Below are 71,785 nucleotides of genomic sequence, written 5' to 3'. Positions count from 1 at the left end.
CAAATGGCTTGAAAACAGAGAAACTGAGTGGAAGATTATATAGATATACTTTTATAGAACACACAAAGTACATATCCAAGTGGAAGATGAGAACCATCTGGTTAAAAACCTGCAACAAAAAGATAGATTAGTGAGAAAGACATGAGACAAAAATGAAAAATTCATATAAAGCTTGGTGTTTCCAAGTCAAAGATATCAGAATGAGTTTGGAGAGTTTTAGTTTGAGAAAAAAGTAAGAACTTTATGCAACATGAAGTTACCAAATGAAGAAAAATCAGATATAAAAACTTACCAAAACGCTCAAATCTGTTATGAAAAGGAGACATGTGAGAAGACTCCGTCAGAAGACTTCCAGGTAAGTCGTCTTGGAAGTCTTCTACCGCATTATATTTTAGACGACTAACAGGTAAGTCTTCCCAGAAGTCTTTCAGATCTGAAAAACCTGCATATCCAAATCCAGATCTGAAAAACCTGCTTATCCAAAAACGTTCAAACGACTTAAAAACAAAGAAAATGAGTGGAAGATTAGATAGATCTACCTTTATAGAACACACAAAAATACATATCAAAAATTAATAGATCTACCTTTAAATGAGTGGAAGATGAGAACCATGTGATGAAAAACCTGCAAAACAAGATAAACTAGTGAGAAAAACATGAGACAAAAACAATAAATTGATATAAAGTTCGGTGTTTATAATTTCAAAGAGATTAGAGAGAGGTTTGAGAGTTTTAGAATGAGGAACATACCATTTTTGTTGTAGCCATTTGAGAGGAGAAGAGAGAATGTGTAAATTTTTCTTTATATATAGAGACAAAAGTTCCAATAAGGTTAAATATTTTCGATTCAGAAGACTTTAGAAGACTTACTAGACGACTTACTTGTAAGTCGCCCAGAAGACTTCAATATTTTTAGCGGGAAACTAAAATATTTTTAGCAGGAAACTAAAATATTTCTAGCGGGAGTTAGAAGACTTTCAGAGAAGTCTTCTAATCGCCAGACGACTTACCTGTTAGTCGTCTAGACCCTAAACATAACCCCTAAACTAAATTAACTAACTAAACACATCATAAAATCAAATTAAACTTAAAAAGTGTTTACTATACACAGAAATAAACACATATAGGTAAAATTTTAATTTTTCAAAAAAACATTTAAGCTTTCCAAAATCTAACCCTAAGAATACATACAATGCTACAACATATGTTGTCAAACCGTAAGCCAAAGAATATCATGATTAACTACTTTCATTCATCTATGTTGAAAACTATTCAATTTTATTATATCTTAATTTGTATTACTTAAAACAGTTTATAATTACATAATTTTAATTTTTCACTTGTCATATTTTTTTTTTTAAATTTAAAAATTATTTTAAGATCAACTACACCATAAGACTTCCTTGGAAGTCGTCTAGACGACTTACAGTATCTCAGAAGACTTCCGGAGCTATATTCGTGAAAATGAGTTATGTTTTTTTGTTTGATCACAAGGGGCTGATTGTAATTTCACAAGGCTTTTAGGTTGGTTTTGCATTTGATTCAAGTTTGGATATAGTTTTGTATTTAAAATCAAGTTTTGAGTCGTATTTGGCAAATCCCCCTATAAATAAACTATGTATATCTTCTTAAAAGTTTTAAAATATTTTTTTATATGTATTAAAAATATATTTGAAATAAACAATAAGACAATTCCTTTAAAATCTATGCAATAAGACGAGTCTTTAGATATTAGACATTTTTTAAAAAAATCTCTACAATTACTACGGAACAGACACATTATTAGATGAAAATATACTCTTAAAAATGTTTGTGGTTTTTAGGATGAAAATTTAAATTATTATGGAAAGACATGTATATAGGTATTTTATAAACTCTTACAAAATAAATATGTTCTTAGGATAAAAGATACATCTTTTAGATAATTTTTGGAATGAAACATTGCAACCGTTGTGATGGATCATTGCAATTTTGTGGGATAAACTATTGTAACCACCGGTGATTGTAGTTTTTGGTGATGAAGCATTGTAACTTTTAGTGTTAAACATTGCAATGTTTGATTGGCAAACATTACAACCTTTAGTGACCAACGATATATCACAACCAGGATAACAATAAAGAAAAAAAGAACATCACAATAATTACTAATAATTACTAATATATTAGAGAGATAACAGAAAGATTTTGTATTCAACTATCAGGACTATATGAGTCTGTGAATGTTTGCCAATCAAACATTCACAGACTCATATAATGTTTGTCAATCAAACATTGTAATCTTTAGTGACCAACGATATATCACAACCAGAATAACAATAAAGAAAAAAAACATCACAATAATTACTAATATATTAGAGAGATAACAGAAAGATTTTGTATTCAACTATCAATAAATAGGACTATATGAGTCTGTGAATGTTTTCTGTCAAAAAAAAAAAAAATAGGACTATTGTTACCCTGGGAACCCAGTAACCTTCAAGTAACTGGGATGTGAGTATAAATATACCAAATAGGTTTTCCCACAGGTCTTTGTTGCAAGGAGTTTGCTATTGATGTGCACACGCATTGTGACAAAAAAAAAGGAGCAAGTCAATTTCAAATTAATAAGTTAACCGGGGTAAACCAAACGTTACATTTATCTTTTTGATGTGTAGATTGGAAGTTTATACAATCCATGAGGGGAAACGAATGATAATAATAAATTTGGGGCGCCGTGAGCGAGTTCTACTCTCATCTTACAACATTTTCCTTTATATTGTTACCATTCGAATGATAAAGCGACTATAACACAACGACGCTAATGGGGAAAATCTCCGAGTTACATGTAAGTTGTGTTTTATGTTCAACTTTGATTTTCGCTTGCAGACTACCCATTAGCCATCAACATCCAACCGTGAACACATGTGAGAAAATTATATGATGTCATCTCTAATTACCTAACGATGTTGCAGTTGATTTTAAATTCACATCCTCTAGGAGTCGCACCCTTTGGAGTCAACGTCTCAATTTCATCTATTAAATATAAATATGAGAATTTCAAATTCTTTATCCCTTCATAATTCAACCATCATCATAAAATACGTTAGATATCTAGATTTTCTGCTCATACACTATCATCATCTTTTATTTAGAATTATCTGCAATTTTTATGTTTTTCCGATTTCCATGCTTGCTCCATTTTTATAGGAAAATAAATCAATACAGTGGTTGTTTTATTTCAAGGGATACAACTCTTTTCAAATAGTTAAGAATGTGTTGGAGGGGATGGAGAGCATTGCCTCTTTTTTTGTGGCCATCAACAATCAGTAACCCACTCCCTTCTTTTTCAGAATATTAAAATATGTTTATAATATTATATTTATTAATAATATCAATTTCAATTAATGTTGAAAGATTGTGTCTTTATAATATTATATTTATTAATAATATCAATTTCAATTAATGTTGAAAGATTGTGTCTCTTTTCAATCATATAACTATTAGAAAATGAAAAATTGTGTTTTTTCAATTATATAACTGTTAAAATAATTAATGATGAAATGTTGTATTTTTTCAAGCATGTAACTATTGGAAATGATTGAGGAATAATGTTTAGATATTTCTTACCATTTAAAAATGTTTAGATATGTTTTCTCATCTTAAAAAATATATTTGAAATTTTAATTAATGTAAAGAGTCATGTATTTTCATTGTAAAAATATATTAGTTCTTATTTAAAAAACTGTTAATATATGCTATAAGTACTTTTCTATGATTAGAGTGTCTTTTGTAATGATGTGTTTTTTTCAAAATATATTGTGAGTATACCATTTTAAAACAACTACCTATAATTTTCAAAAGTCATGATTATTCATATATAACTTTGAAAAACAATAAATAATTTATGGCCACGAGTTTTTAGTGTAAATCTATAACAATTTATAAAAACGCTAGTTTAGGTATTCAAATGAAAGTGCCATACGTTTCTACTGTCTAAATCTCTTAGAAGCCACATGAATCTCCATTCTCCACATGGCTCTAGATTTGGACAGAAAGAATGGTAAAAACAAACAACTAAAGAATACTACTCGGCTTGGTTTTTGTTCTTGCTCTTTCGAAGTGGGAAGTAATAAAAGAATTCCTTTTATGTTTGTAATTTAATGTTAAGAGTTGTGTCTTTCCGTTAAATTGATTTTGTTTTTCCAACATGCAATTATTGGATTTTTTAAGTAATTAATATCTTAATAATTGTTAAGATTTAAGAGAAGCTTTGTGAGAATGTGTTGTATATTTCTTATTGCTTACACCACTATATATAGTGGTTCATACAACGTGGAGTCAAAGGGAGAATTGATTACAAAGATATTCTACATAATGACATGGTCAAACTCATAAAGACTAAAGTTGAATGGGTCTTCCATGTGGTTGGATGTAAACCCCCAATGGACTCTAGTCTTGAACTTGTATGGTGTAGGTTATGGACCATCCACTTCATGATTCATAACAATAACTGCTTTTATTATAGTTTATTAGTTTTAAAAGTTGTGTCTTCTTATCGTAGGAATTGTGCCTCTTAATAAAAAAGCTGAGATTTTTTTTTTCAGCATGCAACTATTGAAAAAGTTTTAAGAAGTAGTTAAAATAGTTCAATAAAGATCTTTCTGCATTTTTCATCATGAAAGTATTGAATTTTTTAAAGTATAGTAATAATATCTTAATTTAAACAAAAAAAAAGTAATAATATCTTAATAAGTGAATTTTTTTTAAAAAAATATTTATAATATCTTAATAAGTGTTTTTTTACGAAAATTGTCTAATTATTGCTTAATTTGTCTAACTGATATATATGTATTTCTCTAAGGCGATGGTGACGGCGACTTTTTGAATTTAGGGTTGATGGTGATTTTCGATTGGGATCCGGGCGTTAATGGGAATCGACTGGATCTTTATCATTATGATAAGATTGGAGGAGGATGGAATCACAAGGAAGAATTGGAATCAAGGGTTCTCGAAGGAAAACACGGTTTTGACGGGATTCAAAATAGGAGGGGGCTACAATGGGCTGAGATTTTCACACGATCTGAGGAGGAGATCTGGTTTACGGAGTATCAATTACGAGATCTGCGAGGTATGAGGCTCACTTTCCTTATACTGGGATCTTCCTTAATCAATTTGGCGGATTCAGAAATTACTTCACTATATCATGCTGGTCGAGTTTTGGATATAGGGATTTGGTACTGGAATTATGATGGAATATTAGGTGATTTGATTATGATAATTTTGAGAGGATGTGGGATTTCACGAATCATTCAGATTTTGGATTCAGTTTGTGATAAACTTTACAGATACGGTTTTAATGATTGGGTCTTCGGGAATATTTTCTTTTGTTTTGGAATTGGATATAAAAGGAGAAGAGTGTTTCTCTCTTTTTTCATAGTATCAAACTATTTACTATTTCTTCTTGGTATTGTTATCTCTCTGTTTCTGGTTCTATTCACAATGTCTCAGGGTTACTTTGTGGGAAAGGAGGGAGCGATGAAGACCGGTGAGGTAGCACGGAAACGTTTGAAGATATCAGTTCCTCACTTCGATAATTCAGAATTGATCAAGAGTTATGCGTTGACGTTGGTGGGGAGATGTATGAATCCGGACGAGCAAGAAATCAATTCGCTTCTAGTGATGCTTCCGAAGATCTGGAAGGTGGAAGAGAGGGTGACTGGTGCTGACTTGGGAATGGGGAAATTTCAGTTTCACTTTGAGAAGGAGGAAGACATTGAGACGGTGTTGGAGATGCAGCCATATCACTTTGATTTTTGGATGCTCTCCTTAGCAAGATGGCAGCCACGGATGCCAAAGAATTTCCCATCGGAGATTCCGTTTTGGATCAAGGTGGAGGGTGTTCCGCTTGAGTTCTGGTCTACGGCAACGTTTCAGAGTATCGGAGATGCCATCGGGGAGACAACAGACGTGGATTTGGATTATGGCAAGATGAGAGTTGTGATTGATGGCGCTAAGGAGTTGTGTTTTGATACTACGGTAGATTTCAAGGGTGGAGAATTCTATGAAGAGGAGGAGGCTCCGGTTCTGCTAAAGTATGAGAAGTTGTTTGGGTTCTGTAAGCGTTGCTTCAAATTGTGTCATGATGAGGATATTTGTCCCTTGAATCCAAACCCAGTCAAGAAGAAGGAAGCAAAGGCTGACTTGGAAAGCAGGAAGGAGGATCGGGCAAGGAGCTACAAAGGAGTGGTGATTAATGGGGATGGGAGCAATCAAGAGAATCTCAAGGACCAGAGAGGTTACCATGGGAAAGGAAAAGGTAAAATGTATGAAGAACCAGAGAATCAATGGGTCAAGGTTCCGGAGAGAGGAAGCAAGAGGCCTTCTACCTATCGAAACGGTAGCAGAGGTGAGGAGGAAAAATCAAGGTACAGGAACTCTCGCTGGGAGCAGCCGCGGCATCATATGCAAGAGGATAGAAATCGGTATCAACGTGATGCAAGGAGGGCCAGAAACCATATTGATGGTGAGCGTGGAGAGCCAAGAGAGGAAGGAGAGGTTGGAGGAGTAGCGAGAGTTCAGAGGGGTTTAAGGAATGTGGAGAAGCCAACTTTGAGCCTTGTGACTCAGGTGGCTACGCGAGAATCAAATGGGAAAACCAATTCTATTGATGCAAGTGCAATAGCTATGGAGAAGGAAGGTGAACTAGTGGAGAAGATGGAGACTAGCAAGATGGTAACTAGTCTGGACAAGACTGAGGAAGTGATGGGTCATGGAGTTGGCGATGATGTCACAGAAACAATGAAGTTTAATGGATCTGAGATAGATGTGAAGGGCAAGGAAGAGGCTACGGCTGATGAGGATGAATTTCAGGCGCTCACAGATGGGGAGGTGGAAACGGTCCAAGAGGATACGAGGGATCCTATGGACGTGGAGAATGAGCAGGGGGGGATTGGTGATCAGCGTGTTCAAGCAGAGGATGATGAAAAGAAGAAAGGAACACGTAAGGCGTTGTTCAAGAAAACAACAGCGATCGCAGTGGGGACTTCTAAGATGAGGTTCGTCCAGGCAGTGCTTTCACCACGAAAGAATGCTCATGCTAAGCCAGGCAAGAGACAGGGAGGAGGAGATGGAGCAAGACAGACAGAGGATAAGGGTCCTTTAAACCCTAAACCTTCCTCTTCCAAACCGTTTAATTGATTATGTGGATCAAATCTCAAGAAGTATTGTGGTCGGATAAGTGGTGGGGTTGGGGAGTTTTTCTTTCATTTTTATCAATAAGCTCTATGAGCATTTTTTTGTTGTTGGGAGTTGGGGTTTTATGGCATTGTTTTGGCCGATGGGGTTATGTTTTCCTAGTGCTTTTGGTTCTGGTGTTATGTTGGAATAAACTTGGTGCTTTTATTTTTTCTATTATCTCTTCTCGGCCATGGCTGATTGGAACTGTGAGTCTTTTGGTAATGCATTGGTTTATCTGGACGTTGCGTTTTTGGGTTTTGGATGTTACTCAGGTATTGGGAATACCAAAAATAGGTTATGGAAGAAGCGGACAGATGGGGTCTTTGGTCTCATCAAACCGAAGACTACCATATCAAGCATTAGTTGAATTTGGCATGGGAGTTCAGCAGCGGGTATTTGGACATAAAGATTTCTCTGGATTTGGATATGGAGCTCAAAAGTGGGTACTTGGAAACATGATTTTGTTATGGCTGAGAAATTGGGATAACGAAATTATCACGTCTTATGCTTGTGTGTACAAAGGATCATGTTTAATGATTTTTATGTGTTGGTGCAATATTTTATTTATCATGATGTGGACCAGGAGCTTTATAATTTGCTTAAATTATAACTGTCTACTGATACTATTATTACATGATAGAAGTATTACGGAGGTAAATTGGTGCTGGGGATTTCGAGATGGATTACTGCAATGGGTGGAGATTAGGAACTTGGCGTTGCCTAGAGACCATGCTAATATTTTATGTCAACACGAGATGCGCAAGTGTTTTGAAGAATTAATAAATTTGATGGTTTTAACATGGCAACAGGCCTATTTAATATGGGATTTGGAGAATTCAGGGTATCATTACACCCAATTTAGGCAGCTCAAAGGAGCTTTTCTATATATTTTTAAATGAGAGCACTAAGTTGGAATTGCCGAGGAATGGGAAGTAAGTGGACGATAAGTTATTTAACGGAGATATGGCACAAACATAAGCCGGATTTTTTATTTTTATCGGAGACAAAGCAAGAATTTGAGTTTGTCCAGAAATTTCAAGGTCATTTTGGATTTGATAATTTGGTCACTGTGGATCCAGTGGGGCGAAGTGGTGGATTAGCGCTTTATTATAATAATGAGTATCAGGTTAATGTGTTATATTCAAGTAATCGAATGATAGATGTGGAAGCAGTGGCTCTTGGAAAAACGGTATATATGACGTTTGTGTATGGAGACCCAGTGCAAGATTTACGAGAACAAGTGTGGGAACGTTTAACTAGATATGGAATTTCGCGATCAGACCCTTGGTTTATTATTGGTGATTTAAATGAGATCACAGGAAATCATGAAAAAGAAGGTGGAACGTTGAGAAATGCGAACTCATTTGTCCCTTTTAACAATATGATAAGGAATTGTGGTCTCTTGGAGTTCCCTGCTAAAGGAAATAAGTTGTCATGGCAAGGAAGGAGGGGCAAGGGCAAAGGGGCAGTAATGGTTAGATGTCGTTTAGATCGTGCATTAGCGAATGAGGAGTGGCACACACTATTTCCCCGTTCTTATACAGAATATTTAGGGATGGTGGCATCGGATCATCGCCCAGTGGTGGCTTATTTAGAAGATAAAGTTTCTAGGAGAAAAGGACAGTTTAGATTTGATAAGAGATGGATTGGACAAGAAGGTCTTATGGAATCAATTACAATGGGATGGTCCGATAATAATGAAGGAACAAGGACTGGTATAGTGGAACAAATTAGTAATTGCCGCCGTGAGATAGCTAAATGGAGGAAAAATAATCCACCTTATGGGAAGGAAAAAATATCAGACTTGCAGAAAGCACTTGAAGAGGTACAATCAGATGATACTAGATCTCAGGAGGATATTATGGAGGTATCTAGGAAGTTGCAAGAGGCATACAAGGACGAGGAGGAGTATTGGCATCAGAAAAGCAGAAATATGTGGTATTCATCTGGAGATCTCAATACAAAATTCTATCACGCTTTAACTAAGCAACGAAGGGTCCGTAATAGGATAGTAGGGCTACATGATGTTGAAGGAAAATGGATTACAGAGGACAATGGAATAGAGAGAGTGGCGGTTGCATATTTTGAGGAATTATTTACTACAACTTCTCCATCGGAGTTTGACGAGTTCCTCTCAGAGGTAACACCGGGCATAACTCCACTGATGAATCAACAATTACTGCGGATAGCGACAGAGGATGAAGTCAGAGATGCTTTATTCATGATGCATCCAGAGAAGGCACCAGGGCCGGATGGCATGACAGCTCTCTTTTTTCAACATTCATGGCATATTATTAAGGGAGATTTGGTGGAGATGGTGAATGATTTTTTGGTGTCTGGAGAAATGGATGCAAGGTTAAATATTACTAATATTTGTATGATTCCAAAGACAGAGAGACCTACAAGGATGACGGAGCTGCGACCTATCAGCTTATGTAATGTAGGGTATAAAATTATTTCGAAGGTTTTGTGTCAACGTTTGAAGTTATTGCTACCTTCCCTGGTCTCAGAAACGCAATCGGCATTTGTGGCAGGACGCTTGATTTCTGATAATATTCTTATAGCACAGGAAATGTTTCATGGATTAAGGACTAATGCGGCGTGTAAAGGAAAATATATGGCTGTCAAAACGGATATGAGTAAGGCATACGACCGGGTAGAATGGGAATTTATTAAGGCGTTATTACAGAAAATGGGGTTCCATGGTCATTGGATTAAACTAATGGTGGAATGTATATCATCGGTTCAATATAGGGTTCTTTTAAATGGCCAACCTCGAGGACTCATTATACCACAGAGGGGCTTACGTCAAGGAGATCCTTTATCTCCCTACTTATTTATTCTGTGTACCGAGGCTTTGATAGCGAATATTAAGAAGGCGGAGAGGGAGAAACAATTAACAGGAATAAAGGTGGCCAGAGCATGCCCTTCAATATCGCATTTGCTTTTTGCGGACGACAGTCTCTTCTTTTGTAAAGCTCAAAAGGAAGAGTGTCACACTATTCTAAGGATCTTAAAGGAATATGAGAAAGCTTCAGGTCAACTAATAAACTTTGATAAGTCTTCAATTCAATTTGGACACAAAATCGAAGAATCTGTCCGACAAGAGCTAAGAGATATTTTGGGCATACAGAATCTGGGAGGAATGGGAACTTATCTAGGATTGCCGGAAAGTCTTGGAGGTTCTAAGATACAAGTTTTTGTCTTCGTACAGGATAGGCTAAATAATAGGGTCAATGGCTGGACTTTTAAGTTCTTTACGAAAGGAGGAAAAGAGGTGATCATCAAATCAGTGATTACGGCTTTGCCAAATCATGTGATGTCTTGCTATCGTTTACCCAAGGCTACTGCAAAAAAGCTGACGAGTGCAGTAGCTCAATTTTGGTGGAGCCCTGGCGGTAATACAAGAGGAATGCATTGGAAATCATGGGACAAAGTATGTGTCAGTAAGGAGGATGGTGGTTTAGGATTTAAAGATATCACTGATTTCAACACAGCGATGCTTGGTAAACAATTATGGAGGCTGATAGAGAAGCCAAATACCTTATTTTCTCGCGTTTTTAAAGGTCGGTATTACAGGAATGCATCACCCCTGGAGCCGATTCGTTCATATTCTCCGTCATATGGTTGGCGGAGTATTATTTCAGCTAGATCTCTGGTAAGCAAAGGACTAATCAAAAGGGTGGGAACAGGATCTTCTATATCCGTATGGAGCGATCCTTGGATCCCAACCACTCGCCCGAGACCAGCAAATAAAAATCAACACAATCTTTACCCAGACCTTACAGTGGATTCTCTTATTGATCCTCATTTGCGAAGATGGAATTCGCCGGCGCTTCGGGCTTTGGTGGACCCACAGGATGTGAAATTAATAGAAAGTATACCATTGAGTAGAACTCGAATGGCAGACAAAGATGGATGGTATTTCACAAATAATGGAAAATACACGGTTAAATCTGGATATCAAATTGAAAGGATATACCCAGATAAGGAAAGATCACCATTAGTGTTTGGACCCACAGTGGATATTTTGAAGGCATATTGTTGGAAAATACGGTGCCAACCAAAGATTAAGCATTTTCTATGGCAATTGGTGACAGGGTGTATAGCAGTCAAGAAGAATCTGCATAAGCGAGGGATACCCGGAGATATCGTTTGTGCAAGATGTGGAGCTGAGGAGGAATCGATCAACCATGTATTCTTCGAATGTCCTCCTGCACTTCAGACATGGGCTCTTTCAAAGATTCCAACAAGTCCAGCTATGTTTCCAACAAGTTCTCTCTTTGTGAACATGGATCATCTCTTTTGGAGAATTGTTCCACAGATGGAAGATCATCAGTTTGCATGGATACTATGGTATATATGGAAAGGAAGAAATAATAAAGTCTTTAGTAATCTGGATGTGGATCCGTTGGATACCCTTAAACTGGCAGAAACAGAATCAAAACTCTGGGCTGAGGCACAAATACTGACTGACCACAAGAGGATTCCACAGGTAGAGGCTATGATTCTTCCGGCAATTCCAGGAAGATGGTGTTTTACGGATGGTTCCTGGAAAGAGAATGAGATTTTTTCAGGTCAAGGATGGTACAGTACTCTAGAAGGATTTGCGGGTTTGATGGGTGCAAGGAATGTTCGGGCTTCTCTTACTCCTCTTCATGCGGAGATGGAAGCTTTATTATGGGCAATGGAATGTATGAAAAACTTACGACAATTTCATGTTACGTTTGCAACGGATTGTTCTCAATTGGTGAAGATGGTTTCAGAACCAGAAGAATGGCCAGCATTTGCAAGTTATTTGGAAGATATAAACAGCCTGAAAGAGAGTTTTTTCCGAGTAGAGATTATCTATGTACCAAGAACGCAGAACAAGAAGGCGGATAGCTTAGCCCGCAGTGCTAGGAAGGAAACGTCTTTTGTAGTTCACATGGATCAAGATCTCCCAGTTTGGTTCACAGAGTCAATATGAGTCTGTAAAATTGATGACAAAAAAAAAAAAAAAAAAAGTGTTTTTTTACGATTATTAGTTTTATGACTTGTGTTTCTCATTATAAGAATTGTGTATTTTCATTACAAAACAAGATTAGTTTTATTTTTCCAACATGCAACTATTGAATTCTTTTTAAGTAGTTAAAAATACCCCGATCAATAAATGACTTTCTACGGTTATTAGTTTTAAAAGTTGTGTCTTCTCATTATAAAAGACAAAATATTTTTTAAACTTGCTAAAATATCTCAATACATGTTCCTTCTAGAATTATGTGTCTTTTCATATACAATAGAGTGTCTTTTTTTATAATGATGTGTTTATTCATAATATATTTTAAATATATTATCTTAAAATAACCATCTCCAATCTAAAAGTTATGACTTTTCGTATATATATATGTGTGTGAATAGTTTATATCAATAAGTTCTGAAAAAGTTGTATGCACCTGCTTATATATATATATATTTTTTGGTAACACACCTGCTTATAAATTCTTATATGATATTTAAATGAAATAATGTCAACAAAAGATATTAGGAAGGGTTATTAGAATTTGGATAGCCAAAATCCTAAATGAAACAATGATGTTATTAGTCTTGATTTACTTCTACTAGATGAAAATATGTTTTTTTTTTGCAAAGTTTTATAATGACTATGTTATTTCTGCCTATGTTATTATAAATATCTTAAAAATATTATGATAATTCGGTTTGTTTTATAATTTAATTATTCCTATAATATTATATAATAACAAAATTAATTATATGGTCTTCAATTATATTTTATGGTTTATAATATCCTTTTTTGGTGTGCATATTTTGTCTGATTCTGTTTCATTTATTCGGGTTTCGGATAAAATGTTGTGATCTATCTAGACAATTTTATTTATTAATAGATCAATATTAAAAAAAATGTAAACCATGAACAAATATTTTTATGTATGCACATTTTAATTTATAAATGAGATTGACATATGTGATATTTATTAAATGAATCTCTAACTACACATAAATGGGAATGATTGTTGGAGATTTAAATGATTCTTTGAAACCATTTAAATAAACTATTATAATTGTCTATATGAACAACCATAACTGACTAAATGAAACATTACAACTATTAGTGATTGCAATTTTTGGTGATGGACCATTGCAATCTTTGATAATGAACCATTGTAATTGTTGGTAATTGTAGCCTCTAGTGATTATAACATTTAGTAATTATGGTATTCAGTGATCAGTCATTGCAAATTTTGGTGTTACCAATTGCAACCAGTAACTAACCATTGCAATGTTTGGTTGTCAACCATTGCAACTTTTAGCCTTCTGTATAAAAAAAAATTGTGGACAATGATAAATCACAACTAATATAACAACACAAAAATAATTCACATCAGTCACTAAATAGATTATAAAAATTAGAGATTCATTTTTAAAAGTTCATTAAAGATCTTGGAAAAACATATAAACACGGAAAATTCTTTAGTTTGAGGAAATTGTCAAAATATATCTTCACATAAGCTCAACACTACTAATGCAAAATACATGTATTATCATTAAAGAAATATAATCGTATGCAAGATATTTTTGTAACACATATATTTCTTCGAAAGCAATTGTAAACAATTCGAAATTCTCTGAAAAGAAATCAAGAAGGTTTTAACTGATTGGTATATTCAAAAAGACATAGGGAGTTGAGTTAAAATATGTTAATATATATGCTGAAATTTTCATTTAAAAGTAAAACTAATGCTAACTTTATTGACTTAAATAGGTAATGAAGGAGAATGTCAACAACAGGGGCAATGTCTGGGAATAAAACACGGAATAGATCTGCAAAGGAAGATGTATTTCTCTGAATTACAAACTTGGAGGAATTTTCTTAAGAAATGCAAATGGTGCACACCAAGCAATTTCTTATTTTTGTTGCTGCAAGATATCACAAAAACTCTATAAATTAATGATGTTGGGACTATGATATTTTATTAATTTATAAAATTATTAATTTACAAAAGTTTCCTTTTTGGATTTTCTATTTTAAAGTATATCTTTTATATAAAATAAAAAATAACTAATTGCACTGTATATACAGTAATTAAGTCTTAGAAATTTGAATTTCATATTATTTTTTATATCGTTTGGTGTCTATGAAATTATGAAATATGTTTAAAAAAAAATTAATGTGGTTTTAGTGGAACTATATATTTACAAAGAATTTGCTCAAAACATGCAAATGGCCCAGACCAACCAATTACTTATTTTTTTTGCTGCAAGATAGTATAACATTCTTGGTCATTATATGTAGGCCTGGGACAGATCGGGTATCCGGGCAATTTTAAGGTATCCGGATTCGGATCCTTATCCGGCGGATCCATAATTTTACTACCCTTATCCGGATCCGGGGTTCTCGGATATCCGGGTGTCGGATATCCTTCTAAAAATTGTAATATCCTGCGGATATCCGGATTCGGATTTGGATCCTTAAATAAATAAAAAATAATATTAATATATATAAAATATTAACAATAATTTAAAAATAAAAATGTATATAATTCCTTTAATTATTTCTATGTATAATATTACAAAATTTACATAAAATTTATATATACTATTATAAAAATGAAAATATATTAAATAAAATTAATTTATATATATATATATTACTATTTTTTAAATATTTATTAATAAAACATTCGGATCCGGATATCCGGACTTAAAAATTAAGATATCCGGATCCGAATCCGGCTTTGACGGATCCAACATTTTACTATTCGGATCCGGATTCGACCCTTCCGGATGTCCGGATTTTCGGATCGGATCTGGATCGAATCTCGGATCGAATCCGGATTTCGGATAAAAATCTGAGGCCTAATTATATGTCCAGTCCTCTTGTGGACCAATTAATTCGTAATTTATTATGTATTCTCCACTTTATCCAAAAAAACTAGTATCCTCATTATTTTAAATAGGATGTATTTGTTATCTAATGCCGATCAAGCGCTACGACTATTAATTTTTATTTACAGACTAACATATAAAAATACAAGGGTCGACGGGATATATACTTGTGATTTAGATTATTATTTTTTTATATGATTTTGACGTTTGTATTTTAGATTTACATTTTATTATTTTGTTAATTTAAGTTGTTGGTTAGTTTGTTTGTAAGTAAATTTTATTTTGAATTTATGCTTCTATGGCATCATCATGATTGAGTTGTTATCTCATTTTTAATTGAATAATTTGTATCTAATAACTAATGTATATGACTCTTTTTGAGGTTCTCACCAGCCGTAAAGCCTATGCATAATTTTCCAAAAAGAAAATCTTAACTTTGGTGAGAAATTGACAATAAAAACATTAGCCATCTAATTGGGTTGAAAATTGTGTTCATGGGCTAGGAATGTTGTTCATGGTGTTCATCGGTCTCATTTGTTAAGTTTATTGTTAGGTGATACTCGGTCTTGGTAAAATAAGCTCTATTGTTTGTTAGGAACAAATATGAGCATCTCTGGACCATTTCATGCTTGGTCTTAACTCTTAAACATAGGATTTCAGTCGCTGCGTATGATCTAAGAAATGAATTTGGCCAATCATATTTTAAAAAGATTAACAAAGCGACAAAAAAGATACACAGATCTTCCAAGGTCGTTATGTCATATGTCCTGCAATTTCGTGAGTAAGAAACATGTGTATCATAGTAACTTTTGCCGATATAGGTGTGGAAAAGAATCAGAACATATCATGCCTATATATTTGATACTTGGCACCGTCGAAAGTGAAATCATAAGGTCGTGGAATCCTCAGCTTTTTTTTCTTGGAGTGAAAGAAGAGAGATGGATCTTTGGCATATCCTTACCAATTCAACTAACCACTGGCTAACCCGTTTCACTTATTGAAGCAAATCTGTTCGTTCCAAGCTACCAATATAAACCACAATTTTTAAGCCTTTGCAAACATGGGCTTTGATAGAGGAACTGGCTTTTGTTTTGGGTGGCTAAATTGAAGGAGACGCCATAGAGAATTAAGCTAACTAATTGGATCAGCGACTTGAATGGCGGAAACAATACCAATGAACAAACCTATTCTTAAAAACATCATCTGTTTCAAACGCCATTTTTAAATGCATACCACTGAACCATCTCATCTTCATTGCTCATCTCACATTCCCCCTGGTGCGCTAATATCTGTTGCGTTGTGTTCATCTTCATTTGCTTTGATGGTTTTGTCTTACAGTTTCAGATAGAACCGGAATAAGAGTTATTATTGTTAGCGGATCAGAGACCACCGCGTTTAGCGCGATGGGTTCCGATGAAGAGGTCGCCGGAATAAGAGCGGAGAAAGAAGAATAGCTTCTTCTGGGTTGCGAAAGTGCTCCACCCGATCTCACTGAAATTACGGCGAGTTATTCCCCTGTAGATTTGCTGAAACTTCCAGATCTCACCGTGGATGCCTACCGATAACTGTCTGTACCGGAGGCTCTACCATGTAATTAAGCTGCGAAAAAATCTGATCCACCAGCGATTAACAAATTAAGCTCCCATATTACTCTTTGATAATGCCCTCAGCTCCGCCGAGTTCGAGTTGGAGCTTGATACATTTGAAGATTATGGACCTCATGACCAGTATAATTTACATTTCAAGGCTAAAAATTTATTATAAGTATTGGAATCATAGTTGTAACTGAATTATAAAAAGAAAAAGAAAAAGAAAAAAAATCAAATTATCTCTCCCCTCTTCTATCATCAGTGGAAGCGAAAGGGGATTCTGGTGAAGCAGGAAAAATACTGATGACGGCGACCGTTTCAACCGAAGCAGAACCGGCGTGTCCTATGGCAACTTCCAAACTCGTGTGCAATGAAGTGGACACGTGTCATCATGTCTGATAGTGGTGGGGGATACGTGGAATAACTAATCGACCGGTAAACTGAGTTGGTTATTGGGCTAAATTTTAAATTGTATTCGGGTTGGATGGACTTTAATATTGCTTAACCATGTAATAGCCTTTGGGCTTTTCCATAAATAGAAAATGTTGACAAAAAAAAGTTCTCTCCCCTCTCCAATCATCTTCTTCCTATCTCTTCTTCTCTATTTATTATGTTTCTCATCTCATTTCTTCTGTTTGTTATCACTTTTCTGTCACAATCTGTTAAGCACAACCATCGGTTTAATAGATCTCTTTTCATCACTTTTTTGTGTTGTTTATTAAGAGAAATGAACTGATGATTTTGTTGGAAGAAAATTTTCATATTTTATAATAGACCATTAACACAAAGGAATGAATGAAGAGATTCATTGAATGTGAGATCATGTGAGAAGTGGAGAATAGGTATTAATGCGAATGTTAATGAAAATGCATGAACCAAATTAATTTCCGTAACGGCGCCAGATTAAAGAAGTTAATTCGCCAAAAGCGACTTCCAACTGACATTGATCGCAATCGTTCATCATCGGTGAAACTGTTGGATTTCTATTGACAGTTAACTGAACGAGAATTATTGTACGGCGATCACTTTCCCTAGGTTTTGTATACAGTTTTTTAGAGAAGATGTATTTGAAATATAGTAAACACATAAAACACATTAAACTCAAGAATAAATCAAATATTAAGTTTTGATTAACCATGACACGTGTCGCCACCACAGACTCCGACTTAGTGACATGGAATCCCATGTGGATAGCATAGGAATCAAAGAAACTATTGTTTATATATATAGATAGATAGATAAATAAGAAGACCAAAACCAAATATTAAAAAATGAACCAAAAATAATTTTAGATGCACAAATCTATTTTGACCCAAAAAAATACCGAAATCTCCATAGAGCAAAATATCAATACACCATTCCACCTTTCCCTCAACATCTCAATTTTATTAATTATGAGCTTGTATTTTTAAATATTTTATTGGTTCATTGTCTGTCTCCTTAGATCTTGATCAGCCGGTCATGTATGACATATTTTACTTCTCTATCTATGTTTTCCATGTTAAATATTATTTATGATGAGCTAAAAGTTTTGGAACAAAAATGTGTGAAACCAAAATGAACAAATATTCATAGAAGTTAGAATCGATTTGTTGGTACGTGACGAAGCAATACAAACTTTCATACCATATAAATTTATGTTGAGACATTTGACTTAGAGTTAAGATTTATGATAATGTATCGAATAAGTAACATATGAAAAATAATGATTACTAATGATCTTGGTATAAAATATATACATATTATTACTTTATGGACTGATACAATTGTGGTGACCCAAGTGATTTAAGAGAATAAATGAGCACAGCAATATTGAGAGTACAGTTTATGAAATGTAAAGCTTGGGACCGCCTTCTACTTCTCTTTGGTTGTCTTTTATGGGTATTGACGGTAGATAATAACGGCGATATGGTCTCCGGCGAGTATCAAGTATCCTTAAGATCGCATTTACTGTCTGATCTTCTTTATGTTTTGGTTTGACCATGACAGCTCGGCACATACTATCCTCTCATCTCGCGATAGACATATTTTCTTTTTATCGGGCCTTTGTGATAATGGGATTCTTGGACGGTACGGATTAAGGTGAAATCCACTTCCAACAATAATCCTCCAGTCCAGCGTGTCCCCGGTCATCAGCAGGTTGGGTGTTGATTCTGATTTGGATGGTGTTTTTGAGGCCAAAGATTCATGAAAACCCCGGTAAAAGACTCCGGTTTATTAATTTAGTTGTGAGATTTGATTGATGTAAATCAAAGGATTTGATTTTCCCTTCTTGGAAAGTGAATCGCCTTTAGCTTGGCAATCATTTTCATTTGTGGTTTCTGAGTCTCGGAATATAACTTTCTCGTCTTCTTCCTCGGTTTTTCATTCTTTTAATCAAAAGAAAGTGAATGGTCCTTTTTTTCTTTCTATATATTTTGATTTTTTTTTGAATAATCTTCATTTTATTGTCATGATTATAGTCTGATTGTCCTTCGTCTTCTATTTTTCAAATGTTTTAGCAACTATTTTTAGTTCTTCTCTTTAATATTGAGTTTGTATATCGAAGTTTCTGTTTTTGTCAAGGTTCATAATCTTGAGATTGTGTTCAGTTGTTAATTTGATTTTGTTACTTATCTTTTTTTTTATCTAGTGATGTTTTGCCTTCCGCATCGTCTTTTGATGAGCTTTCTCTTATTTCTTGGGTTTCCCTTTGCGTCTCTGATCTCCTTATACATTTTTGGTTTGTTTGTTCTATTGATCTTCTTATTTCATCATGGTGGCCAAATGTCATTATCCCCTCCAGAAGTCGTTTGAGGTGGCTAGGAAAAGAGAAGAAAGAGATAAGGCCGCTCTTGTGCGGTGAATCAGAAGGTTGTTCTTGAAATGGTGGATGATAATGCCATTTCTCCAAAGGCTGCCAAGCCTATTTCTCCTGTGAGGAGTGTAGTTTTTCAGGATTCCAGTGAGAAAAAGCTCTCAAAATTCTCCGTCACTCTCTGCTTGGAAAATAAGTGGTATGATAAGTGATTTCCCATCATATGGTATGTTATTTGGATAGACAACTCATGATAAGCTATCGTGTCCTTATTCCCAAGATATAGTAAATATGCTTTCTGTCTAAAACACAGACGGACAACTGGTGGTTTTACTGTCACAAGAGATTTTTATCCCACGATCATCCATATCGTAAGAAATATGACATTGTTTAGGAATAACAAGAAGGTGTTTGACAGTTCACCTTCTGAATTAAGTGGCAGTGATTGGGTAAACAGTTAAGAGAAAATACTTATAAATGTTTAGTAATAATTTATAAAATACTTAATATAAGTTCTTTTGCTTCTTTAATTAAGAAAATATTTGTAAAAATATTCTTTTAATGAAGACAAACATGATGGTACAAACACAAGAGGTAAACTTGAAATTTTCCCCCAAAATATTTGGTTTCACATTTTTTTTAATAATAATCATGATTTCATTTTTGTTATTTTAAATAAAAATTTCCTTAGTTGAGCGATTAATTTTGGACTTATGTGGCTACTAGAGTTTGGTTTCAACGAATTTGAAGCTCTTTATACTCGGTCCCTTGGATTAATTGACGTGACAGTGATCCAATGATTATCTCCTGCCTACACTGGTGATAATGGATGTAGCAAACCTGAAAAAAAAAAAAAAGCGTTGCTTGAGTAAAACATTTAAGGTCGATAGAAACGTCTGGAAGAATAGCATAATAAACATTTCTTTTAGAGGAAGCCACAAAAAAAAAAACCCCCAGTTAGAATTTCTCTCTAGTCTCCCGTCGTCACTCTCTCTCAACAGAAACTGCAAACAATATCTGTAAATGCAATGTGAGGGAGGATCAACGAAGACGAACAAGAATGGTGGCTGCAGCAATCTCCAGAGGCAAACACGTACGTTCCTTCTCGGTACTTATCTCCCTCCACAACAACATCTAGAAGCTTAGTCTGTGGCAGTTGTAGAGGAAAGCTGGGATCTGGCCGTATGTGATGATGATTGATGAGAGTCCTAGGGTTTCTGTTAATGGAAGGTTGAGTCTATATATGGAAACTGGAGAAGACCAAACATCTGTTTCTTCTGATAGCTCTGGTAATAGCCAAAAATTAGCTTCTGGCAAGAGACTAATACCCGGTTGCAAGAGGATCCGGCCTCTCCTTTATCCACCAACCCGGGTTTGAAAACAACTGCTGTTCCTTTAGCGTCTCCTCTTGGCATGGCTTCTCCTGTAAGATGTGCTGCTCATCCCTTCTCGAGTGAAGAATGGGGTTTCAGATCAGATGAACTCTTCTTATAACCGCAACAACACCGACTTCGATACTTAGTTTCTCTGCTGATGTTAGGAGAGGGAAGATTGTGTTATGGATTCATATTTGTTGAGGCTTCTCTCTAACCGTTACCTGCAGTGGCGGTTTGTCAATGCGAGGGGCAGAGTCTACTTCAAATGGTGCAAAGATTCAGTGCAGAGGTATGGCCTTGTGTGTCTACTTTAGCCACTGCTGCAGATTTAGAAAGGGTTTGATTTGTTCATCTATGTACTTAGGATCTTGGTCATGAATTTATCAGCATTTATGGAAACTTATCGTTTAAAGTCATGAATTTGTTAATCTTACCGAGCTACAACAGTGGAAGACTAATCAGTAGTTTTCTGCATAGAAGAAGAGTGAGACTATAGTTAATTGAAATCTTTCAAGAACATGGTTTAAGGATAAACAAAAGCCTTTGTTTCTTGTGGTTTCTCTGGCATTAACATAGAATATGAATTCACTCCCTTTTTTTTGTTTCTTTTTGCTAGAAAAACCTGTGGAATGCATGGGTATCAATCACATTAAAGCGAATCAAGTTGCTTTTGCTAAGGCAGAAATTGAAACTGGCTTCTATTCTGAAGGGACAGGTAAGAAAGTGAACTCTTTTTTAGTTTTAACTATGTCTTAATTAGGGTTTGTTTCTTTCTATTTTGAGAAAGAAGACAGATATTCTGTGGAATTCGGCTTAGTGATTCCTTCTTGCTGTAGCAACAAAATAAAGTATTGGATGCAACTTAATGATTGCAGAATGGTAGTTCTACTGTGACATTGAGCAAATGAATCTGGACTCTAGTCAGTTATTTATGTGTATGGTAGGTAAAATTGTTCAAGAAGTTGGTATGTATACTTATTTGCTTAGAATCATCCCACAAAACATTGATAAGGAAGCAGGAGATTTTATTTATTTTGAAATGAAGAAGACAGCAGTACTAGCACTACATCCCCCATTGATGATGATGGATATAGAAAGAAAGAACGATATGAATGTTCTTTGTCTGGTGCAACCGAAGCCTTGAAAGCCAGCACGCTTTGTTTACCTATTGTTGGAAAACCCGTGGTAAGTACCGCTGTGACATAACAGCCCTGATATGATTGTTTTGGCTTAATTTTAGTACTTTGGCTGGCGAAAATGTTGTAAATGCGAGAACTAACTCACATACTAAAGCACAGAGTACACCAGAGAATATCTCTACAAAAATATGTATTATTACTAGTATTCTTTTAAAGTGACCTTACAAGTATCTCTTTAAACAGAACTCGAACAAGATCAAGACCCTTTTTGACTTGTTCCCCTAGCCTCACACTTCCTAAGATCGAATACAAGATCTCTAGAACCTCTACCCCTTAGCCCTTAGTGTTATTCGCTCGCTTCCAAGCTTAGCGAACTCCACTCTTATGCTAAGAATACAATTTTCTATACCTACCCTAATCCACAGGTCGAGTGTGACTATATATACAATACAGCCAAGTCGGCTATCCACGCCTATCTACCCAATATTCCCTATCTACCCAATTATGTCAAGTTCCCTAAAACCTCTCCAAAATTTTTTTAGAAAACTTCCATCGTGAGATCTCCCTTCTCCAAGGTGAATCTCTTCAAGCTTGCTCCCCAAGATATCTTCGTATCAACTTAGCCTTGATCCGCAATCCATTCTTCAAGTCGCAATCTTCATCTTGACTTGTTCATCCGCACGTACACTTCTCTGTTGCAGACTCTGCTCCATTCGCTACTGTACTTGCGTCTGTATCAGAACATCCATCTGATCTTTGCATCTACAATCTCCCCCCCCCCCCCTTTTAGCTTTGGATGTCTCTCAAGTACCTGCACAGATTCGCTCAAACAACCACACATATTCGAACATATGTATCCTAAATAATACGTGCATTAAAAACTTAAAATTAAGGTTCAAAACATGCGAGTTCAAGAGTTAGAGATAAACATAAAACCAAAACACAAAAAACCAGCAACATTGTTTTATCTCTCACTCCCCCCATAATGAAAAACGAGAAAACTTAAAAAATTTCTCCCCCATAATCTAGTTCCCCTGATCATCCTGCTGCTGCGGATCGTCTGTCTCTTCTTCTCCCCCTGCTTGAGAGCATACATAGTTAAAATTCATAAAGATCAGAGTAAATAAATAATCAGATAGAAGTCTTACTTGGAAACAGCATGCTTGCAATCTGTCCCACGACACTAGTCAGAGTCTGCATCGCGGTTGCAAGCTGTTGAATTGCTTCGGAGGTCGTTTCTAGAGCCAGCTTTGCCTCTTCAGCATCGATCGGTTGTCCTGGAGCTGCAATCGATCCGAGGTGAATGATCTGAAACTTTCCAGCAGCTCGCGGAGACTGTCTCGGTGGCACATACCCAGAAGGAGCAGTCCTCTCAGTTTGAGGAGTGCTTGGTGGTGGTCCAGAAGGAGGTGCTGCAGTTGATGTTGATGCAGATTTTCCTTTCTTCTTAGCCTGCCTCTGAGCTTTCTTTTCAGCCTCTCGTGCTTCCTTTTGATTCTTGAGATATGCTTCTCCCAGACGAGGATCCTTCTTGAATCACAGGCACAAGTTTCTCTCTTGGTTTTCTCTGCATCATGTGCTGCATCTGAAGCACACCATAGATGGTACGTGGAAATATCAACCACCTCGTGTCCTTCTTTTCTCCTTCTTTTTGAATGACTCCAAGGTTAAGACGGACTCCATGAAACATCTTATAGACGAGTTTTGCACGATTAATGGACACAACATTTTTGTTAGACGAAGGCACCCAGTTGTATGCTGCAAGAACTAGAAGCGCAACTTTACATGGAGACAGAGAGCTTGTCGTGAGGTTCTTCATCTCCCGTGTCCCCTCGATCAGGAAGTCAGCGAGCTCGTCACCATCAACTTCATCCATGGTTTCCTCTACTTCTAACTCCTCTCCTTGAAGTGGTGAAACATCGAAGTATTGATCAATCATAGCCGGAGAGAATTCATATTTCTGTCCTCGTACTATTACTATGACTTATGATGCTCTGGTCATCTCTCCAGACAAAGCCGCATAGAAATCCTTCACGATCTCAGGAATGTAACCTCCCAGGCCTGTGACAGTCTTCTCCAGTTGCCCTTTCTTGATTATATTCAGATAGCCCCATGTGTCTTCTGAGCTTAAATCCAACGAACGTTCTGGAATAATCTCTCTAGAGGCAAAACTTTCATACCTTTGTTCTGCGAAACGTTCAGCTCTTGAGGTTGTTTTGGCCTTTCCTTGAGACTTGATTCCTGAGGCAGCGGTTTTCCTGGTTGATTTTCTCACAGGATTGCTCTGGGTTGCTGATGATGGAGCTTTCCTCTTTTTCTCTTTCTCCTTAGTACTGACTGATGGTTCCACGTTCTCAGCATCAACTTCCTCAGCTTCGTCTAAGTCAGTGTTCTACGAATCATCTTCTTCCTCAGATTCACCTGAAGAGACTTCGAATGCTTTTCCTCGATTTTCTTTGGAGATCTTAGTTGTATCAACTCCTTCTGGAATCACTTCAAAGAATTGTTCACTTCTTCCCTCCTTCACGTTCTCCTTCTTCCCTCCTTCACGTTCTCCTTCTTCTTAGTTGATCCCACTGGTTCTGACTCCACATCTGACTCATGACTCAGTTGTTTGGCTGCAGTATGGAGATCTTCGGACAGTGGTTGAGACGTTTGGCTCTGCTGTGGCGTCGTTTTCTCCTCATCATCAGAGTAGTCTACGAGATTCAAAGGTGGTGGATTTGAGGATTTTCCGGCGGCGGAGGTGTTCTTGTTCATCAACATGATTTCTTGAGAGAGAGAGAGAGAGAGTTTTCTTTCTTTTGGAACTTTGAGTTTTGAGAGCAAAGAGAGTTATGAGAGACATAAGTTGGCCTCTAGGGTTTATCAAGGGGTAATCATTTCCTTTTTGGTGCATTACCCCATGATCTCCTAGATATTCGCCATATCTCCCACTCTCTCCAAAATGAAAGTTTTTCAAATTTCAAAAATTTGAAATCTTCCATTTAGGCTCACACGATCTCTCTTCCCTTTTCTCTGATGTTGACACGTATTCCCCACTTATGACTTGATCGGACCGAATCTTCACTGTTCCACTGTGACACTCGATGACATAGACTAGTAACATTTACTCAATGACTTTTACTGACACAACCACTTAGACAAAAGAACATTTAGTACATTAAACAAGCAAGCAATGATAGAACACGTGTCACACAGGTTAATTTTTAATTTTTAGTACACAAACTTTTTGTTTTACCTTTTCCCGTTTGACAATTGTTCGTTGAGTGATCCAGAGGCTGACATAGCTTCTGCTACAGATGCACCCTTCTGCTCTACTTGATCATCATCTGATCATCAGGCTTATTTCATGTCTAGCTTTCGCACAAATATGCCTTTATCATGTCCTGACTCAGTTTTCAACCTTTATTCGTCATGAGAGAGCTGGGGGTTGTCACTTCTTTCTTTTCTTTTTTTACCTTGTCTTTTCTCTTTCTTTTTCTCTTTTCTTTTGTAAGAGTTTTCTTGTGCTCCCTTTTTGATGATGGGAGACACAAAACATCTTCTTCTCCTTGTTACTTGATTGCTCTCTCGATGCGAAACCTGTACTTTTTGAGATCATGACGACATATTTGGCAGCTCTTTTCCACTACTCGCTTCTGATGCAAGACAAAATCTGAACTTTTGGTGCCTCTGCATCAGCTCTTCTGTCATTTCCTGTACACTTACACAAACTTGTTACATCTCACAAACCCCAATGGAGTTTCGAAGAGTAACAAAATGGTTAAGATCTAAAGGTTTAGTGAAAAGATCAGCTAGTTGTAATTCTGTGACAACGTGTTCAATCACTACCTGTTGTTCATCGACTTGTTCCCTGATGAAGTGATGTCGAATGTCAATGTGCTTGGTCCTTGAGTGTTGCACCGGATTCTTTGATATGCCGATTGCACTCTTGTTGTCACAGTAGACCAGAAATGATCCAGTATCCATGCCATAGTCAGCAGACATTTGCTTCATCCACATCAGTTGTGTGCAGCAACTCCCCATAGCAATGTATTCTGCCTCTGCGGTAGACAATAATACAGAGTTCTGCTTCTTGCTTAACCAGGCAATCATGTTGTTTCCGAGAAAGAAACATCTTCCACTGGTACTCTTCCTGTCGTCTACACTTCCTGCCCAATCTGCATCGCAATATCCAGCAAGATTTCCATTTAATCCCTTTGAGTAGTAGATCCCAAGGTTAGTCGTGCCTTTGACATATCGAATGATTCTCTTAGTTGCCTCCAGATGAGACTTCTTTGGTTTTACCTGATACCTAGCACATATCCCCACGCTCAGACTTAGATCTGGTCGACTAGCCGTGAGGTATAGTAAGCTCCCGATCATTCCTCTGTACAGCTTCGTGTCTACTGGTTCACGCTCCTCATCTTTGAAACTCTTGTTTGTCGAGCTCATCCGAGTTTTTGCCTCCTTGCAATGATCTAGTTGAAATCTATTCAGTAGTGCCTTTGCATAGGTACTTTGCGAGATGAAAACACATGCCTCTGTCTGTTGTATTTGTAACCCGAGGAAATATTTCAACTCTCCCACCATGCTCATCTCAAACTCTTTGGTCATATCTCGAGTGAAATCATCTACATGTTGTTTAGATGTTCCTCCAAAAATGATGTCGTCAACATAGATCTGAACCACCACCATTCCTGTTTTGTTCTTCAGCACAAATAGTGTTTTATCAACACTTCCTCTGATGTAGCCTTTGTCAACCAGAAAGTTTGTCAACCTTTCATACCATGCTCGAGGTGCTTGCTTCAACCCGTATAGAGCCGTGTTGAGTTTGTACACGTACTCAGGATTAGTTGCATCTTCAAAACCCTTTGGCTGATGCACATATACTTCTTCAGATAGTATCACATTCAGAAATGCACTCTTAACATCCATTTGGTATACTGTGAAGTTCATAATGCATGCCATTCCAATGAACAGTCTGATAGACTCCAATCTAGCCACTAGAGCAAAGGTTTCTTCAAAATCAACTCCCTCGATTTGCGAATACCCCTGAGCCACTAATCTTGCTTTGTTCCTGACCACAACTCCATTCTCATCAATCTTGTTCTTGAAGATCTACTTAGTCCCAACTATGTGACCATCAGATGGCTTCTGTACCAGCTCCCATACATCATTTCTGATGAACTGTTCTATTTCCTCATGCATGGCTTGAATCCAGAACTCATCCGAGAGTGCTTCGGTGTGATCTTTTGGTTCAATATTTGAGACAAAGCATGCTGACTGCACCATTTCTCTGAAGTTGATCTTCACACCTCTTGTTCTTCTCCCTTCATTCACGTTTCCAATGACAGCACTAGATGAGTGATTTTTGTGAATGTTTGGAGTAATTGTCTACTGTGTCAATTCTGAGGAAGTTGTTGCGTCATTCGTTGATTCAGTTGATGGGTCCTTTGATGCATCCGCTGACGTAGATTTCTTCTGTTCCTCATCGTTTTCCCATTCCACTGCTGTGACGTCATCAAACACAACATTTACTGACTCCATGATCATCTTGGCAAGTTTGATGCAAGAAGCGACGAAGCCATGTTTCTAGGATACTCAGCAAACAGCACAGCCTTCAAACACAACATTTACTGACTCCATGATCATAAGGGATCTCGAGTTGTAGACTCTGAAGGCTGTGCTGTTTGCTGAGTATCCTAGAAACATGCTTTCGTCGCTTCTTGCATCAAACTTGCCAAGATGCTCTTTGTCGTTGAGGATTTAGCACTTACACCCAAAAACATGAAAGTAACTAAGGTTCGGTGTTTTGCCTTTCCATAGCTCATACGAAGTTTTGATAGTCCCTCTTTTGACATAGACACGATTTATGATGTAGCATGCGTTGCTAATAGCCTCTGCCCAGAACCTCTGCATCACATTGTTACCATGCATCATAGCTCGCGCCATCTCCTGAAGCGTGAGATTCTTTCTTTCTACTACTCCATTTTGTTGAGGAGTTCTAGGTGCATCAAATTGTTGAACTATTCCGTGTTGTCCACAGAAATTGCTCATGGCTTCATTATGGAATTCTCCCCCATGATCACTGCGAATCTGCTTCAGTCGTCTCTTCCCATTTGTAACTTGAAGAGCCCAGATCTTGAAGTTTTCTAGTGTATCAGACTTTTCACCAATGAATTTGACCTATGTAAACCTTGAGTAGTCATCAACCAGAACTAGAACATACCTCTTCCCTGCTAAGCTCTCTGTCTGCATAGGACCCATGAGATCCATGTGTACCATTTCAAGCATATCGTTTGACTGAATATCTTGAATCATTTTGTGTTGAACTTTGACCTGCTTTCCTTGATTGCACGGTCCGCATACAGTCTTCTCTGTATCCTCCAGCTGAGGAACGCCTCTGATTGCACCTTTTCTGATGATGTTATATGCCTCATGTTCATGTGACCAAGTCTTTGATGCCACAGGCTTGTTTCATCATGTGCAACTAGACACTGTTGTACACTCTGCCACACATAGCAATTGTTAGCAGATCGTACTCCATGGAGCATGACTCTATTTTCCTCATTCACAGCTTTGCATTATCTCTTTGTGAAGTGAACTAACAACCCTTCATCACACAGTTGACTGATACTGATTAGGTTTGATCTTAATCCCTTGACTAAGAACACATCTTTCAGAGGTGGTTTGGTTTCAACAGTCATTCCCTTGCCCTTGATCGCTCCTTGGCTTCCATCTCCAAATGTGACTCTGCCTCCTTTCAATGCCTTTATCTCTCTGAGATTCTTGCGTGTTCCTGTCATATGACGAGAGCAACCACTGTCGAAGTACCATGGATTTTCATCCTTGGATATCAATGCCACTGCTTCTGATACAAGTGACATGCTTCATCTTGGACCTCCGTGATTAGATCGCTGAGTTGATTTCACTGTTGTTCGTCCTAAGTCAGATTTTCTGATCCAGACTTGATTTCGAGAGCCATTCCACCAGTACCTTCCTTGTCTCAGCAACTGATTTACTTTTTCCCGAAAGTGATAGCATTTCTTCTTGATGTGACCCGGTTTTCCACAGTAGTAACATCCTCTTTTCTGCTGAATCTCTGATTGTTCCATCTTCGGGAGATTCTGAACATTCTCAGCACCAGTCCTTGAGGTAGTACCTTCAGTTGTTGTTCTCTCTCTGGAATTTGAGCTTGGCACAAAATTTATGGGTTCTGTATCACTTTTTCCATACTCAGTGTATCCTAGACCTCGAGAAGTCTGATCCTGTCTTCCCAGACTCAAGATTTTATCAAGTTCCTTGGACCCAGTGAGCATTCTGGCAGTCTTGTAATGATGTTCCAGCTTGGCATTTAAGTCTGATGATTGAGTCTTCTCATTTTTCACTTGTTTTTCTAGTGATTCAATATGAGCAGCAAGTCGCACATTCTCCTTTTTCAGGTCTGAGGTATTTGCCTCCTTCTTTCTTTTATCATCAAGTTCTTTCCTGAGATTTATCACCGTGTCTTCTAGCCACCTTTTTTCCTTTTTGAGACACAGATTCTCTTTACCAATCTAAACTACCGTCTGACACAGTTCTTGGTAGCTCATTCCATCACCATCATCTGCACTTGACTGATCATCATCAGTATCAGTTTCTCCTTCCACAAACTTTGTGATGCCAATAAATGCTACGAAGTTAGCCAGCTCTTCTTCATCACTATCTTCTTCTGGGTCTGTCTCATCAATCCCGATCATAGATTTCTCACGTCTCCCCTTCTGATCGTTGCCGCATTCCAGTTGAGTGTGTCCAATTCCTTTGCACTTGTAGCATTTGATTTCTCTCCTTCGAACAGTTGGATAGTCCGTTTTGTAATGTCCATACCCCTTGCACTCATGACACTGAACCTCGGCTTTGTGATCTTTCTTTTCAGACTCAGATGTTCGTTTCTCACCTTCTGTAGCACGTTGTGATGTACTTCCTCTTCTCTGACCTGATTCGGCTCTATGAAGAACTCTGTCAAATCGCCTAACAAGCATACTCACTGGATCATCGTCATCTTCTTTGTTATCTGAACCTTGTGATACCAGTGCAACTCCCTTTCCTTTCTTTCCTCCGTCAATCTCCTTTTCATGTGCTCTCAGCATATCCCTACTACTTCATCAAAGCTTATCTCATCTGTGTTCAGTGAGACTGACATAGCTGCCTTGTATGCGGTATACTTGGATGGTAGACATCTTAGAAACTTCTTGACAAGCTTCTTATCCTTGTATTTCTTTCTCAATACCAAGGATTCCTGAGCTATGCCACTGAGTTGTGAGCTGAATTCCTCAACTGATTCACTTTTTCCCATTTTGAGATTCTCAAACTTGGATGCTAGATAATCCAATCGTGAGCTTTTCACTTTTGACGTTCCTTCGAAGTGAGTTTGCAGTATTTCCCATGCTTCCTTGGCGGTCTCACATCCTTGAATCAGCTCAAAGTGTTTCTTTGTAACACTGGCGTGTATAGCTGAGAGTGCTCTGGAGTTGAACTTCGCCATCTTGAGTTCTGTCTCGGTCCAAAGTTGTTCTTCTTTGTTGGATTCAATACCATTTTCATCCTTAGCTGTTGGTTCTGACCATCCAGTTGTCACAGATTTCCACGCCATGGCATCAATCCCTCAAATGATAGACCTCATTCGTGACTTCCAAAGTCCGTAGTTGGATCCATCCAACATCACCCTTGTGCTTGACACCAGCTCATGATAGTTCTCCATTCCTTCCGCAGGATCTCACATGTTATATAATCGAACGGGTGACTACTCTGATACCACTTGTAAATGCAAGAACTAACTCACAGAATAAAGCACAGAGTACACCAGAGAATATCTCTACAAAGATATGTGTTATTACTAGTATTCTTTTAAAGTGAACTTACAAGTATCTCTTTAAACAGAATTCGAACAAGATCAAAACCCTTCTTGACTTGTTCCCCTAGCCTCACACGTCCTAAGATCGAATACAAGATCTCTAGAACCTCTACCCCTTAGCCCTTAGTGTTATTCGCTCGCTTCGAAGCTTAGCGAACTCCACTCTTATGCTAAGAATACAATTCTCTCGCCAACCCTAATCCATAGGTCGAGTGTGACTATATATATACAATACAGCCAAGTCGGCTATCCACGCCTATCTACCCAATATTCCCTATCTACCCAATTATGGCAAGTTCCCTAAAACCTCTCCAAAGTCTTTTAGAAAACTTCCATCGTGAGTGAGATCTCCCTTCTCCAAGGTGAATCTCTTCAAGCTTGCTCCCCAAGATATCTTCGTATCAACTTAGCCTTGATCCGCAACCCATTCTTCAAGTCGCAATCTTCATCTTGACTTGTTCATCCGCACGTACACTTCTCAGTTGCAGACTCTGCTCCATTCGCTGCTGTACTTGCGTCTGTATCAGAACGTCCATATGATCTTTGCATCTACAAATGTAAGATGCTTCTCGAATTTTTTAGGTTGATATCGAAGACCTTAAGCATGCTGTTAGCTCAGCTGTCGATGTAATGCAACCTATGTTATCCTCTATAGTCTCGCTTAAGTTGTTAAAAAAAAAAAAAAAAGCTCTTTCTTTTCTCCCAGTGATTTAGGTTAAACTTGATTTTTTGAATGTTAAAACAACATATCTTTTTTCTATTGAATCTCTTGTGTCTTTTGGGATATTTTATAAGGACTAAGCTCATTTACGTCGGTGGTGGATGTTATTTAATCATGGCTAGGTTGATGAATAAATACTGTAATGGTGGAAACGGTGAATGTAACTGCAAAGGAAAGGGTTTTGCTTGAAAGATGCCAAGGTTTCTTATCAAAAGTAGAAGCTATGCAGGTAACGAAACTTCTTTCACTATCTTCTTCTTTATTCGGGCTTAGAGATTCAATATATGTTGTCTACTCTATTTTGATATTGATTTGGGGTAAACGGAAACAAACAGGTTACCGATTGTAGCATGTGTAAGTGCAAGATGCAAACACAATACGGTAATGCAGAAAGTAAAGCAAGAGACAAAACAACTACAAGCAACCCTTAATCTTTATTAGAAATCGCCTTGTACACTCTATTACAAGATCTGCTTAATCATCTTTACACAGTCTGTTACACCCTAACAACTACTACTAAAATATTCCTAAGCTACCCGCTTGTGTCTCTCTTCCATCGAGTACTTCAGCCACTGCTTCAGCACGACCCAGAACACTTCCAAGAGATTCTCTCTCTTTCTATAAGATCAGCCTTTGTGTCTCTCTCCTTATAAAGACGACCCCATAGCTATCTTATAGTTATTCTCCATGTTCCCGAAACCCTAGTCTCCAAGGAATCCACAATATGGACATCTTCCATAACATTAAGTGCAACTTTCCTTTTCTTGAAATGCACTTATTCCTCTTTCTTTAAATCATAAACTTGCTCCTCAAGTTTATTCCTCTTTCCATATCTCCAAGATACTCCCTTGCTCTCCAAGTCTACACGACTCCAGCTCAGCATCTTGACTCCACATGGTCTTCACTACTCAACACGACGTCTGCTTCAGCAACTACGTCATCGACTACTTCAGGGCAGACATCTTACATCAACAATCTTCCCCTTTTAGCTTTGTGTGCCGATCAAGCACAACACTCTTCTGGTTCAACAACCACGTTCCCCATCTGGAAACTTCCACGCTAATTGTGCATTTCTCCCCCACGAGAAGTGCACCACACCATGCTTTTCTCCCCCATGAGATAAGCACCATCTACTTCAGGACGCCCACCACCATGCTATTCTCCCCCATGAGATACGCACTCCTTGGACCAGAAAGTCACCACTTCTCCCCCTGCTTGATTGCATACTAAGCTAAAACACAGATGCTTAGATGTCAAGCCTTACAGACCCAGCCGTCTGTTTCTTCATGTATAATCATGACACAGCCCCTGATGCAGCGGAATAACAAGTACAACATCATGACCTGACACACCTGTCGAACTACCCTTCGACCAGCTTCTGTTGTGGACTTGTCTTCCTTCATGTGTTGTCTTCTTGACCATGAGCCCTTCCCCATCCACATCGAGTGCCCTCTGCACTCGTTGCTATTGTCTTGGAGTGATTTCACTATCACCCTCCTGAAGATCATCTCGCATCACTTCCAGACGCACTTCGGTCTCCTTCTCCTTTGTGCCACAAACAACCTCGTGTCCTGGCTCCAGACTTGAAGCTTCTTGATCAACCTCAAGATCACTCTTAACAGAGCTGCACCCTTCTCCTGATGTCTCTTCCTTGACCTCATCAAGTAAGCCACTCTTGGCTAAGAGCACTTCTTCAACCCTCTTGGGTTTAATGAACATCTTGTTCACCTTCTTGGCCATGTTTCTGCTCTTCTCACGAGCAAAACACTCCACCTTCTTGTGTCCAACCTTCCCACAGAACCAATAGCACATCTGATGTTTCTTCTTATTTGGCCTGACACAGTTGCTGATGCACCGATCAGTCTCCTTCCTTGTACCAGCTGCACAACCATGCTTCAGAACCTCATGTCTGACCTTCATGTTGTTGCACTGATGTACTACTTTCGGCTTGTTACTCACAGCTATGCGCTGTAGAACTTCATGCCTTACTCTCTGTCGTACGTCCCGACGTACTTCCTAACAAGCTTCTTTGGCTCCACTTTTTGATGTGCTCCCATGCACGAAATGTGATAACCCCTTCTATTGTACTTCCTTCGTACTCTCAGCTCCTCGATATCCCAGTCCCCAATTCACCTTGGCTGGTTGTCCCATCGAGAGTATCTTATCCAAGTCCTTGGATCCACTGTTGAGCATCCTGATCTGTTTGCGATTCTTAGCCAAGTCACGTTCCAGCATCATTGCTCTCTCACTTTCACCAATAGCAACCTCCCTCAGTTTGCTAATCTCCTTCTCCAGAGACTCATTCTTCTCATTTACAGCAGCAAGTTCTTCAGCAAGATCTTCATACTGCTCACAGCCCTGCACAAGATCGTGTTGCAACCTCAGATTCTCATTCTTGAGATTCAACCACTTGTTGAGCATCACGTGATAATCCTCAAGAGTCTGTACAGAAATCTGAATCTGAGGATTCACTAGATTTCTCCTTGCGTGCACCAAATGCAACCATATTCTTCATCACCTTTCCATCTTCTTCAGACTCTGAATCATCAGACGACTGCAATGGAACTCCTTTTCCCTTCTTTGAGTTTGGACATTCACACCGTGTGTGTCCAATACCTCTGCACTAAGAACACTTAAGTTCTCTTTGCTGTGCTACCGGACAGTCAACCGTTATATGACCAATGCCTCCACACTCATAGCACTTGAGACTTTCTCTCCTTCTGCCATTGCTACGATCACCTCCCTAGCGACCATACTGATTTCTCCCACCCGAGGGATTCGTCTTACCAAAGTTCCTGACCAACATACCAATGGCATCTTCAAGATTCAAAGATCTATCTCCATCTTTGTCAACTACAAGCGCCACACTCTTTGGCGCACTGCTTAATGTAGAGACTGAACTACTGTCTGTCTCCATCTCTTGTGCCTTCAGCATACCCACAAGCTTATCAAACTTGAGCTCATCCTTGTTTGTAGTCATCTGTAAGACCGCCTTGTGAGCTCCAAACTTTGTTGGAAGACAGCGTAGTAACTTCTTTACCAGCTTCTTCTCCTTGTACTTTTTCCCAAGTACGAATGCTTCATGCGCCATACCACTGAGTTTGGCACTAAAACTCGCCACAAAATCATTATCAGACCATCTGAGATTCTCAAACTGCGACCAAAGATGATCTAGACGTGTCCTCTCGACACTCTCATCTCCTTCAAACGAATTCAGCAGGATCTCCCACGCCTTTTTAGCCGAAGTACTCCCCTGAATCAGCTGAAACTGCTCTGCTTCAACAGCTCCAAAAATCACCGACAACGTCTTTGCATTAAATTTTGATGCATTGCGTTCTTCCTCTGACCAATCCTCTTTTGGTTTAGGCTTCTTCTCACCTCCTGTGACTATGGTAGTCTCCTCCCAACCAATCTCCACAGCTGTCCACGCATCTTCATTGATTCCTCGAATCATCTGCTTCATGCGAGCATTCCAATGACCATACTGGTCCGCATTCAACACGATCGCCTTCTGCACAGAAATAACCGTGTCCATCTTCACCTTCAGGATAACACCGATAACTTAGGTGTCTCGCTCTGATACCACTTGTAAGTGCAAGATGCAAACACAATACGGTAATGCAGAAAGTAAAGCAAGAGACAAAACAACTACAAGCAACCCTTAAGTTTTATTAGAAATCGTCTTGTACACTCTATTACAAGATCTGCTTAATCAGCTTTACACAGTCTGTTGCACCCTAACAACTGCTATTGAAAGATTCCTAAGCTACCCGCTTGTGTCTCTCTTCCGTCGAGTACTTCAGCCACTGCTTCAGCACGACCCAGAACACTTCCAAGAGCTTCTCTCTCTTTCTATAAGATCAGCCTCTGTGTCTCTCTCTCTATACAGACGAACCCATAACTATCTTATAGTTATTCTCCATGTTCCCGAAACCCTAGTCTCCAAGGAATCCACAATATGGACATCTTCCATAACATTAAGTGCAACTTTCCTTTTCTTGAAATGCACTTATTCCTTTTTCGTTAAGTCATAAACTTGCTCCTCAAGTTTGTTCCTCTTTCCATATCTCCAAGATACTCTCTTGCTCTCCAAGTCTACACGACTCCAGCTCAGCATCTTGACTCCACATGGTCTTCACTACTCAACACGACGTCTGTTTCAGCAACTACGTCATCGACTAATTCAGACAGACATCTTACATCAACAGCATGAAGACGCACATAATACAACTATGTCGGATACCAGTCACAAGCAGCTTGACTTCACGACAACTGTAGGGAAAACTGACTACTTACAACAACTGTTCTCACCAAGAACAGATTTGCTAACACGGTGCCTTTTCCTTAAATCTTTTTTAAACCAAGAATACGGTGAGATTTGCAGGTTTTATTATCATCATCTCGCTATCTCCTCTTGCGTCTTGTAATAGTTCTACGTTTGTTTTTTAGTACCAAAGTAAGTAAACTTAGTTTTTTTGTATACAAAAGTTTTTTCTAATGGTTCTTTGGCTTGTGTACATAATACAGATTTATTAATTCTATGAATCAATCACTGATTTTATCTCTTTAGTTCAAGACTTGTAGCCGTTCTTTTTGTATGTTAAGATGTCTTGTCGTTTCTTGTTTCCGTGCAACAACACGTTGTTGTCTTGTTTCCCAGTAGAGATTCATCAAACACACAAACACTACTTTTCTACTCATCTCTTTTTCAGCTTGTTCTTCTTCTGCCTCCTCCACCACAAGCACAGATCATCTGTTGAATCAAAATTTTCAATACAACCATCAAAAGGTATATTCTTTGTCATAGTTTCATGTGTTGTTTAAGAGATAAAAGAGTGTATTTTTAATATATGTAGATCCTATAATCCATAGATATAACAATACATTTGCCTTTAGTTCAGTTAGGCAAATATGTACATGGAAAGTCCTAAAACTTGATTGAAAATATCAAAGTTTACAAATACAAAGAAAAAGGATATATAAAACTGTAAGGAACAACAAGTAATAGACATCACATACAATGACTGCTTACAACTACAACCATCATCAAACACACAAGACACTACTTCTCTCTCAATACATTTATCTTCTCTCTCCATCATCATAGGCACGGATCATCTGTTGAATCAAATTGTCAATACAACCATTAGTAAGCATTTTCTTTGTCATAAATTTCAAGTAGTCATGTGATAAAGGAGTGTGTTACCACTTTGCAGTTGTTGTATCTTCCTTTCAGCGTCTTTAAAGCTTCTTCTGCAAAAGCTTGAGCTATTTCTGCTTCGGCTTCTGCTAATTCTGCATCCTTTGCAGCTTCTTCAGCCGCTGCCATGGCAGCCTCTGCCTCTGCAACTGCCTGTGCTGCAACCGCTGCCGCTTCTTGTACGTTCATAGTCTTCATTTTGTCCAACTCCAGATCAATCTGTGCGTTTGTCTCAACACTTACTTCATCTCCGTCTGTTTTAGGTGAAGGCAAAGAGAGACTCCTCTGTTTTCCAGAAGATGTCCCCAAATGTTTTCTTCTGTGGGAAGACAAAGCAGTGGAGTCTGGAATCCTATACTTGCGTTTAACCTGTAAAGATAGAAAATTGAGTTATGGTGAATAAAGCATGTCTCTGCTCTACTAACCAACCATGAAGCAAGTTGATTTTACAAAGACTATATGCACACGATACCTCCGGTCGAATGATTGTATTAACTCTTACCTTGATAAGTTGCCGACGAGCTGTCAAGTACTTTAGCTTGGCCGACAGCAACCGTTTGAAGTCTGGAGGAGCGTGATATTGTTCCTATACAACAGAATAAAAGGAAAATAGGTTCAGTCAATGACTTATCTGCTCAAAAATTTGAGCACACATTATGTCCATTAAAAAAGTATGTAAGAACTAAAACTGAATACCTCAATGTAGGTACCAATTGATGTTTTGTTAGAGCCACCAGGTTCTTTTATGGTAGATATTGCTTCCATTATAAGGCTATCCAGCCTGCAACATTTTTTAAAGAAGTTACAAACCATATATAACAATAGATCCAAACGATATAAACACCTATTAAATGTATTATGTATGACTTTTACCACTTAAAGCCTTATCATAATTTCACATTAAAGTTGGAGCAAACAGCTTACAAGCTATCATGACAATCATGCAAAAGTATATAACATGCAGTAAAAAGCTGAAAGTGGACGATCGATGACACTGAATGCAGTTAAGACATTTCAACAACGTTTACATACAGAGTAGACCCATATAACATTAATGTAATCTAACAAATTATAAATTCACAGCCATAAAGTGATGGCAAACCGTTTCGTTTTGATATGTATACACATGTTATAAACTTCAGAAATAACATCTGGAGATACGCAACAAAGCATCTCCTATCTAAGACAAGAGAAACAGGCATAGATGATCATTTTCTGACCTTACATTGGGTGCAGAAGTGCCAGTGGCATCTGCCATTTCTTCATCACTCTGCAATGGGCTAGTGTTGGCAAGTGAGGTAGCTTCCTGTTTAGGAAGAGAGTGCGTCCTTTTAACAGCTAACCTAGACTTCTCGCGCGAACCCCACCCATTCGCAATGACACTCATGTTCCTCCATTTGTCCTGTCTCAATACGATGAAACAAACCCAAACCCAATCAGATTTAAAAAGGGCATCAACAGAGGATAAGAAGGAAGCATCAGACCTTAAGATCAACATTGGAACGCAGGAACAAGACTTCACTAAAGTCGGGGTCTTTGAGAATGGTGCGCCATTTACCAGGTCCATGCTTGATAACGCCAGACCTTAGAGCTGACTCTTCTTCCTGAGTCCATTTCTGCTTTGGAGCACCCATCAAACGCTAAGCCTGTTCTGCAACCACAGGACCAAATCATACGTCACAAGACAAAATCAAAATAAGCATCCATTTCCTACAGAATCTCTATATCTTTTTCCTGCGGAAACCCTAACTGGTAAAATAGCAAAACCCTAGAAAAGAATCCTCGTTTTGATTGAACAATCGACAGATGGAACAGATGAATTCACCGAATTTGATCTTCGCGAGACCAACTCCAACTTCCCTTGTTGGGTTTTTTTCTCAGATTTCGGGAGGCTTTTGAAAAAAAAAATTAGGTTAAAGACAGTAGATTCAAACTAACGGACCTCCGTCCATTTTATTACAGCAAAACCAAACCAAACGCACAGAAAGGAAAATACAAATTAATAGTATATTCTAAAAATGAAACAATTGCTTTTTAACCTTCACACTAATACTTACATAAGTTAACCTTTACTTTAAAATTAAAAATTAACATATCAGATCTTGAACTTTATTTCCTATTAAAAATTTGTTGATGTGACAATTAATGTTACAAAAGTTATTCATATAGAAATAAAACCATAGTGTAGAATTTATTTTAAATAATAATTAGATTCTATAATTATATATAATAGTTGAAATTAAATTAATAAATGATAAATTTAATAAACTTCATAAAATTTAAAAGATATATTTTTATATTTTTTTTAGTTTTAAAACTACAAAGTTAACGAATGTGTTTTAAGAAAAAATATTGTTTTATGAAACAAAGTAAAATATCATGTTATGATATATTGTTTTTTCTATATATGCAAGTCTAATCATATGTTTAGATAATTATGATTCTAGATATGATTTTAAGATTTTCATTTATTTTATTATCTTTAGAAGCTATTTGAATATATCATTACATTTTTACATATGGTAAACATAATTTATAGTAGCATGATATTTTACGTTTTACAAAAATAGAATTCTGTAAAAAAAAATTATGTCAATTAATTTCTCATATAAATTTTATAGAATGTTTGTTTTATAAACTTACTAAAATTTTCTTAACTTTAGTATTTAATATTTTAATTACAAAATATACTATTTATAATAATTGCATTATTATTTAAAACATGTGTTATCGTGATTTATCTTGTTATCTTTATGCATCACAATTTTGCCACATCATAAATTTTTGAATTCATTCGATATGTTATAGTTCTTAGTTTGAAAATTAGAAATGCTAGTGAAAAAAAAAATTTTGAAGTGAATATAATGTCAACTCTAAGATTTAAAATGTGATTTTATTTTCAAAATCAAACCAAACACAAAATTAAACAAAACAAAACTGATGACAAAAAAAAAAAAAAAAAAAAAACAAAACTTAACTAAAAAACTAGGGCAAATTTCATGTTTACCATATTATTAGTATCATTATTCATGTTTACCACCACTAAAGATACATTTTCAAAAATAATAACTTGAAACACTTTAAAACCTGCACATGCCTATGATTAAACTCCTAGACGACCTCAACTGGTCAATTATGTTTAACTAATGGTTGTTAAGAGCTTAATTCAAAAGTATGAAACTTGAGAAATTGACAATCAGCACATGCAAAATTCACAATCTTAAAAGTCACAACACTGGCAAAAATAAACGAAAGACCAAGGCCACCACATAGCCAAATAACTACTAGCACCATGCATGCATCAAAACATTGAAAAAACGAGACTAGGATTTCAAAATTCCATAAGGGACCAACATCGGGTTGCCCCAATGGTAAAAAGGTTACAGTTGTTATTAGCATATATATGTTTTTTTTTGTTTAGTTTCCTTTAGCTAAATCATTGGTTTAGTGGTGGTTTCGTCTCCTTTAGCTAAACCGCTTATGTATAAATACACTACCAGTGTATACTTTCTACAGTTAAAGAGAATGTTTATTTACATCAGTTTCTTTCTTCAATATGGTATCTGAGCGTAAATGGATCCTCCATTGATTCTGTTACTCGAGCTTTCTTTCTCATCATGAGTGTTTCGATCTCTCAATATCTTTCTGATCTTTGCACTCGATTCGTCTTCTTCATTCTCGAGTTTCTTGGATTCATTTCATTCCTATTCTGTTTCGTCATCTTGCGATTCATCGGTTGAGCTGATTGAAGTTTGTTTCGAGCTTTATCTTGCTGAATCTTCTTCGATTGAGCTCGTTTTCTGCTTCGCTTTCTTGTTCTTGCTTCCGCGATTATGGCGAATCTTGATCGTTCGTCAACGGATCAATACGAGAATCCGTATTACCTTCATTCTTCTGATCATGCTGGTTTGGTGCTTGTATCCGATCGATTGAACTCTGGATCTGAGTTTCACTCTTGACAAAGATCGGTGCGAATGGCCTTGAACGTTCGTAACAAACTTGGATTCATCGACGATACGATCCCTAAACCATTGCCTACAGATCGTGATTCTGGATCGTGGTCACTATGCAACGATATGGTTGCGACTTGGCTCATCGACTCTGTTTCCAAGAAGATTTGTCATAGTCTCTTGTTCATGTCAACTGCTGAAGCGATTTGGAAGAATCTTTTGTCTCGCTTTAAACAGGACGATGCTCCGCGAGTGTACGAGATAGAGCAATGTCTTAGCTCAATCCAACAAGGTTCTATGGATGTGAGTACATATTATACTGAGCTTGTGACTTTATGGGAGGAGTATAAAAACTATGTAGAGTTGCCTGTTTGCACATGTGGACATTGTGAGTGTAATGCAGCTATGCTTTGGGAGAGGTTACAGCAACGAAGCCATGTTACGAAGTTTCTCATGGGTTTGAATGATGCTTATGAGCAAACCAGACGCCATATCTTAATGTTGAAACCTATACCGACGATCGATGAGGTTTTCAATATGGTTTCTCAAGATGAAAGACAGAAGAATCTTAAGCATGCTGTCCCTATGGAGTCTCCTGTTTTTCAAGCTAATGTTGTACCTGATGCTGCTAATGGGTTCTATAATGGTTCAGTGGAGAATGTTGTTTATGCTGCTCAATACCGCCCTCTTAACAAGATTGTTTGCACTCATTGTGGTCATACTGGTCACACATACCAAAAGTGTTACAAGCTGAATGGTTATCCACCAGGACATAAGCTCCATAATCGTACTGGTCAAGCATCTGCATCTCAAGCTCGTAACAATACTCAGTCTGTAAACCGAACATCTCATGCTTCTCAGGGAGATCAAGGTTCTCAGAACTATTATCTGCAGACTACTCTTGCTAATGATGTGACATCACCAGCTCACACTTTGGATTTGAGTAAATTCAGTTCTGAACTAGTACAATCTTTGATCAGTCAGCTTTTACTTCTCATGCTCGTCTCCCTGTGACGAATGCATCACCTATCATGGATGCTTCGACGACATCTACTTTCCCTACTGCCACCATTACTGCACAAGGCTTTATGGATCCTCTATCTTCTTTCGGTACTGTCTCAGTCCCTTTTCCATCTTCTAGCATTCGTTACAATCATAACACTCTCACTTTTCAACATCAGTGTTTATCTACGCTTGCTAATTAAATTTCTAGTGATAGTTGGATACTTGATAGTGGTGCTACTACCCATGTTTGTTCGGCATTGACAATGTTTAGCGAGACTTTTCCTGTGCATGGTGTGACAGTGTCATTTCCAGATGGTACTAGTGTTGCTATTACTAACAAAGGAACCATCCGTATAACTGATTCTTTGATCTTGCATAATGTGTTGCATGATCCATCATTTCGTTTTAACTTGATAAGTGTTAGTTCTCTTTTACAACGTGATAATTGTTCTGCTCACTTTTATCCTTGTGATTGCTTTATTCAGGACCATACTCGGGATTTGATGATTGGTAAAGGGCTTCTTGTCAAAAATTTGTACATTCTTGCACCAGTAGACACCACTTCTCGCACTGGTTTCTGTGGATCTTTGGTAGATGGAAATATATGGCACCAACGTTTGGGTCATCCATCTCTTGTCAAAATGCAACACATTCCTGGTATTTCTTTGCCTAAGTCGAGTCTAGATCATTGTCGTGTATGTCATATGGCTAAACAAAAGAATTTGCCTTTTACTTCTCATAATCATTTGTCTAAATCTCCATTTGATTTGATTCATTTAGACACTTGGGGGCCATTCTCGGTAGAATCTATTGATGGATATAGATATTTCTTAACAATTGTTGATGATTGTACTCGTGTCACATGGATTTATATGATGAGGAATAAAAGTGATGTTAGTTCTATATTTCCCACTTTTATTAAGCATGTTCATACACAATATAACACTTCTATTAGTGATAATGCACCAGAGGCGTTTACACAATTGATTATAGAACATGTGATAACTCACCAATTTTCTTGTGCATATACACCTCAGCAAAATTCGGTTGTAGAACGAAAACATCAACATCTTCTTAATGTTGCGAGAGCTTTACTTTTTCTATCAAATGTTCCTCTTGTCTATTGGAGTGATTGTGTTTTAACAGCTGTCTTCTTGATCAATCGCACACCATCATTGCTTCTTAATAAGCTTTCTCCTTATGAGGTTTTGCGTAAAAAGACACCTGATTATCACTTCTGCGTTTTTTTGGATGTTTGTGTTATGCATCTACATATGTTAAAGATCGAACAAAGTTTACTCCAAGGGTTACTCCTTGTGTTTTTCTTGGTTACTCTTTATGATATAAAGGCTATAAACTGTTAGATATTGATACTAATCAGGCTAGATTTCCTTTTCAAGATCAATCTGCACCTGTTCTTACTGATTCTTTGTTTACTGAAACTATTTTACCATTGTATACTCATGTTTCTTTGGATGATGTTTCGTCTTTGCCTACGCATAATGCATCTATTCCATCCCATGTGGTTCCTGCTACTACTTTGTTGCCTAGTACCAACTCTGGCACAATGGACGCTGTTACATTAAGTGCATGACAAGTTGAACAACCCATTGCTCGGTCTCGACGACAAGATAAGACTCCTAGCTATCTTTCTGACTATCACTGTTTCCTTGCCACAAATTCATCATTTCCTTCTAAATCCTCTTTGACAAATTACCCTATTTCCTCTGTTCTTAATTACTCTACCTTGAAACCTTCCTATCAGTCTTTTGTCCTCTCTTGTACCCTTGAGACAGAACCGAAAAATATTTTTGAGGCCTTTGCTGATCCTAAGTGGAATGGTGCTGTGGGAGTAGAGATCACGGCTCTTGAAACAAAGAAGACATGGACGGTTGTTTCATTGCCTCCAGGAAAGCATGCTATCGGTTGTCGCTGGGTTTTCACGATCAAGTATAACCCTGATGGCACCGTTGATCGTCTGAAAGTTCGTCTTGTAGCTAAAGGTTACACTCAGGTTGAGGGAGTTGACTACATTGATACTTTTTTCCCCGTCGCGAAGCTAACCAGTGTGAAGCTTTTACTTGGTTTGGCTTCTGCTTTTGTCTGGTCTTTGACGCAAATGGATGTGTCTAATGCTTTTTTGCATGGTGACTTAGATGAGGAAATCTATATGAGTTTGCCTCAAGGTTATACACCTTCTGGAACTCTTCCTTGTAACCCGGTTTGTCGTTTACATAAGTCTATGTATGGCTTAAAAAAGGCGTCTCGCCAGTGGTATCAGTGTTTCTCCACTGTGATTCTTTCAGCTGGCTTTACTCAATCGCCCGGAGGAGACAATACTCTATTCATCAAGCAAGCTGGTTCTTCCTTTATTGCCTTGCCCGTTTACGTTGATGACAAACTGATCGCTTCAAACAACGATGCTGGTCTTAAAGCTCTTAAGTCGATCTTGCATAAGGCTTTTGTCATCAAGGATTTGGGAAGACCGAAGTTCTTTTTGGGACTAGAGATTGCTCAAAATACTTCTGGGATCTCGGTTTGCCAACGCATGTATGCTCTGGACATACTTGAAGCAACATGCATGTTAGCTTGTAAGCCTAGTTCTATTCCTATGGATCCAACTCTCAAGCTTTCTCGCAGAACTGGCAAACCATTGGAGAATATTACGCAGTACATAGAGTTGATTGGTCGTCTCCTCAACTTGACTATCACTCGACCAGATATCACTGAGTCAGTTTCTCTCTTGTCCGACTGATGTACATTGATAGACCATGGATTTTACCCATTATTAGCCATGGTATATAAGTGTTTTACGGTGTAGTTACTGTGATATAGAGTCTGTTTAGAGTAATTACAGTTTCATGCACTTACTTGAGGAAAACGATGTATTTGGAGCAATTCTGAAACTTTTTGAGAGCTTTGCTGGAAACAGAGAGGGTCGATTATTTGTCAGAATATAGACCGACGATTACCAAGCACAATCGATCGATGAAAGACTTGTATCATCGATTGACGGCGAAGCCACCCGCTAGTTAATGACAGAATTAGAAGATTGCAAGTTTCACAAAAGTTCCAATAATTACATTTTAAGTGTCTGGCCGCCTGTTAAACTATATTATTAGGGTTTTGTATTATTTTAGAGGCAGACTGGCCTAGAGACCTTTTAGACCTAGTTTGGAGAGAAGCAACAAACCACCATTGGAGGGAGAGGAAGCTTAGGATTGGAGAGATAGATCTGAACTACAAAACAGAGAAGATCTTGAACTCCCTTGCTTTCATTTTACTCTACTGCTTACTCTTTGTTATTCATTTATTTAGTACTAGGAGTTTTCCTGCGCCAGCGCAGATATAAAATATTTAAACATATTATATATAAATAAAGTTTTATATTTTTATATTTTACTTTTATTAGTTTAAAAAATAAAACCATAATGTAATTGTTTTTAGTTTGATTTATTCAAGTTTACTTTGACCTTTTAATTTTGCATTATTTAACTTTTGATAAAAATAATTGAAATTTATAAAGTTACTTTATTATATTATTCTTTATTTAATTACCATTTTTAAATATGTCTATTTGTAAATATATAAATTATTTCTAATAATATATAAATTAAATAAAAATAACTTATATACGTTGATAAAATATATTTTAAACTACACTTATTTTAATAATAAAAATATGATTCATATATTGATGTAAAATTTTAATATTCGTAATTATTATTTATATATAAAAACATATTATTTTAATAGATATAGAAAAGTTATTAGGTATCATAAAATCTTACCAAAATAAATATTTACTGAGAAAAAATATTTTTGATATAAATTTTATTAGTTATTACTATAATATGAAATTTTTCCAAAAATATAAATTCGTATATAGAAAATCATCATTATTATATTTAATAAATCTTACCAAAAACATAAATCTAAATATAGTAAATTTTACATGTCACAATTAGATTTATGCCATGTCATATTTCTTTTAAGCCATGTCATCATTTTTTTGTGAAAGTTAATGTTGTGATGACACATATACAAATCACTTCTCAAATATAGTCTAGGAGATTATTCAGACCATCATAATCATGTGCTTTATGAATATGTCTGAGTAGTCTTACTGTTAGATTTAGGTTTCTCAATAGGTTGATATGTGTATTAATAACTTAAACTGTTGCTAGTTGTTCTTAAAGCTAAGTGTAAGATTGATCACTCTTTAAACTTAGATCTTAGGATTAATTGAGAACAATCCATTGCTGACTCAATACCTGAAAATAACTAGCATGATCTAACTGACTAGATACACACGAGAGTTGGTCTAGTAAGTTAGAGAATATTAATCAAACATGTCTGTAAAGTTTTTTGGAAGAAGCATCGATCGACGCAACGATTTTTCTGTCGACCGATATTTTGAAAGGTGTATCGATCGATATTCTTTACGAATCATCGATCGACACTTTCTCGCGATTAACATACGAGAGTTGAAATCCTAGATTCAGATTAGATAATCTAATTGATTATATCTGAGTATGAATTCAAGAACAATTAATATCAATAAATTCCTAAAATCCCAAATTAAGTTATTTACTCATCATACCTGAGAATATACCTGAATCTAGCTATATTCCCCAACTGTTAACAACCTCAAATCAAACCAATCGAGCAATTATCTTGCTCACCAATTCATTTACTGCCTTAAAATCTATTAACCTATTAATCTAGCTTTAATTCAAAGACTATAAATCTATTGTGTAATCCTAGAGTCTATGTGGATTCGATCCCTAAGGACTACATCTGAACCTCTTATTTGAGAGAGTAATTCACTCCTTAAGGTAATTTGAGTGATAGCATACATTTTCAGACGGCATACAAAGTCCTGCGTTACATCATATCGAACCCTAGACAAGGTCTGCATTATGCTGCTGATACAGAGCTTTGCCTCAACGCTTTTACTGATGCCGATTGGGAAACTTGTCCTGATTCTCGTCGTTCCATCTCTGGTTACTGCATTTATCTTGGGACATCTCTCATTGCCTGGAAGTCTAAGAGGCAACAGACTGTTAGCAGAAGCAGCAATGAGGCTGAATACAGGAGTGGCTTTGGCTACTTGTGAACTGCTCTGGTTAGCTCAGTTGCTTGGATTTCAAGGTTCGGGTCACTACTCCTGCGAAGTTGTTTTGTGATAATAAATCTGCAATGCACATTGCTTCCGATCCCGTTTTTTACGAGCTCACGAAACATGTTGAAGTTGATTGCCACACTGTCCGGGATCAACTGAAACGTGGTTTCTTGAGATTGTTTCATGTTGCTTCTTCAAATCAGCATGCTGATATACTCACCAAATCTCTCCATCCGGGACCATTCCATTCTCTTCTTGCATGGATGTCCATTTCAAACATGTTTAAGCCTTCGTCTTAATCGGTTTGAGGGGATTGTATTAGCATATATAACCAACCATATGTATTTCTTTGGTTTAGTTTCCTTTAGCTAAATCATTGGTTTAGTGGTGGTTTAGTCTTCTTTAGCTAAACTGCTTATGTATAAATACACTACCAGTGTATACTTTCTACGGTTAATGAGAAAGTTTATTTTCATCAGTTTCTTTCTTCAATAGTTCTAACTACCGCCACTTGGGTTCAACAAGAATAAAAATTCCATAAGGGAAAACGGCTAAAAGAACCAACAATTTTTACATGTATACAAAAACTCAGTCACATGACGTCCAAAAAAAAAAAACTCAGTCACCTACAAGTAAAATATAGTCACCTCCTCACCGGAGAAGAGGCTACTGATACCTAATTCCACAACATAATCACATCCAATTAAATTTAAAACATGTTTTAATTACAGTGTAAAACCTGTTTTTTAATTAGGAGCTAGAAATGCATTTTTATGACAACAAACTTTAATTACTTTTATTTATGTTAGGTTGGATCAACCTAGGTTTTAGTTTACTAATTAAAGCTTAATGATTTTAACGGAAAATCGTTCAAATTTAACCGAGTAGATATCTTTGGAAGAACTTAAAAAAATGGTGATGTCATAAAAAATAAAAGATTCAAAAAGTAGATTGTTTTGTTTTAAGTACGTCATGTATGTGTGAGAATGACATCATTATCCTCATGTTTTATCATATGTTGGGTTTGGTTGCGCGTTATATATAGCTTGAATTATATTTTCAAAATAATTTTTGATAATTTAAATTTAATAGAAAAGTTATTATAGAAGTGACGTGGTATGAGCTTTAAAATTATTTTTACGAAATAAAATATGTTATATATCTTTATTATTATTTGCGAGGAGATTTTTCGCAATCGAGCTCTCACGTTAAAAGTTAGAGTGGTTAATATCGTTTATACACTAAATGAATAAAATATATAAATTAGCTACAAAATAAAAACGAATCTAAATTTTTTAATCAGATAAGTGATTAAAATTAATAAGAAGAAGAATTATCCAAAATCTAATAAATGTTTTACAATAGAAAAGATTTATATATTGTGATGTTACCTGAAAAATATCTTTTAATTAATTTTTTTTTAAATTAAAAAAAAAAACAGAAATCGCATCTCTATAATATTAATCAAACTTAATTTTAGATAATTGAAAAAATAATATTGAGTGACTTCTTAGATTTATTTATTAATAATTAATATAGTGTACAAAAAATATTCAAAACATTTATAATACATAAGATTTTTCAAATGAAAATATAAATAATATTTTATCAGTCTTTTAACTATTAATGTATGTATTAATAAGTAACTATAAAATTTTTATGTCTGCATGCGTGGAGGAAACACCGAGTATATTGAATAGTTTATGTTCAATTTACGTTGTTATAATCAAATTCATAATGTTTGATATAAATATAATAAATATAACGGACAAAAGTCAAAGCTTTGTTGGGGAAAAGCACATGGCGCAGCGGAATATATGATCATGTTCCCCTGATCTTGGGTGAATCGTGGAAGAAAATACTTCGATGATAGCAGGATATAGTATAAGTAGAAATTAAATGAGACATGTAATTTTTACGTTAGAAAACCTCCTCAATGTAAGAAGGAAAAACTAACGGGACCATAATCCACTCAAAAATTCACTATATAAATGGGTATGAGTACAACCATGTCCTTCATGTTCAACACCCTGAACAGAACATAGACTAAAGTTACAAAGAGTTATCACCAACACAAGAACAGTAACAACAAGAGAGCAACACAAGAGCCTCAAAACAGGCAACCACAAGACGACCTCAGCTCACTAGGATTCCGGGAACCAGAGACTAATCCCACCGTGGATTCGTCGCATTCGCGTCTCCTCAAGTAAATGATTCAAGATTAACCTTATGAAACATCGAATAAGTTTAGGGTTTTTTGTTGAGAGGACTCTGCTCATGTGTGTTTTGGTTTCTGTTGCAGTTTGCGAGATGCGTAGAAATTGGACACCCATTATTGATCATACTCATACTTTATCATGGTTTCGGTTAATTTCATGAGATTTTATTGTTATGTGTGCTAAAATGTCCCCTTATCTTCCTCACTTGTTCAAGAGTTATATGTGAGCAAGTCGTTGTTCTGTTCACAGTAGCGATCGTCTGGGCTTACGCAGAGATTCTGACAGAACCTGGATCTTATGATAAAAAGACCTAACAGCTGCATTGTCGGACAGACCCGTCCGGTCTCATTAGTTATTTTCCATGGTAGGGTCATCTTCAATTTTTATATGGATTTTCTCTGTTTCAGAACAAAAACAGAGGACTCTCTTCACAATTTATTCCGGCGAAAGTTTCATATTAGTTGTAATGCAAATTTTTATTGGGGCAATTCTTTCAAATAGCAATTTTTAAGTTTTTGTCACAAAATAGCACTCAAGAAAGAAAATTACCAAAATAACTTTTTTTTATTTTAAAATTTTAAATATTTATTTTTTATTTTTTAAATTTGAAACTCTATCCTCAAAACTCCACTCTTTAACTCTAAACCATAAATCTAGATTAGTTAATCCTATGGTAAAAATATATTAGTTAACTATATGGTAAAAATATATTTTTACCTTTTAATAAACAGAAATTTGGGAAAAGAGAACAAAACAACTACTACTTTGTCCTCTTATAATTAAAACCAAAATCTTTGTCCCTATATTATAAACAATAATGTTAATCCCGTTTTGTCCTTTCTATTAATTTTGAAATACATATATTAAAAAATTCATGTAATTTACTCAGGAAATAACTAAGAAGTAAAAAAAAACAGATACAGAGTAAAAAATCATAACATGTCGTCGACTCAGGTTTTGCTTTCTCTCTAACGAAGAGGCGGCGATTAGGTTTCGTTATCGACACCATCTTCTCCGGCCGTCTTAGCTCGTCGTAGACCTTGAACTCATCGTCACATCTCTCCTTCGTCCTCCTTCTTTCTTCTCTCCTCTCTAAACACGACAGAGTAGGATTACTTTGCAATATCCGCCGGCTACAATTGAAGTTGTTCAAGCTCGGGAGAAGCTTCTTGTCGCTGATAAAGGACGATTAGCTTCACGTTGTTCTTCTCTTCCTCTTACTTCATCTCGGTACCAAAATCTTTGAGGTTAGGGTTTTGAAATCCCCTTTATGTTTTCTTGATGTGTTGATCTTAATCTCTTTATTTGCATGCACTAGGAAAAGATTTAAGTTGTTCTACGGACGAAGAGATTGACGTTGTTCGATTTTCATCTCGGTTTCTCTTTCCCTAAAATTGAAGGTAAGGTTTTGAGATCCCCTTTTCGATTTTTTTTTTTGATTTAGTTGATGTTCATATCTTACTAAAAGTTTGAATGGAGTAGAAATCAAATTGATTCAAGTTTATTGTTTGAAATTTATTTTTTGTTCGTTATGTACTAGGAAGAGATTGAATTGTTTAAAAACAAATTAATTCATGTTGATGGTTTTCATTGTAGTTTGCGGTTGAGTTGATTGTGAGTTACATGGCAATATAAAGTGTTTACTAGTTTGATTGCGAGTTATAGTTTGATTTCCTTAAGGCATTACTAACGAGTTGAAGTTATTGCTTTTATGTTTTATAGGAATGGCATACGAGTTTCCACAACGCATACTTGAAGAAGGATCTGAGACGCAAATTGATAAGATTAACAACACGTGTAGACGTAAAATTCTGGAGGAAGTGAAGGGTGTTCTCAACATTGAGTATGACGAAGTTTTGAAAGATCCTGTCTTCGGTTCGCTTTTGGCAATCATAGAGAACAAGCTCATCTACTCAGGGAAGATCATTCACAGCTTCATATGCAAGCAGCTCAAGGTTTCGAAGCTTCACGAGCTGTGGTTTCTATTTGCAAAGAGGCCTCTTAGGTTTTCTGCGCAAGAATTTCATGCTGTGACAGGATTGAAGTTCAAAGATGAACCTGACATAAACTTCAATGATTGGAAGGATGATAAGGGGTTCTAGAGCAATGTGCTGAGGAAAAATACAAAGGTCAACTTATTCATGATAAGGACGAAGCTTCTTCACGAATGCAACAAGTGGACGTATGTGGACAGGGTTAGGCTAGTGTATTTGTGTGTCATACATGGATTCCTCATAGCTAAGGATTCAAGAGTGTTCATCCCTCATGAATACATCCGTTTGGTGATGGATTTTGAGAAGATGAGGATGTATCCGTGGGGTCTTCACGCGTATGACGAGCTGCTTGCATCAATACTCAAAGCATGGAGAGATTTGCATCTGAAGAACAGTTACGTGTTGGATGGATTCTCCTATGCGTTTCAGATATGGGTTATGGAGGCAATCCCATACATTGGTAGTTTGGTGGGTAAAAAGATCAAAAAAACATGACCAAAGTGAGATGAAGGAATTGGAAAGGAAGTGAGAAAGTTTCCTATGCAGATATCAGCAGCCTAGAGTCCCACTTTAATAAGGTAATAAGTTTTTAAAAATTATATTCGGTTCAGTTAACAAACAAAGAGTAACTTTATTGTTTGGGTTTGTTCTTGTTAGGGAGAGCTGTTCCCATTTATATCTGCTACTGGGAACAATGATGTGGTTGTTAGCACTGAGTTCTATAGGGAAGATGAGAAGAAAGATGAACGAGTTGGTCGTATTGTTACTCTTCTCAATGCCAAACAGGATTGGACGGAATTCGTATGGGAAGTCGAGGCTTTGCCTCCAACTTTGGAGCTTTCTGATTCAGAAAAGGATGGAGAGAATGTTGAAGTCGAAGATGTCACAGATACACATGTAGAGGAACCGGTTGTTGTTGCAAGAAGGGGCAAGCGTAAGCTAAATGATCCTGGTGCGGAGGCTCGAAAGAAAGAATTGCTTTGTCAACGGGCGGCTGAACATAACAGTGGTATCTCCAGTGGAATGAAGACTTTCATTAAAGGTTTGTTCACCTCTGCTTTCAACTCTTTCAAGGAGGTGGTGCAGAATGACATCCAAGAGCGTTTTGAGAATGTCCAGAAAGAGATGGCTGAGCTCAAGCAAGCGGTGTCACAGATTCCGGGTCACTACAAGAAAACACATGCTTAACTACGAAAATTAACGAGGAAAAATAATCCTCGTAAATTTGCGTCGAGTTTACGACGAATTTACGTGAAAAACTAAAGTCATCGTTATTTCCTCGTAACGTAACGACAAAACTGTTTCGTCGTAAACTGGATGTAATTTTACGAGTATTTTACGAGGAAAAACTATTTCCTCGTAAATACGACGTAAACTTTGCGTGGTATTTACGAGGTAATAGTTTACGTGTATTTAGCGAGGAAATTTTTGAATCCACCAACTTTATAGGTGTTACACGTTTTTTTTGCCCACCTAATTAATTTTCGTCGTAAATTCATAGCAAAATTACAACTACCAGATTCGAATTTTCCTATAAATATGGATGTTTGAACATCATTTTAAACACACCAACAACAAAAAACGTGAAAGAAAAAAAATGGCTGGCTCCGGGACTATTTACGAGTTGCGGAAGTGGATGTATATGCATAGAGATGCTAACGGGAGAGTGACGAAAGAATACCTTGCGGGTCTGGAGACATTTATGCATCAAGCAGATTCAACACCGCTCGCCCAAGAAAGTGGTAAGATGTTCTGTCCTTGTCGGAAATGCAACAATTCGAAACTGGCAAATCGTGAAAATGTTTGGAAGCATTTAATAAATAGAGGTTTCACGGCAAATTACTATATCTGGTTTCAACATGGAGAAGGTTTTAATTATGATCAGAATGAAGCAAGTAGTAGTAATAGCAATTTTCAGGAAAAAGAACCGGTTGATCATCATTTGCATAATGAACATAGTTACCATCAGGAGGAGATGGTAGATTATGATAGGGTTCATGATATGGTAGCTGATGCATTCGTAGCTCATGATGAAGATGAAGAACCTAATATAGATGCAAAAAAGTTTTACGAAATGTTAAACGCGGCGAATCAACCACTTTACAGTGGTTGTAGAGAAGGTCTCTCTAAATTGTCGTTAGCTGCTAGAATGATGAATATTAAAACTGATCACAATCTACCTGAAAGTTGCATGAACGAATGGGCGGACTTGTTTAAAGAGTACTTGCCGGAAGACAATGTGTCTGCTGATTCTTATTATGAGATTCAGAAACTGGTTTATAGTCTTGGGTTGCCTTCGGAGATGATAGATGTTTGCATCGACAACTGCATGATCTATTGGGGAGATGATGAGAAGCTAGAAGAATGTCGATTCTGCAAGAAGCCACGATTCAAGCCGCAAGGACGGGGACGTAATAGGGTACCGTACCAAAGGATGTGGTACCTACCAATTACAGATAGATTGAAAAGATTGTATCAATCAGAGCAGACTGCTGGAAAGATGAGATGGCATGCCGAGCATACTCAGACGGATGGTGAGATGACTCATCCATCAGATGCAAGAGCCTGGAAACATTTCAACAAAGTACATCCAGATTTCGCTAGCAATATCCGGAATGTGTATCTCGGATTATGCACAGATGGATTTAGTCCGTTCGGAATGTCAGGGAGACAATATTCATTGTGGCCAGTCTTTCTTACTCCATACAACCTGCCACCGGAGATGTGCATGCAACGGGAGTTACTATTCTTGACCATATTAATACCTGGTCCGAACCATCCAAAAAGGTCCCTGGATGTTTTCCTACAACCACTGATAAAAGAGTTGAAGGATTTGTGGTCAACAGGGGTGAGGACGTATGACTGTTCAACGAAGACGAATTTTACGATGCGAGCGATGCTTTTGTGGACCATAAGTGATTTTCCTGCCTATGGGATGTTGTCTGGATGGACTACACATGGGAGATTAGCTTGTCCATATTGTAATGGAACGACAGATGCGTTTCAACTGAAGAATGGTAGGAAGACAAGTTGGTTTGATTGTCACCGTCGATTTCTTCCCATTGGCCATCCTTACCGAAGAAACAAGAATTTGTTTAGGCACAAAAGGGTTGTGAGAGACACTCCTCCTCCATATCTAACTGGAGAACAAATTGAAGCGCAAATCGACTACTACGGAGCTAACGAAACAGTTCGTTGGGGTGGTAATTGGCATGTCCCTCGTAATATGCCAGATTCTTACGGTGTTCATCACAACTGGCACAAGAAGAGTATATTTTGGGAGTTGCCATATTGGAAGGATCTTCTTCTGCGCCACAACCTCGATGTGATGCATATAGAGAAGAATTTCTTTGAGAACATCATGAATACAATATTGAATGTCCCAGGGAAGACAAAAGACAACATAAAATCGAGGTTGGACTTGCCGGATATTTGCTCAAGAAGCGAGTTACATATTAAAAGCAATGGACAAGTTCCCGTTCCGATATTCAGATTATCTTCAGAAAAAAAGTCGGTGTTGTTCAACTGGGTGGCATCAGAAGTGAAGTTCCCCGATGGGTATGTTTCGAATCTCTCTAGATGTGTTGAAAAGGGTCAAAAGTTCTCCGGGATGAAGAGTCATGATTGTCATGTATTTATGCAACGACTACTGCCCTTTGCATTTGCGGAGCTACTTCCAACAAACGTACATGAAGCACTTGCAGGTACGTAGTGTATTATATCACAATAATTTACAAAATAATATATGACTAACAATGTGTTTAATTTTTTTTTGAATATAAAAGGCATTGGAGCATTTTTCAGGGATCTGAGCACACGCACTCTTAAAGAAGAAGTTGTGGAACAGCTTCAGGAGAACATTCCCATCTTATTGTGCAACTTGGAGAAGATATTTCCTCCCGGATTTTTTGACGTCATGGAGCATCTAGCTGTCCACCTCCCATATGAGGCATTGCTTCGTGGACCTGTACATTACGGATGGATGTATCAGTATGAGCGAGCCATGAAATATTTGAAGGGAAAAGCAAAGAACCTCGCCAAAGTTGAAGGTTCTATAATTGCTGGAAGTTTGACGGAAGAAGTTTCTCACTTCACATCGTACTACTTTGCGTCAAAAGTACGTACACGGAGAAGAGCTCCAAGAAGATATGATGATGGTGGTGTTGCGCCAACATATGCAGTTGCTGGTGTTCCAGACATCTTTAGCCAGATTGGGCGACTCGGTGGGAAGTCTAAAGAGGTTTGGTGGTCGAGTGAACAAGACGCTCATAGTGCACACACCTATATTCTACTCAATTGCGAAGATCCATTGATTCGTTATTTTGAAAGGTAACATATATTGACACTTCGAAACACATATAAGTATAATTAATTGTATAATTGCGAGAGATTCATTCCTATAAAATGTGATTTTACAGCCTATTTGTTTCTCAAGTCGAAGAAACATTTCCTGGTATATCCACAAGTGACGTAGACAAAAGGAAAGATCAACACTTCATTAAGTGGTTGCGGAATCAGGTATTAACTAAAAAAAATTTCATACATTATCTGTATTTCATTAACATTCTCTTTATTTTTGCAGGTTGATTATGACGACGACGATGCAGATTATCCTAAGTGGTTACACGAAGTAATTCAATCTCCACTTGTAAAGGTCACCACATCACAGATGTATTTCACACGAGGCTATACTTTTCATACATATGACTATGGTAGACAACGGGCGACCAGTAACTATGGAATATGTGTGAAAGGGGAAACAGATTTCTACGGGATCTTGACGGAGATTATTGAAGTCGAATTTCCAGGGATACTGAAGCTGAAATGCGTCCTCTTCAAATGTGAATGGTTCGACCCCGTCGTCAACAGAGGTGTTCGGTCTAACAAATTCGGTGTAGTTGATGTCAACGGTGGACGAAGGTACAACAAATTCGAGCCTTTCATCTTAGCTTCACAAGCAGACCAAGTTAGCTTCCTTCCATACCCTCGGATGAGAGATTCAGGTATAAATTGGTTAGCAGTAATCAAAGTTACACCTCGAGGACGAATCATCAGTGGAGAAGAACCACCATTGCAAGAAGAACAGATAAATGAAGTTGAGGAACCTGAACAAGAAATTGATGATATCCTTCTCATTGATCCGCATAATCACGAGTACGAAGATCTTACCGATGATGCCACAGACGAAGCTGTTGAAGACGAGTTTAATGAAAATGATGATGTTTCTAGTGATGACGAGAATGTCGATGTATCCGATTGATGTATTTGTTTTATGAATAAGATGAGGGAGTTTGTTTTATGAATAAGATAATGTGGGGTTTGTTTTATGAATAAGGTAATGTGGGAGTTTGTTTTATGAATAAGCAAATGTGGGAATTGTGGTTTGGAATGGAAATAAAGATGGGGTTTGAAATATATGAAGTAGAAAATAAGGAATATGGGGTTTGGGGTTTCGGGTTTCGGGTTTTGGATTCTAGGGATTTAAACATAACACTCGTTAATTCCACGTAAGCTTAAATCGTCGTAAAGTCCTCGTATTCCAACGAGTAAATAACGACGAAGGACGCGTTAATTCCACGTAGGACTAAATCGTCGTAAATACCACGTAGGATGAATTCGTCGTAAAAACCACGTAGGATGAAATCGTCGTAAATATAACGTAATACAACGAGAAAATAACGACGAAACCTAAAAATAAATATGGGGTTTGGAATATATGAAGTAGAAAATAAGGAATATGGGGTTTGGGGTTTCGGGTTTTGGGTTTCGGGTTTGGGGTTTCGGGTTTCTGGTTTTGGGGTTCCGGGTTTTGGATTTCGGGTTTCGGGTTTCGGGTTTTTGGTTTCGGGTTTTGGGGTTTCGGGTTTAGGTGTTCGGGGTTTGGGGTTTCTGGTTTTGGATTTTGGGTTTCGGGTTTCGGGTTTCGGGTTTCGGGTTCTAGGGATTTAACCATAACACTCGTTAAAAATAACGACGAAACTTAAAATTAAATATGGGGTTTGGAATATATGAAGTAGAAAATTAAAGATGGGGGTTTGGGTTTCGGGTTTCGGGTTTGGGGGTTGGGGTTTGGGGTTTGGGGTTTCGGGTTTGGGGTTTCGGGTTTCGGATTCTAGGGATTTAAACATAACACTCGTTAATTCCACGTAAGCACAAATCGTCGTAAAGTCCTCGTAGTATGAAATCGTCGTAACTACCACGTAAAATGATTTAAACAAAACACTCGTTAATTCCACGTAAGCAGAAATCGTCGTAAAGACCACGTAAACGGATTTATACATAAACCCGTTAATTCCACGTAAGTACAAATCGTCGTAAATATCTCGTAGTGTACAAACTTGAAAAAAAAAGGAAAAGGAGAGAAATACCAGATTAACATGTGGCAAGACTTCCAGCATTTATAATACGTAAGTCTCGCCCACATGAATTCTAATATCTTCTCCTTTTCCTATTTTTTTCAAATATTTATAATTTGAATAGGATTTTTTTGAGGATTGTGATTTGAGATAAGGTGTGATTTGGGAGTTTGTGTGTGGTTTGAGAGTGAGAGTTGTGGGTATATTTATAGGAAAGCAAGCCTCGTTAATTCCTCGTAAGGTAAATCGTCGTTAATACCTCGTATAAAAAAACACGGGCCTTTGTGATTCCTCGCAATTTCCTCGTAAAAAAAAAGACGGGCCTTTGTAACTGCTCGCTATTTCGTCGTAAACTTACGAGGAATTTGCGACGATATGTAATCTTATATATACACCCGAGCGCTCACTCTTTCTTTCCTCTCTACTTCCTCTCTACTTCCTCTCCATTTCGTAGCAATGGTTAGCCTCTCTGATTCCTCTCTAATTTGGTTAGTTTATGATAGATTAGGTGGTTAGTATAGGGAATTTAGATAGGTTTGCGGATTTTATGTTGTTTAGTGTTGATTATGTGGATAATGTTGGGAAATATATTGTTGATGTTAATTTTAAAATTTCATTTTTTTTCCAGGTTCGAAAAGAAAGACTTACTGCCCATTACAGAGAGATCTTCGGTGAGCCGGGTAGTCGTTTAGACCCGGCCTCTTCTTCCGCTCCCAGTTCTTCGGGCCAGGAGACTGTCCCCGAGACTCAGTACACTCAGAGAGTCTCTGGGTCTACTTCTTCTACTGCACCATCGGCTCCTCATGTGCCTCCTCCGATGCCTCCTCCTGTGCCTCCTCCGATGGCACCTCCGATGGCCGCCGATATTCATCCTGATTTGATGGTGCCTCCGAGTGCTCCTTACTCGCAGTACACTGTAGAGGACATTCTCAGTCTGCCAGGCAGAGAAGGTTTACCAGTCATCGACCCAGACCGACCGGACGGAACTTTGTGGTATGTTGCATTAATTTTTTTTTAATTCGTTTAAATTTCTTTTATAACATTAAAAAATAATTTATATTTTAAATTTGTATTTTCCAGGTGGGGGGTTGACGGATGTCTTGCATCGGACGTAACCGACACGATCAAGGGTTACTTCTCCATGCCACATCCAAACTGGAGTAAGACGCCTCACTACGTCAGAAAGACGTGGTTCAAAATTTACGCTGTAAGTTTCTATTAATTAATTATATATACTTTAATTTTTTCATGATTTATATATATACTTTCTAAAAAACTAATTGTTAATTTATTTTTCCAACAGCAAAAATATACTTGGGCCTTGGGGATCACTGAGAGGGTGAGGAAGAAGTTTAACGCGAAGGCGAAAGTTCGCTTGTTGGACACGGTCTCCAACTGGAAGGGTGACTGGATCGTGAAGGGGTATGAGCGTGGCAAACCCGCTGAGCTCACCACGGATGTGTGGGATGGCCTCATCCGTTATTGGCGCCTTCCTGATTCCATTAGAATCGCCCAGGCTTGCTCTAACTCCCGTAACACGGTCGATGAGCACGGGAACGGGCCGATGCTTCACACTACGGGCCAAAAACCCCACGCCGGTGTCCGTTTGGAAATGGTAATTAAATATTTTATTAAATATTTTATTAAATAATTTTAGGCCAAAGAGACGGGACATCTCCCTTCTCTTATGGAACTTTACGAGAGGACCCACAAGAACAAGGACGTAGTTGCTCGGGTTGAAGACCGCCAGACTCAGCTGACCCAGCAGTCTACCGACGGATTACCCATCACCTTATCCACACTTGACGTGGATAAGATTTACGAGGAGATAAATTTTCAAAAAAATTATTTTTTTATTATTCATTTAATTTAACTTTAAATTTATACTTACAATATTTATTTTTTGTTTTTAAGGTTGTCCCTAAAAAAAAGGGACGGACGTTGGGTATTGGTTCCGTCAACGATGTTCCGAGAGCGACATCGTCTTATGGTCAGCGACGGGATGATGAAGTCACTGAGCTGCGTAGAGAGTCCGCTCAGCTGCGTAACGAGTTGACCGCGACAAAATCTCGTATGGGTGGAGTCGAGGGTTTCTTGGACGTTATTGCGGCCACAAATCCGGAATGGGAGTCCATGTTGAGGAACATGCGACAACAACATCCCATTCAAGGCGAGTCATCCGACGTACATAACGAGGCGGATGTTACGAGGAGGAGTGATGAATTCTACCGGGCGATGAACGACCCTTAGTTTTTTTTTTGGTTGTTGTATTATATAAATTCAAAACTTATTTATATATAAAATATTTTCATTTTGATTTATTTTTATTTTAAATTTTAATTTATTATTAAATTAAATAATTTTAATTATTTTTTAATTATATTTTTTAATTCTGTAAAAATAATAAAAACGAAGTAAATTCGTAGCTAATGTACGACCTCTTTACGTGGAAACCTTTCGAGGAAATGACGAGAAACAATTAACGACTATTTTACGAGGAAACATTTGCGAGGAAATAACGAGGAAAAGTTTACGAGTATTTTACGAGAAAATCGTTTCGTGGTTGTTACGTGTATTTTGCGAGGAAACTCTTTCAAGGTATTTACGTGTAGGTTACGAGGAACTCATTTCGAGGTATTTACGAGGAATTGTAGCGACGTCTTTGCGTGGAATATTGACGTGGTCTTTACGACGAATCGCCCTACTTCGTCTTTACGACGAAATATATTCCTCGCTAAGTTACGACGAATTAGCGAGGAAATATGTGTTACGACGGACGAGTAACGAGCAAACGCGCTTCCTCGCTATTTCGTCGTAAAGCCTCTTTTACGACGAAATAACGAGGAAAACCGCCCTCGTTAAGGTGATGTTTTCTTGTAGTGGGTCCTTCTGATACAATGGGAAAAGACAGCGCATCTGAGATTCCTTGTCCTTCAACAACAATGGGGAAATCATCACAGAGTCTGTGTCCTGCAACAACAAAGGAAAAAGGCAAAGGCAAAGTTGAGGAGAGTGTGGTTCCTCCTACGGTTCGTCGTAGCCCTCGGCAAGGAAGAAAGGTAACCATAAAATGAAGCTTTGTAATATGTCGGACTGTCTTTTTGTTGTAATTTTCTCTTGACTCTTTTGTAATGTCATTGTTGTTTGCTTGTAATATCGGCTTGTTGGAAATCGGCTTGTAATGTATTTTGGTGTTTACTATGAATTGAACTTATGACTATGTTGATGACTGTTTTGGCTAATAATGTTAAGTTTGGTTTTATTAACAGGAGATTGAAACTGAAACTGATGATATGATGGATTTTTTGAAGAATTTGTCACAATCATCTACCCATGGGAAACCTTCATCGAAAAAAGAAGAAATGAGCACACAAGAGTATTTACAAGACGCAATGGGGAACCTTTCTCAAGTATCACATGTTAAAGGTTTCGATCCCTCACAAAAAACGAGTGATGAAGAATCACCTAAATGGGTTACTCCATTATCATCCTTGAAGCCTGGAGATTGGAGAACATCCACTCTCAAAGATATGGAATTACCTGAGGACTGGGTGAACGACGACGACTACTCATTAGTGTTTGTCCTTGAGGATTCATGGACCAAACTGATTCATTGGTGCTCAACTACCAAACAGTAAGTCTATGCCTTCCCTCTATGTTCTAAATTCAACAAATTTTTAATTATATGTTGCATCGCAGGCACCTTAAAATTGGACCTTCTATGTACACAACTGAGTTAGCAGAACGTGTTATGGGACCTGCAGTGTGGCTGCAAAATCAAGTAAGTTATACATTACTTTGCACACCTACTTACTGTTCTTCTTCTTTAGCAACACGCCAACTCACTCTGTTTGTATCATATTTTTAAGGAAATTGATGCTATGCTCTTCTTATTTCGCGAGAGGACTTCTTTGCGACGATGGAATCCGTCCAAAGTAGCTTTCATGAGATGCATATTCAGTAATCAAATGAAGAATTCTTACATAGAGTTCAAGAAAGACAGAAAAAAAATTCAGGGTAAAAGGACTACTCCACCAATACGGAATTGGTGAACTTCCTTCACACGGACGAACAAGATCAGTGTGGGATCTTAATGTCAATTGTATGTATGTGCCTCTTCTTGTACACGGTAACCACTGGATCTCTATGTGTGTTAACTTTGTTACTCGTTCCATAGAGGTTTTTGACTGTGCGGGACTGAAACACAACAAGGACTTGGAGCCATTTGCCCATCTCATCCCTAAAATTGTTAAAGCCGTGCAGTCTTCAGAGAAGAGGGGATTTACCGCAAAGCCCTATGAAGTCACTTACGCTCCAATGCCCTTCTTCCTAAACAAGACTAGCAGCGATTGTGGAGTATATGCGTTGAAGCACATTGAAGCACATCTTCTAGGCATGGACTTAACGTTGGTGAATGACGACAACATTCGTGAAGCTCGCCACAAGATTGCTTATGACCTATGGGAAGCTGCTAATGATCTTGAGCTTATTTCGAGAATGGGAATGTTTGTTCCTCTGAAGGCTACAACTTCTCCTACGGTTGAGATTGTATAATGCTATTTTCACTGTCTTGTTTACCAAGCACGTTGTTATTGACGTTTTTAGTTACTCTTATATGACTCGTAACTAGCATTGGTTTGCATCTCTTATGAGGAATTTGAATCTATTATTTAGCACTTGATTTGAGTCTCTTATTTAGCATTGGATTTCATACACGAGAACAAACAAAGGCATACATGATCTGAATCTAAATGGTCTTATTTGACTCTCTTATTAAAGGCTATTGTAGCAAACAAAATTTTTAAAAATAAAAATGGAGATGAGGGGCATCGAACACTTCACTTGGGTTTTTATAAGTCCAACATAAACCACTGGACTACTTGAAACTATTGAGATTAACGGCAAGAAATGAATGTAAATGGTCTTATTTGACTCTCTTATTAAAGTCTATCGTAGGAACAAAATGGAGATGGAGGGCATCGAACACTTCACCTACGGTAATTGTACCTACAACATAAACCACTGGACTAATTGAAACTATTGACATTAGTGGCTGATTACAAAATTAAATAAAGTGAATCTAAAGTAAGCCATACAACATATCAACCCCTAACGATACCCTAAATGAATCTAAACTAAGCCATATAACATATGAACCCCTAACGATACCCTAAATGAATCTAAACAGGGAGCCATACACGATCTAACCTAACTAGGCTACAAATCTTAATAGTCAATATAAATCTTAGTTTAGTATTGACAATAGCATAGGGTCTATTTGTATGTGTTGTGATAGTCATAAGATTTGTATTGACTTTTAAGATTTGGAAGGAATCCCTAAACCCCGATTAACAGTAGTCGTTTGCCCTAAACATAAACTTATATAACACCAATGACCAGAAACCCTACTTATTTCATCGTTTATTTCTCTTCTCCGTCTTTCTCTCCTTCTCAAAAACCGATCATGACTAACAATGTAGGGATTCCTTCCAGATGCTGGTGTGGGAAGGGGATTGTCACTTATGTTTCAAAAACGGAGGAGAACCCATACAGAAGATTCTTCCGATGTGAGATTGGTTTGAAGGTAATTACCTAAAATTATGACTTTTAATTCTTCTATGTTCCAATTGACATTTTTGTGTTTCAATTCAGAGAAAGAAAGAGCAACATCTTTTTAAGTGGGTCGACGAGGCTCTGCTTGATGAGATACGAAGGATGCATGAGCAACAATCGAGAATGGCCGAAGAAATTGAAGTTTGAGAAGTTCCTTGAAAAAGACAGTGGAGGAAGCAGTTATCGAGCACAAGAAGTCGGGAGATGTAGGACTAATTGGATCCATTCTCACTATTTTATGTCTCTGTTCTAAATTTGATTGATCTTGTAATTGCTTTCTGGATCTATCTACTTTGTCAAAGATTAAATCAATTTGGTATTCAGATGTGTTGTCAATTTATGGATCAAATCTTAACGTTAGACTTAAAACTTGCATAAAACGAAGTAAATACTGGAAACGTGCACAAAATATAAAACAGAGTTGGTCCTGAAAAAACAGAGTTTGACATGCAACAAAGATAATTTTAGAAAAAACTCTGAAAAGTAACTTGCATAGACCGAATGGCTTGTATCCTATATTGCTCTATCACAGGTCGACCGGTTGTGACCTTCAACACCACATCGACTGCATTTACGACGTTTAGAGGTTTGAGTTCCTTGTGACGAGCGGATCTTGTCTTCAACTGTCTCGTACCTACGTTTCTTTCTCCGACCTGCAGCTCTTCTAGTTTCTGGAGGAAGGACTTTCGCTTGCTGAACATGAGATGGGACAATCCATGCATCTTCCGGGACACCAATAGGATTTATGCTTTCCTCATAAATCGATCTCCATGAAGCAGTGGTGTACATGTCGTCAGTGAGTGTGTGTGCTTGTATGCCTACGCTGAAAGCTGCTTTTATGGCGTGTCTGCATGGGATTTTCATCAGATCGAATTTCCCACATGAACATGTGCGTCTGACCAAGTCGACCATACATTCAAAAGTGTCACCTCGAACCAAAAACCTGTCATCGCTAACTGGGAAAACCTGAAACTTCTTACCCTTCTCAATCCTTCGATCAATTTTCTTCTCTACAGCAACGGTCAGTGGATGTTTATGCTTAGAACTTAAAGTTCTACGTTTGAAAAACCATCAAGTCATCATTTCCCTTATGCTGTCCAACAAAGGTATAACTGGAAACTCTCTTGGCGAACGCAAAGCATAATTTATTGATTCAGCAGGGTTATTGGTCCTAACATCGTACCTGTAACCCGGAAATTGACAACGAGCCCACTTTCTCACATCAGCTTGTATTAGATAGGTTCCAATTGCAGGACTAATTGAGAAAATAGCAGTGAATTGCTTCTTAAAATCAGCAACTCGGTAAGCTTTAGAAGCCTTTGCAACCAAACCAGCGACTCCTTTACCCTTGAAATATGTAACAACATTGTTCAGCAAGTGGTGAATGAAAATTCCGTGATGAGCATGCGGATACACTTTTGCAATAGCTTTAGCAAGTGAAGTATTCCGGTCAGACACAAAAGCTAAACCCTGATCATCAGCAATGACAACATTAAGTTGTCTCATAAACCATTCCCACGAGCGGTCATTCTCTGAGTCGACAACTCCAAATGCAATAGGATATAGGTTCGAGTTTCCATCCAAAGCAGTAGCAACAAGTAACACTCCTTTGTATTTGCTCTTCAAGAAAGTCCCATCCACAACAATAACTTTCCGAATGGCAGCATAAAAACCGCGAATAGACTGACCATATGAGATGAAGAGGAATCTGAATCTCCCATTGCTATCAGTTTCGTAAAATGTGTGTGATCCTGGATTAGCTTCCTTCATCATGTGCAAGTATTTGGGAACTTTTTCATAACCCTTCTCCGGAATGCCTCTCACAACATTTACTGCATACTCACGTGCCTCCCAAGCTAAAGAGTAGGATATCTCAACTCCATGATCATTATGCATAAACTGGATGATATCATTAGGTTTCGGCCCTTCCTTGACAGTTTCGTACTTATGCTTAATGAGACTACCAACTGTTTTTGATGAAGCGGTCCGAACAGAGTGGTTCCTTGATGATGGAGAACATGAATGATCAGGTACATACTTTTTGATGATAAAATATGAAGAACCTGTTAATCCCTCTGCGCGAACACGCCAGCGGCAATCATCATCTGCGCAACGAACGTACCAAACTCTTCTATCTGTTTTGCCAACCTTGTAGTCAAAATTATGTTTCATTGTGCATATTTCCATTGTTGCCTGCAGAGCTGCTTTGCTAGTAAAATGTTGACCCTTCTTCAAAACATCAACCAGAGAAAAACGGACATACTTTCCGTTGATCATATCTTTCTCACACTTGTTTTCATCATCACTTTCATCTATCTTCGCATCTTCTTCTTCAAGCTCAGCTTCACCATCAATATCATCTGAAACTTCACCCGACATACCCACTTCCTCTCTGTTAGGCAACTCAGCAGGCTCTTCATTCAAGTTAAATCCGACCTTAGATCGAATACACACACATAACCTTGTTGAAGCTTTGGTCTTCACATATGTAAGAAAATTTTGCAGTTGTCGATCATTGGTGATGAAAACAGGTGGTGAGTCGAGGCCAATCACCAAATCGGAAGGTAAGTAACTCAGCTCGATATTGACCAAGTTTAGATCAGTTCCAAAGTCCTCAGAAACCATAACTCTTAGGTTGTCAAAGGTTTTGCTTGTGTCCAAAGTAAGTAATCTACCTCCTGTTTCTTCATCAACAAGAAACTTCCACCCTTTTGTTTTGGACGATCTCCAAAAACCAGAATAGGCATAGATGTGCATATTCTCACGTTAGATTGAAAAAAGTTTGGAGAAACTATGAAAAAGAGAAGAAGCTCCACGTTTTTTTGGTCCAAATCGTGGTTGGCAACGAAGAAAGAAAAATTTAGGGAAGAAGATTTAAAAAAGGAAATAAAAAAGATTTAATAGATTTAGAGAATATTTTCTAACCGTTTTTTCCTAGATTTTTGGATTTTGTTTAAAATCTAGTAGAAAGTACATTCTACGTATGGTAGAATAAAGATAATGTGGTAGATATAGAATACAAATATTGTAGATATATGAGAAGTGAGAAGAATGTATATACTTCCATAGAAGATATAAGAACGTTTATTATTACTTATGATCTACCAGAAAGACAGAACATAAAAGAAAATATTGATTTTGTATTCTGCCATCTTAGATCTTAATGTTTCCGGTCTAATGCGCATTCTTCGGTATGTAGATCATTGTGTTTCAGTTAGAAAGCATATTCTGAATCGCCGTAGATGGTAGATCTTATATACTAACATCTTTAGCCTATTTTTCAATTTACCATTCCAAATATCTTTTTAATCCAAAAATATTTTTCATAGATGCACATGTTTGACTACTTCAGGTTTTAGATTTTTCTTAATTTTTTTGCATTGTAAATTAATTGATATGAATTTTTATAACTTTGAAGGGTATTGAAAGTCCAAAAGTGACAAAATTTGATTTTGTACTAAGGGGACAATAGCATAGTTTAGTTGTTTCCTTTTCCCAAATTTCCCAATAATAAAATTTATTTTGATCATTTTTTTCATTGAATGTTATTTTTGCGAAAATAAACTAAAAATAAAAATGACTATCCAAGAGAATTTTTTTTATTATTGTCATGAAAGTGCAGGGCTTTTAGGACTAACAGAGTTTGGAAGCAGAAGAGTGGTTCATATATCTGCAGGTTTCATCTTCTCCTCATATTAGGTAATGCTCAAACCCGTGAAATTTCTCATGAAGAATCGGTCTTTTGGTTTCATCACGAAATTGACCGCTAAACTTCGAGAAAACAGAAAAAAGAACACTTTTGTATGTTAATACTACATGTGTTTGCTTACAGACTTGTAACAGCTACATATTCCAGAGTGACTAAGCAAATCGAGATTCAAACATTTTTTTGTGTGTGAATTAACCGATCATCTTAGTCCGGCTGAAGCTGTTGGATTGCTTCCTCCAGGTCTTCCCATGGCAAGAGACCCATCGTAATCCTAAACCCCAAACATACATATTTTCCATTTAAGCATGAATGAAGCCAACACAAAGCATAACTTAAATTGGGTGTAAGGTTGTATATGAAGTATAAATTACCCGTTTCTCGAAGGAACATATTCCTTACATTACAAGTGAATAATATACTTCAGGAGATTACATAAAAGGGTACAACAAATTGTGAGCGTCACCTTTATCCACATGTCTATGGCAGCTCCGCTTGATCTGTTTACTTTTGGCAGATATAATTTTGCTGTACCATAAACCATCAAAAAACTTACATAAGCTTCAACAAGTGAGCAAGAGGTATTGATATGTATATTATGATCTAACAAACGTACTTGATGAATGTGGTTGTACAGCACGATAACCCTTTTTCCCCAGAGAAAGAAGCATTGCTGCTTGACCAAAAGCCATGCCACAATTTATTGTATATACATCCGACTTGCAATACTTTTAAGCAACACACAGAAAATCGAAACAGTGTGAGTGACTTAAGGCTGGTTCAGGTGAATATGAATGCACACGATTCCTTTATCGAAATACATGAGCCAGTAAAAAAAATCAACAAAAGAAACTTCATGATTGGACATGTGAATCACAAGATAGGACACGCAAGTGTATAAATGATTAACTTATAATCACAATAAAGATAAATGCACACACGGATTGTTTTAGTGAGATGACTTACAGAAATGGTGTCAGCTATGGCATAAGCCTCTGTTTCTGACCCAACAGTCTCCATCTTCTCATTCTACATGGCATTTTAGCAAAGAGAAAACAATAGCTTATTAGATAGCTTTTAAAGGTCACAAGCAGATTGTTCCATCAAAACAAAAATATGCAATACCTGAGTCCCAGGTGAGTTTATGTATAGGTAGATGGGATTTGCTGGGTTATCATAGTCTAACCACATAAACTGCGCAACGAGTAACTCAGTAACATGTGTTCAAAAAAAAAAAAAAAAAAAAGAGTAACTCAGTAACAGCAGGTACAATCTGCCAGTAAACACACCAAAAGGAGCAAGATCAGTGCCTGAGCAGAAAGGAAACAAGTGGGTTTAATGGCACGTGGAGGTCTTACAGGCATGCCAAGGTAGCAAATCCTAGCATCCAAGAGCAAAGAAGGCAAATCTGGAGGAGCAGTTCTTGGTCTTGCAGATCCTCCACCTCTGTACATTTGGACACTCATGATATATCTTCTAGGATCCGCTACATTCATACCAGACATACTCCATATTCCACCATTGTCTAAATAATTTCTTCTGGACGAGATGCTTTCCTATTAACAAAAAGAAGCAACGCCAAAAGACAATATAAGATTGAGAATCAACCTATGTTCTCCTCTTAGTTGTTTCCATATTCTGGAACTGAAAGCGGACTGAACAAGAAGGGCTCATTTTTAACCTCTGTAACTTTTTCCGCTTGCCTACGGACACTCGGCCAGGGCTATCCTCGGTCATGAACATATCCATTTGAGCTGGATTAAGCCCGTAGAAATATTGCGGTACATTCTTGAAGTTTTGCATCACCAAAGAAAAAGGCAAAGAAACATATATTAAGTATCATGTCAGGTCATATGGGTTTTTTTTTGTAACTGAAAACGGACTGAACAAGAAGGGTTCACTTTTAACCTCTGTAACTTTTTCCGCTTGCCTACGGACACTCGGACAGGGTTATCCTCGGTCATGAACATATCCAATTGAGCTGGATTAAGCCCGTAGAAATATTATATTTTTTTGCATAATTTATCTTGTTAATAATTTATATTATAATCGGTTCAAATTTGTTGTTAACAATTAGTGTTCAGCATTTTTCTTTAGATAACATATATTTTGAAAAAAATTCATAATTATTTTTGTTATATATATAATGGATATTATTGAATTATTGTGTTACCTAAATAAATGATATAACCATTATTTAGTAACATATAAATAAAATAATTTGTTTAATTTATTATTGATTGATATGTTTTTGTAGTATTAAAATTGTAAAAATAAGTTTTATTTATTTTCATTGTATAAATTATTGTTTTTTAATTATTTAAATTATCTAAATAATTTGAAAAAAATTGTTAAAAATTATTTAAAAAAAATTGAGTTCTAATATTTTATATTGTTTTGACAGAAGAGTAATTATAGTGTTGTTTGGAAACATTAATACTTATATAAAGAAAGAAATATTGATGATTTAATGTAAGTTTAACTATAAAGTAGAAATGTGTATTTAATTTTAAAACTTACAAAATAAATGTTAAGTCCAACATAATGTTTTTGTTTTAATAATATAGATAAGTTTGTGAGCTACAACCCCAAGTATATTCTGATATGCAGTGAGAAACATCCCAAGTATAAGAAATATGTCAATAACTACAACACGTTTATGGTAGTTCATGCCAAATGTACGAAGTAAAAGCTAATATGATGGCAACATCATAATCAAGTTTAATTGATTTTAAGCTTAGTTAATGGAGTCATTCCGTAATATTTTAAAATTAAGCTTGTTCAAGCAAACTCGAACCGACCCAAATGATTAGATCCGACCAGACATAACTTCTCTTTCCCCATATCGATTAATTAGGGTTCGTAAGAAAAGAAAAAAAAATGGAAATTTCTAACACAGAGAGATTGAAAGAGACTCGGTTTGAAAGACAGAGAGAGATTCGGTTTCTTCGTAACAGAGACAGAAAGAGGAAATCGATTTCAGAGTTCATAAGAGGGTCTAGTAAAATCGATTCAGGATGTAGTAAGCTTCCACCGTGTCTTTTTGTTTCAGGATGTGAAATCCATCTCGCTTTTGTTTGTGCGGGATGTCCTTTTAACATGTTCTTATGCGATTTTGTTGTTAACAATGAGCCCATGTCAGTGAAAATTAATTGTTTCATTCGGGTTTGTTCAAATATGAAGAAGATGGGAAGTTGATTCGGGGAAAAAAGATGGGAAGTTGATATGGTTAGAAATCCCCAATTGCCTGAAACCCGAATCGAAACAATTCTCATTTATATTGTTATCTATGTTTTCAAACAATTCTCATTTATACTACTATCCATGTTTCCATACAATTCTTATTTATACTGATATCCATGTTTCCAAACAGTACTAAAAAATACTTTAGTTTTAATAATATAAAAATAGTGAGGGAGATTTCATATAGGGCTAGCTCACATATAGTAAGTATAACATCTATATAGTGAGGGACATCTATCGGTTCAGTTTGGTTTATCCAATCAGATATGAATCGGGCGGGCTTTTACCAAAGCTAATGCAGGTTTGTTGAGCAAACAAGGAAATGACGTACAGATATTAGAAACCCTAATTGCCTAAACCCGAATCAAAACCTAGCTAGAGACAAGAAAAGAAGACGACAAAGAGGGGACAAAATCAGAAATCAGTTGTGTCATAATTCATTCTCATAACTTGAACCGAATTTGATAAATTGGTTTAATCGAACCAGTCTAGGGGTAGAATCATCAATTTGAGGATAGTAGTCGTTACTGGGAAAGAAAGGGTTCACATTTAAAAATATGTCAGAAGTGAAGAGTTTTTTATTTCCAAACCGAAGTGGTAAATTGGTTTACTCGAACCGGTCTAGGTTGGGTGTTGGTATATAAGAAAAAAAAATATTGTAAGTTTCTTTTTTTTGCTTCATATATATTGTCAGTTAATTACAGTGATTAGCAAATTTAATTACAACGACAACGGCTATATAATACATGAGAGAGCAAGAGGGTGTTGTTGCTTGCTATTTACTTCTTCTCCTACGCAACTTTGAACTTGTCTAACTTCGCTCTGTGATTTAAGAATTAGGGCTTACTATCTTCACAAGAAAAAGAATGGTGAAAGTCGGAACAAAGAGGAAGAGTGACATGAAGAAGATTAGGGACAAAAATTCGCTGGCCACTACGTTCACGAAGTGAAGACATGATCTGTACAGTAAAGCTTCTCAGTATTGTCTTCTCACAGGTTCTCAAATCGCAATCATAGCCACTCCTTCTTATTCCCTATTTCAGGTCTCTTTCTACTCATTTGGTCACTCATCTGACGATGCCATTGTCTCTGCGTATCTCTCCGGACAGAGTCATGTTCCTGTTCAAGAGGTTAGAGAAGACCTTGGTGTTTGCTTGGCTATGAAGGAACTTGGTCTAGGGTTTTGGTGGGAGGACGAGAGGCTTGCCATCTCCAAGGATCCTGAAGAAATCCAGGACGTGATGAAGTCCATGAACAGTCTGTTGAGCGACGCGAGGAAATTTCTTGCGGAGGAAGCTGGTACTTTTAGTCAACGAGAAGTCGTGGTTGTCACTGACGAGATGAAGGGTAAGAGAAATGTTGTTTTGAAATACCACAACATTGCAAACTTAACGACTTCACTGACAGTTTCTGCCACAATAACGCTTCATTACATGCATGAGACTTGGATGATCTTGATTTTCAGACAATTTTGGAAGGTTTCAGCCATCAAGACCATGATGATTTTGCGGCAACCTTTATGATTTGATTACTAGCTAGTGATCATTTATTTATTTATAGATGTAGGATCTTACCGATTATGTAATGAGGAGATAGTCCAATTTGACCTCCCATGAGTTTTCTTAATTGATGGAAATCATTAAGATTTAGCTTTCAGGTTTGAATAGTATTATTCTGGTTCAGTTTTGTATATTGTAGTTCCGGTTCCAAAATCATGACATTTTCATGAAACTTTAATCATCAATTGATCGCTTTTTTTTACTTTTCCAGTT

The 71,785-nt window shown here is 37.2% G+C and overlaps 5 protein-coding genes, 1 long non-coding RNA gene and 1 pseudogene across 9 annotated transcripts; 4 read left to right on the top strand and 3 right to left on the bottom strand.

The window, feature by feature from the left end:
- The first annotated feature begins 4,805 nt into the window (after window positions 1–4,805).
- On the top strand, window positions 4,806–7,455 carry LOC106425034. Its single transcript, XM_013865762.3, has 2 exons — window positions 4,806–5,107; window positions 5,488–7,455. Exons 1-2 carry the CDS (start codon window positions 4,907–4,909, stop codon window positions 7,174–7,176), a joined length of 1,890 nt encoding a protein of 629 aa, XP_013721216.1. The 5' UTR covers window positions 4,806–4,906; the 3' UTR covers window positions 7,177–7,455.
- Window positions 7,456–14,966: 7,511 nt separating this feature from the next.
- LOC111206806 lies at window positions 14,967–21,800 on the top strand. Its single transcript, XR_002659117.2, has 2 exons — window positions 14,967–21,153; window positions 21,481–21,800. It is a non-coding gene; the product is annotated as an uncharacterized LOC111206806 (long non-coding RNA).
- Window positions 21,801–36,516: 14,716 nt separating this feature from the next.
- LOC106347245 (telomere repeat-binding factor 1) lies at window positions 36,517–38,806 on the bottom strand. 4 transcript variants are annotated; one of them, XM_013786765.3, is made up of 7 exons: window positions 38,628–38,806; window positions 38,287–38,453; window positions 38,023–38,204; window positions 37,499–37,583; window positions 37,305–37,388; window positions 36,809–37,171; window positions 36,517–36,720 (listed from the first exon to the last, which is right to left on the bottom strand). In XM_013786765.3, exons 2-7 carry the CDS (start codon window positions 38,434–38,436, stop codon window positions 36,685–36,687), a joined length of 900 nt encoding a protein of 299 aa, XP_013642219.1. In that variant the 5' UTR covers window positions 38,437–38,453; window positions 38,628–38,806; the 3' UTR covers window positions 36,517–36,684. The 4 variants fall into 4 exon arrangements, with proteins under 4 accessions (XP_013642219.1, XP_013642221.1, XP_013642220.1 ...); XM_013786767.3 differs by having other exon boundaries at window positions 36,812–37,171; XM_013786766.3 differs by having other exon boundaries at window positions 38,287–38,448; window positions 38,628–38,776.
- A 12,436-nt stretch (window positions 38,807–51,242) lies between these two features.
- Window positions 51,243–52,283, top strand: LOC106350043. Its single transcript, XM_013789984.1, has 2 exons — window positions 51,243–51,563; window positions 51,753–52,283. The coding sequence occupies exons 1-2, from the start codon at window positions 51,243–51,245 to the stop codon at window positions 52,281–52,283; spliced, it is 852 nt and encodes a 283-aa protein (XP_013645438.1).
- An 11,294-nt stretch (window positions 52,284–63,577) lies between these two features.
- Window positions 63,578–65,821, bottom strand: LOC106350044. The gene is made up of 3 exons (XM_013789985.1): window positions 64,248–65,821; window positions 64,008–64,118; window positions 63,578–63,911 (listed from the first exon to the last, which is right to left on the bottom strand). Exons 1-3 carry the CDS (start codon window positions 65,819–65,821, stop codon window positions 63,578–63,580), a joined length of 2,019 nt encoding a protein of 672 aa, XP_013645439.1.
- Window positions 65,822–66,972: 1,151 nt separating this feature from the next.
- Window positions 66,973–68,236, bottom strand: LOC106350045 (ATP-dependent Clp protease proteolytic subunit-related protein 1, chloroplastic-like). Its single transcript, XM_048757370.1, has 6 exons — window positions 68,060–68,236; window positions 67,896–67,964; window positions 67,737–67,799; window positions 67,387–67,498; window positions 67,237–67,298; window positions 66,973–67,044 (listed from the first exon to the last, which is right to left on the bottom strand). The coding sequence occupies exons 1-6, from the start codon at window positions 68,234–68,236 to the stop codon at window positions 66,973–66,975; spliced, it is 555 nt and encodes a 184-aa protein (XP_048613327.1).
- Window positions 68,237–71,779: 3,543 nt separating this feature from the next.
- The window catches only part of LOC125587882, a 5,237-nt pseudogene continuing 5,231 nt past the window's right edge, over window positions 71,780–71,785 (top strand).

Source organism: Brassica napus, chromosome C5, assembly GCF_020379485.1.
Source record: "Brassica napus cultivar Da-Ae chromosome C5, Da-Ae, whole genome shotgun sequence".
NCBI lineage: Eukaryota > Viridiplantae > Streptophyta > Magnoliopsida > Brassicales > Brassicaceae > Brassica > Brassica napus.
The sequence above is the reverse complement of the archived record's forward strand: the minus strand, read 5'-3'. Positions and strand labels throughout refer to the sequence as shown.

Excerpts from the sequence above, each read along its gene's own strand:
- LOC106425034 (XM_013865762.3), top strand. The coding sequence starts at position 4,907 with ATGGGAATCGACTGGATCTTTATCATTATGATAAGATTGGAGGAGGAT. Across the intron at positions 5,108-5,487 it reads TCAATTACGAGATCTGCGAG|GGTTACTTTGTGGGAAAGGA; the intron begins GTATGAGGCTCA and ends ACAATGTCTCAG.
- LOC106350043 (XM_013789984.1), top strand. The coding sequence starts at position 51,243 with ATGATAAGGACGAAGCTTCTTCACGAATGCAACAAGTGGACGTATGTG. Across the intron at positions 51,564-51,752 it reads TCCCATACATTGGTAGTTTG|GGAGAGCTGTTCCCATTTAT; the intron begins GTGGGTAAAAAG and ends TGTTCTTGTTAG.
- LOC106350045 (XM_048757370.1), bottom strand. The coding sequence starts at position 68,236 with ATGAGTGTCCAAATGTACAGAGGTGGAGGATCTGCAAGACCAAGAACT. Across the intron at positions 67,499-67,736 it reads CCATAGCTGACACCATTTCT|TATTGCAAGTCGGATGTATA; the intron begins GTAAGTCATCTC and ends GTTGCTTAAAAG. Across the intron at positions 67,045-67,236 it reads CCATAGACATGTGGATAAAG|GATTACGATGGGTCTCTTGC; the intron begins GTGACGCTCACA and ends TTTGGGGTTTAG.
- LOC106347245 (XM_013786765.3), bottom strand. The coding sequence starts at position 38,436 with ATGGGTGCTCCAAAGCAGAAATGGACTCAGGAAGAAGAGTCAGCTCTA. Across the intron at positions 38,205-38,286 it reads GTTCCAATGTTGATCTTAAG|GACAAATGGAGGAACATGAG; the intron begins GTCTGATGCTTC and ends GTATTGAGACAG. Across the intron at positions 37,389-37,498 it reads CAATTGGTACCTACATTGAG|GAACAATATCACGCTCCTCC; the intron begins GTATTCAGTTTT and ends TCTGTTGTATAG.
- LOC106350044 (XM_013789985.1), bottom strand. The coding sequence starts at position 65,821 with ATGCACATCTATGCCTATTCTGGTTTTTGGAGATCGTCCAAAACAAAA. Across the intron at positions 64,119-64,247 it reads TGTCAATTTCCGGGTTACAG|AACTTTAAGTTCTAAGCATA; the intron begins GTACGATGTTAG and ends TTTCAAACGTAG. Across the intron at positions 63,912-64,007 it reads TTCCCAGTTAGCGATGACAG|ACACGCCATAAAAGCAGCTT; the intron begins GTTTTTGGTTCG and ends AATCCCATGCAG.